General features: G+C 53.0%; 2 protein-coding genes and 1 long non-coding RNA gene across 3 annotated transcripts in view; 1 reads left to right on the forward strand and 2 right to left on the reverse strand.

Annotated features, from left to right (window-relative positions):
* The first annotated feature begins 29,937 nt into the window (after positions 1 to 29,937).
* Positions 29,938 to 50,794, forward strand: LOC116954475 (uncharacterized). Its single transcript, XM_032975021.2, has 6 exons — positions 29,938 to 30,271; positions 41,774 to 42,524; positions 44,351 to 44,440; positions 45,165 to 45,236; positions 45,428 to 46,442; positions 49,140 to 50,794. The coding sequence occupies exons 2-5, from the start codon at positions 41,780 to 41,782 to the stop codon at positions 46,396 to 46,398; spliced, it is 1,878 nt and encodes a 625-aa protein (XP_032830912.1). The 5' UTR covers positions 29,938 to 30,271; positions 41,774 to 41,779; the 3' UTR covers positions 46,399 to 46,442; positions 49,140 to 50,794.
* LOC142905628 (uncharacterized) lies at positions 40,684 to 44,355 on the reverse strand. The gene is made up of 2 exons (XR_012929655.1): positions 44,196 to 44,355; positions 40,684 to 42,481 (listed from the first exon to the last, which is right to left on the reverse strand). It is a non-coding gene; the product is annotated as an uncharacterized LOC142905628 (long non-coding RNA).
* A 10,268-nt stretch (positions 50,795 to 61,062) lies between the features above and the next one.
* The window catches only part of RARRES1 (retinoic acid receptor responder 1), a 12,682-nt gene continuing 2,404 nt past the window's right edge, over positions 61,063 to 71,340 (reverse strand). Inside the window, exons 3-7 of the mRNA XM_032975023.2 lie at positions 69,337 to 69,399; positions 68,019 to 68,232; positions 66,129 to 66,265; positions 62,809 to 62,934; positions 61,063 to 61,329 (exon numbers count right to left, since the gene is read on the reverse strand). Coding sequence (XP_032830914.2) covers positions 61,201 to 61,329; positions 62,809 to 62,934; positions 66,129 to 66,265; positions 68,019 to 68,232; positions 69,337 to 69,399 — 669 coding nt within the window. The 3' untranslated portion in view covers positions 61,063 to 61,200. The remainder of the gene's footprint in view (positions 61,330 to 62,808; positions 62,935 to 66,128; positions 66,266 to 68,018; positions 68,233 to 69,336; positions 69,400 to 71,340) is intronic.

Below are 71,340 nucleotides of genomic sequence, written 5' to 3' on the forward strand. Positions count from 1 at the left end.
AATTAGGCCACGTGTCGGGCAATGGATCTTCCCAGTAACAAAACCAGACAGGTCAGAGATATATTAAGAGCTGGAGACTGCAATTTACAACAACAATGACATTTTATTCAATGTTTCCTTTATCAACCGGTTATTAAATTGCTCAATTGGCATACCTAACATTGAGCAGTAGACCAAAAAAAAACCCCATCAATAATCAACAAGTACTTCATGCAAAATAAACGAATTTGTGTTGAAAGTCATGTTGTAATAGTTGCTGCGCACACTACATTGTGGGAAGATTGTTCTTTTGAGGAGCAGGCATGAACCTTACGCACTCCTGGGCAGTGCCAGATTATCCCAGTAGCGCAAGTAGCTACACATTCCTACGGGCCCCGCACTTTCAAGGGCCCAGCGCTAAAGGCTTTCAAGCGATAAATTCCGGTTCAGTGATCCTGCACTTGCTCTATTACTATAGTACTATACCGCCTTCAACTTTTATGAACGACTGGGTGTTTAAGGTTAGCGATTTGTCGTATTATTTGGCTGTATAGCAAATGAAAAAATACGATTAATTTACCATGCAAGTTCACAAAAATTATTTATACGTGCCTTTATCGAAAGAGCCAAATAATTTATTTTTAAAAAATATGTTTATATTTATGTGTTTTGTTTTCTTAGGGCCCCTTTATAACATATGCCCTGCACTAGCTTCATCCGGCACTGCTCCTGGGCCCAGCCACCGTTTTAAGAAAATTAATTAACTGCCCTACATTCCTTAGGTGGAGAAACACACACTAATAATAACAATGACAATCTGTTACAATAATATTATTCTTTTAATCTTTGGTTTTTTCGGTAAAGTCATGTAGAAATAAGAAAAAATAAAATTACATAATATACGACGTTTCGATTGCAACACAAGAAATCATCATCAGGTAGAGGAAACACATAACCGTAGATATATATACAGACCTTAAGTAGAGTGAATTAACACAGCTATACCAGGGGATACAGAATACACTATTTCAAAGATTGTTAAATTGTAAGTTGAGTGTGAATTTAACAATCTTTGAAATAGTATATTCAACAAGACCATGCGTTAATTGTGTTTTAACCGACCGTCTGTGTTGCTTTATACAGTTTCCAAATTTTGCTAAACCCTGTTTGATTTAGTGTGATTCTCCGTCTCTCTCTATCCCCTGCTATATCTGTGTTAATTCCCTCTACTTAAGGTCTGTATATATATTTACGGTTATGTGTTTCCTCTACCTGATGATGATTGCTTGTGTTGCAATCGAAACGTGGTATATTATGTAATTTAAATTTTTCTTATTTCTACGTGACTTTATCGAAAAAAACAAAGATTAATTCCTGCAGTCACGAAAGCACCAAATCGAATAATATTATTAATAATTATTATTCACTTACCCAGGAAAGTCACACTAGGCTTGCTACTACATCACGATGTTTGGCCAACGCCAGTTCCACTGTGGGTGTGGGTTTAGCTGTGTGGAGGATACCCGCAGAGCCGTGAGGAAAGCCACGCAGAACAATGGGGGAGAGACAACAAAGAAACTCCGCACAGAGAGGCGCCCGATTCAGGAATCGAATTCGGGGCCCTACTTTCTGTGAGAGGCACGGGTTGCTAACACTGTGCCACCCTGCCACCAGAATCGAATTCCGTGTACATCGACTCCTCTACTTGCGAACGAGTTAGGTTCCAGAGGTCTGTTCGTAAGTCGATTTGTTCGTAACTCCCAACTTTACTCCCGTCGATTCCAAACACGTTGTACGGCGTGTACACTAAACACGGGGAATGGCTTCAAAAGTTGTATAATCCCCGGTAGATGCCACTGGTTGATCATGTTCTGGAGATGTAGATGACACTGGTTCTTCACGTTCTGCAGATGTAGATGCCACTGGTTCTTCACGTTCTGGAGATGTAGATGCCACTGGTTCTTCACGTTCTGGAGATGTAGATGCCACTGGTTCTTCACGTTCTGGAGATGTAGATGCCACTGGTTCATCATGTTCTGGAGATGTAGATGCCACTGGTTCTTCACGTTCTTGAGATGTAGATGCCACTGGTTCTTCACGTTCTGCAGATGTAGATGCCACTGGTTCTTCACGTTCTGGAGATGTAGATGCCACTGGTTCTTCACGTTCTGCAGATGTAGATGCCACTGGTTCTTCACGTTCTGCAGATATAGATGCCACAACCGTGATCATTGCGCGGCGTTTGAACTTACGACTCTCGGTCCGAACAGCAATTGGACATACGGACATGTTTGTTCGTGTCTCTTGAAAGTTCGTAAGTCCAATGTTCGTAAGTACAATAGAGGAGTCCCTGTAATTTATTCTCACATGCAGGGTTGAATGGATGCTGTACCGCTAATGACTATTCCACTGCTATGCTACTGATAACAACACCCCTTACAAGGCTCTCCCCACGTGGTTTCCGCGTATACCGCTGTGCTACTGTTCGGCGCGATGTCCGACGTTTCGCTCCACTTGCTGACAGCGTCTTCTTCAGGAACTGAACATTCAACTGCAAAAAACCCACACACAGTGGCCTTAAAAGGTTCTCACTCGCAGCACTTTATTTTATAGCATGCAAGCCTTAAAAGGCACACTGTTGCCAACAGCCCTTGTACCAACCCTGTGTACGGTTTTGGTGTCGGCTCTTTGTTTTTTCTGTGTGTTTGTTGGGTGGCCTCCAGTTCCGAATTGAAGTAAACGTCAGGGATCAGGAACCTACGGCTCGAGGCTGGATACATTCCACACGGCCTGTGACGTCATTCCACACGGCCCGTGACGTCATTCCACACGGCCCGTGACTTCATTCCACACGGCCCGTGACTTCATTCCACACAACCCGTGACGTCATTCCACACGGCCCGTGACTTCATTCCACACGGCCCGTGACGTCATTCCACACGGCTCGTGACTTCATTCCACACGGCCCGTGACTTCATTCCACACGGCCCGTGACTTCATTCCACACGGCCCGTGACGTCATTCTACACAACCCGTGACGTCATTCCACACGGCCCGTGACTTCATTCCACAGGCCCGTGACGTCATTCCACACAGCCCGTGACGTCATTCCACACGGCCCGTGACTTCATTCCACACGGCCCGTGACGTCATTCCACACAACTCGTGACGTCATTCCACACGGCCCGTGACTTCATTCCACACGGCCCGTGACTTCATTCCACACGGCCCGTGACGTCATTCCACATGGCCTGTGACGTCATTCAACACGGCCCGTGACTTCATTCCACAGGCCCGTGACGTCATTCCACACAGCCCGTGACGTCATTCCACACAGCCCGTGACTTCATTCCACACGGCCCGTGACGTCATTCCACACAACTCGTGACGTCATTCCACACGGCCCGTGACTTCATTCCACACGGCCCGTGACTTCATTCCACACGGCCCGTGACGTCATTCCACATGGCCTGTGACGTCATTCAACACGGCCCGCGACTTTATTCCACACGGCCCACGACTTCATTCCACACGGCCCGTGACGTCTTTCCACACAACCCGCGACTTCATTCCACACGGCCCGTGACGTCATTCCCACACGGCCCGTGACGTCATTCCACACAACTCGTGACGTCATTCCACACGGCCCGCGACTTCATTCCACACGGCCCGCGACGTCATTCCACACAGACCGTGACGTCATTCCACACGGCCCGTTACTTCATTCCACACGGCCGTGACTTCATTCCACACGGCCCGTGATGTCATTCCACACGGCCCGTGACGTCATTCCACACAGCCCGTGACGTCATTCCACACGGCCCGTGACGTCATTCCACACAACCCGTGACGTCATTCCACACGGCCCGTGACTTCATTCCACACGGCCCGTGACGTCATTCCACACGCCCCGCGACGTCGTTCCACACAGCCCGTGACGTCACCGCCTACAGGCCGCAGCCACATGAGTCCTACCCTTGTAAAACAGCCCACAGATGAGAGTCTACCACTCATCGGGTGCTCGAGCGGACTGGTGGTGGTGGTGGAGGCGAAGGCTGTGACAGGCGACGGATAACGAGAACGGACGGACGGACGACGATGCCGTCAGCGACGTAAGCGCAGGGGTTGAGGTGACGGAAAAATCACGTGGTGGTATTAATAGAGTGGCGACGTAGTTGCGAAACGACTTGCAAATCCAGAGAGAGGTTCCTCCGGTTTCGGCTCCAACTCCCGGCGATGCAGCCGCCTCTGTGCACCCAGAGGTTCTAGGCAAGTCGGGTAAATTGTGGTTGTTCACACCTCTGCCAAGGGGCCGTTCATAAGTGACGTCACGCACCTAGGGGGGAGGGGGGGTCAGACATTTGTGACGATTGGGACGAGGGGCAGGGGGGTTGAGAAATAGAAATGTGACGTCACATCAAAATGCGCAACTTTAAATCAATATAGAATTGTTATAGCAACACTCCTACAACATTAAATGCGCACTACAATGACAATAGATTTTCAAAATGGAAATATGGTTTTGGGGGGGGGGCAGAGCTTTGTGACGTCATATTTGAGGGGGGCCTGAATTTTTCGTGGCGCCGTGTGACGAGGGGGGGAGGGGTCAAAAAATCGTCAAAAATCGCGTGACGTCATTTATGGACGGCCCCCAAGACGTCCGGCGTGGAAGAGTAGGCCAAAGCATCATCGACAGAGGGCTTGTCTAGAGCCCCCTCTGAAGGTGGAGGCCTTTCCCGGGATTTTAGACAATTTTTGACCCCCCCCCCCTCGTCACACGGCGTCACAAAAAGTCAGACCCCCCCCTCAAACATGACGTCACAAAGCTCTGCCCCCCTCCCCCCAAAACCACATTTCCATTTTGAAAATAAAACATGCTTCAAATCGCTTTAAACTATCGTCATTGTAGTGCGTATTTAACGTGGCGCTGCACTCTGGTGTTGTTGGAGTGTTGTTGTAACAATTAGTGTTATAACAATTCTATATTTATTTTGATATGACGTCACATCTCTCACCACCACCCGCCCCCTCGTCACACTTCGTCACAAATGTCTGACCCCGCCCCCCCCCAGGTGCGTGACGTCATTCATGGACAGCCCCTTTGCTATTTTTCGACGAGGGTAGAGAAGTCACTTGTCCACGATTATCGCCCCCCTCCCCCGCCTCATTATGTGCGCTCATCCCGTTAATTGAATTGCGTAACGGAGAGTCTGCGATTTAAAAACTCGCGCGGTCGCCATGGAGACAAACTCGCGCACTCACTCTGCGGGCCGAGTCCTTAGTTGCGATTTATTTTTTCCCTCCCACCCTCTCTCGCTCTCACGTCTCCTTATGATGAAAGTGATTGGCCCGTTATTTTAAACGCAATCGGCGATTCCTGGCACAGCATTCCCCCGTTGATGGGGGGGGGGGGACTTCTCATTTGCGTCACGGACATTCCATGAAACTCGAGTCGGGAATTGTGTTCGCCGGTGGCAGTAATTGATTTGTTCCCGAGGTCTGGTAACGGTTGTTGTGGGTAAACCGCGGCACAATGATTGGCAACACGCTCGGGCTGAATGACGAGCATCACCTGGGTCTGCTCCACGGGCGAAAAGGTGGCAATCCTTCCGCCCACTCACTCACCCACTCACTCAATCACTCACCCCCTCAATAACCCACTCACTCAATCACTCACCCCCTCGATCATCCACTCACTCAATCACTCAACCACTCACTGAATCACTCACCCCTTCAATCATCCACTCACTCAACCACTCACTCATCCACTCACTCACTAATCAACTCACCGAATCACTCACCCCCTCAATAACCCACTCACTCAATCACTCACCCCCTCAATAACCCACTCACTCAATCACTCACCCCCTCAATAACCCACTCACTCAATCACTCACCCCCTCAATAACTCACTCACTCAATCACTCACCCCCTCGATCATCCACTCACTCAATCACTCAACCACTCACTCATACACTCACTCATTAATCCACTCACCGAATCACTCACCCCCTCAATAACCCACTCACTCAATCACTCACTCCCTCAATCATCCACTCAATCACTCAACCACTCACTCATTCACTCATCCACTCACACAATCACCCTCTCACTCACTACCCCACTCTCTCATCCACCCACTCACCCATTCACTCACCCACTCACTCAATCACCCACTCGTTCACTCATTCACTCATCAAATTACCAAGCCACTCACGAACTCATCCACCCATCCACTCACACAATCACCCACTCACTCCTTTACTCACCCACTCTCATCCACCCACTCACCCACTCGTCCATTTATTCACTCATTCAATTGCCAAGCCACTCAGTAACTCATCCACCCATTAACACACTGACTTACTCACCCATTGACCCACTCCTTAATTCAGCCACTCACCCACTGACCAGGGTTGCCACCTGTACGGCAATTGAACCTTATGACGGGACCGCGGGGTCCCATAAGCCCCCCTGGCTCTCGCATAAACTGCGTTGCGACATCATTGCATGTCTGTTGAAGGCGAACGAAACGCCAATCTGTTCCTCTCGACGAGCTCTACACGACGCGCTTATCAAAGTTTAAAAGTTTTGTTTCTTCTGCGTATTCGTCCTCGCTGTGCTTGGACGACACGACAACAGAACGATCCGCATATTCTTGGTTCTTTCGGTGAAGTCACGTAGAAGGGAAACAATAAAATAATAAAAAAATATAAAACAATAAAAACGATCCGCGCCAGGTGGGTCACGGCGTTTGCGTGCACGGTGGGACGGAGTTGCCAAAAATAAAATGTATTAATTACGATTTTGACTTATTCAGAACCCCGGGGTCCCGCCATAAGGTTCAATTGGCGTCTGTGTTCGAGCCGTTGCAGATTTGTACCGAGATAGGCTACCGGGGGGCGTTGCGTTGAACTTCATCACAGGAGACCCAATGCTGACTGAGCAATAATATGTCTTGGTTTGGTCTACAGCGGAAAGATATCGACCCGATCCCAGCTGATAATTCTCGACACCGCTCTCAATTACAGGGCATCGAGGGTGGCCTTCAAATGCGTTGCGCGGAGCTCACACCTCGGCTGCAAGATAGCTACGCTTCAGAAGTAGGCTCCGAGCAAATGCGGTGCTGGGTGCACTGCTGCCTGGCAGGCTCGTGAGAGGCGACGACAGCTTGGGGACGGGCTTCGTCCAGCAGCGGATTGAGCATGGCTGATGATGAATCAACATGAGGGCCGTTCACCACACGCGTGAGAGAGAGATGAGCCACACGCGTGAGAGGGTAGAGAGAGAAGTCACGTGAGAGAGAGAGATGAGTCACGTGAGAGAGAGAGGAGCCACGTGAGAGAGAGGAGCCACGTGAGAGAGATAGAGGAGCCACGTGAGAGAGAGGAGCCACGTGAGAGAGATGAGCCACGTGAGAGAGAGAGGAGTCACGTGAGAGATAGAGATGAGTCACGTGAGAGAGAGAGGAGCCACGTGAGAGAGAGAGAGGAGCCACGTGACAGAGAGAGTAGTCACGTGAGAGAGAGGAATCACGTGAGAGAGAGGAGCCACGTGAGAGAGAGAGGAGCCACGTGAGAGAGAGGAGCCACGTGAGAGAGAGAGAGAAGTCACGTGAGAGAGAGGAATCACGTGAGAGAGAGGAGCCACGTGAGAGAGAGAGGAGCCACGTGAGAGAGGAGCCACGTGAGAGAGAGAGAAGTCACGTGAGAGAGAGGAGCCACGTGAGAGAGAGAGGAGTCACGTGAGAGAGAGAGGAGTCACGTGAGAGAGAGAGAAGTCACGTGAGAGAGAGGAGTCACGTGAGAGAGAAGAGCCACGTGAGAGAGAGGAGTCACGTGAGAGAGAGAAGTCACGTGAGAGAGAGGAGTCACGTGAGAGAGAGAGGAGTCACGTGAGAGAGAGAGAGGAGTCACGTGAGAGAGAGGAGTCACGTGAGAGAGAGTGTGCTCGGTGGCAGAAGACGGAGGAATCTGCACGCAGCTATGAGCTACCCGTCGGAGGCCGTAGGACTGCGAGAAGGGCTGGGTGCATATACAGCACTTGTAAAAATATACAGTGAGGGAAAAAAAGTATTTGATCCCCTGCTGATTTTGTACGTTTGCCCACTGACAAATAAATTTTCAGTCTATAATTTTAATGGTAGGTTTATTTGAACAGTGAGAGACAATAACAATAAAAAATCCAGAAAAACGCATGTCAAAAATGTTTTTAAATCGATTTGCATTTTAATGAGGGAAATAAGTATTTGACCCCCTCTCAATCAGAAAGATTTCTGGCTCCCAGGTGTCTTTTATACAGGTAACGAGCTAAGATTAGGAGCGCACTCTTAAAGGGAGTGCTCCTAATCTCAGCTTGTTACCTATATAAAAGACACCTGTCCACAGAAGCAATCAATGAATCAGATTCCAAACTCTCCACCATGGCCAAGACCAAAGAGCTCTCGAAGGATGTCAGGGACAAGATTGTAGACCTACACAAGGCTGGAATGGGCTACAAGACCATTACCAGGCAGCTTGGTGAGAAGGTGACAACAGTTGGTGCGATTATTCGCAAATGGAAGAAACACGAAAGAACTGTCAATCTCCCTCGGCCTGGGGCTCCATGCAAGATCTCACCTCGTGGAGTTGCAATGATCATGAGAACGGTGAGGAAACAGCCCAGAACTACACGGGAGGATCTTGTCAATGATCTCAAGGCAGCTGGGACCATAGTCACCAAGAAAACAATTGGTAACCCACTACGCCATGAAGGACTGAAATCCTGCAGCGCCCGCAAGGTCCCCCTGCTCAAGAAAGTACATATACATGCCCGTCTGAAGTTTGCCAATGAACATCTGAATGATTCAGAGGACAACTGGGTGAAAGTGTTGTGGTCAGATGAGACCAAAATGGAGCTCTTTGGCGTCAACTCAACTCGCCGTGTTTGGAGGAGGAGGAATGCTGCCTATGACCCCAAGAACACCATCCCCACCGTCAAACATGGAGGTGGAAACATTATGCTTTGGGGGTGTTTTTCTGCTAAGGGGACAAGACAACTTCACCTCATCAAAGGGACGATGGACGGGGCCATGTACCGTCAAATCTTGGGTGAGAACCTCCTTCCCTCAGCCATGACATTGAAAATGGGTCGTTGATGGGTATTCCAGCATGACAATGACCCAAAACACACGGCCAAGGCAACAAAGAAGTGGCTCAAGAAGAAGCACATTCAGGTCCTGGAGTGGCCTAGCCAGTCTCCAGACCTTAATCCATAGAAAATCTGTGGAGGGAGCTGAAGGTTCGAGTTGCTAAACATCAGCCTCGAAACCTTAATGACTTGGAGAAGATCTGCAAAGAGGAGTGGGACAAAATCCCTCCTGAGATGTGTGCAAACCTGGTGGGCAACTATAAGAAACGTCTGACCTCTGTGATTGCCAACAAGGGTTTTGCCACCAAGTACTAAGTCATGTTTTGCAGAGGGGTCAAATACTTATTTCCCTCATTAAAATGCAAATCAATTTATAACATTTTCGACGTGCGTTTTTCTGGATTTTTTTGTTGTTATTCTCTCCCACTGTTCAAATAAACCTACCATTAAAATTATAGACTGATCATTTTTTTTGTCAGTGGGCAAAAGGAACAAAATCAGCAGGGGATCAAATACTTTTTCTCCCTCACTGTATATAGAAAGAGAGCGAGAGGAGCCACGTGAGAGAGAGGGAGAAGCCACGCGCGCGCGTTAATGGCAATTAAGCGACAAAAGGAAATTAGGATCACGTTCGCCGGCCTTCTGCTGGGTGGAGACCGCGAGGGGTCTGGGGAGCTGAAGACGCAAGGGGCGACGTTGACGAGCGGGGAGCGCTTGGCGCCGGTCGTGGATGGCGTTAAACTAAAACTAGTTGTTTTTTTCGATTTAAAGCTTTCGTGACTGCAAGGATTCATCTTCTTTGGTTCTTTCGGTAAAGTCACGTAGAATGAGAATAAAATGATAAATTAATAAAATAAAATAACACAATAATATTCTCACGACGTTTCGGCCACAAGAAGAAGGCCACTTGTGTTGTGGCCGAAACGTCGTGAGAATTGTATCGTGTTATTTTATTAATTTATTATTTTATTCTCATTCTACGTGACATTACCGAAAGAACCAATGAAGACGTTTATTTTTGTTGAGCAGGAGCGAAGTCACGCGAGGAGGAGGGGGCTGGGGAATAACCCGATCGCGAATAATGTCGCGATGGACGTTTCCTGCTGATGCTGTTGTGCTTGTTGTTGTTGTTGTCGTTGTCGTTGTTCGAAGAGAAAAAACGGAAGTAACCGGAAAGAGAGGAAGAGCTCACGGAGAGAATGGCTTGACGACGGTAATGATGACGACATCGTGAGCGATTGGTGCCATAGAGAAGTGGCCCGCTGCTTGAGCGTATTGGCACTGCAAGACGCAGGGTAAAGCGGAAACAAATGACGACGACGTGCAGTGGACACATTGCTACGGGGATACCCTGCCCATGGATCGTGTCGATGATGATAAACTACACTATACACTACACTACTATACACTACACTATACACTCATTACTATACAATCCACTGCTGTGATGTGCCACTGCTCGAGCGTATTGGCACGACGAGACGCAGAGGAAAGCGGAAACAAATTTAAATGCCCAGTGGACACATTACTACGGGGGATATCTGCCCATGGATCGTGATGCTGATGATAAGCTACACTATACACCACGCTATAGACTAAATTACTATACAATACACTACTGTGATGTGCCACTACTTGAGCGTATTGGCATTGCAAGACACAGAGGAAAGCGTAAACAAAAACAACGAAACGTCCAGTGGACATCTTGATACGGGGGCTATCCGCATATGGATCGTGATGATGATGATGACGTGAACCGGTCCCCCCAGTGTCAATGTGCATGGGGGAGCGAGTCGCGAACCCGGCCTTGTGCCCGTGAATTGACGCGATCGAGAGCCCCCGCGTGCGCGTGGCGGCGTCTCGTGAGTGGGCAGGGGGCTCGTGTGGTACACGCGGGTGTGTTGTTGTTGTTGTCTTTATACAAAAACAAAGACCCCCCCCCGTGTGGGGAGGGGTGGTTGTAGCGGTCAGCGCGCTGCGCTACGATACCTTGCGACACGAGTTCGATTCCCGCTCACGGCCACCAACAGCGACGATTGTATTGAACCGGTCCTGGGCCTCCCCTAGTTCGACTCGGCCTCAAATGAGTACCTGGTGCGGTGTGTAAAAGAATCGCTACTGGGGAGACAAAGGCGGCCGGGAGTGGTGTTCGCCACCCACCCCCATCGTGTGCCGTTCTGGCCTTCATTAGTTGCTCGCTAGCAGCACTTGCCCCAACAGTCTGTTAAGGCTGTACGGGGGCTTATTTGTTGTTGTATTCTTTGATGACTGTTGTTGTGTCCCGTTAATGTATTTGTTAAATACTTAGTTGCTTATTTTCGCCAAGTTCTTCGGGTCGTAACAATCCACGGCAGGTTTCCGTGCTGATGGTCGTCATCATCATCATTATCAGCTGCTTCGATTGCTCTTCATTATTTTTGTTGGTGGATGTTGGGGGGGGGGGGGGAGTTATTTATTGTTGGTCTTGATGACAAAATACAAAACAAATATGTGAATGTTGTTGTTGTTTGTTCGCTGGGAGAAATATATATATACAGCAAGCTGGTCAGCCAAGTCCATGAAGAGTGTTCGGTTGGCATTCAGATTTAAAAGTCAAATTCGCCCCGTCTGTTGACACAGATGAAGAAGGCGCACTCTCAATGAGGACGCTCGCAGCTGGTGGGAAAAAAAAATCCCATCGCTGGCGCCGTCTGAACATCTCTCGGCTCAACGAAATGCGGCGATTTGCATGGAGACTCATTTCATGCTTCCGTGACTCCGCGTGCTAGCTTCTGGGGCACGACCAGACCCGGTCCTCTTGGGGGGATACAAAAAAAAACCTCAGCCTGGGATTTTTTGTGGGGGGGGGGGGGGGGGTGGGGTGAATCCGTGGGCTTTCAGGAGGAGGGAAAAGAATTGAACTTGGCTCACTGTGCGTGAAGAGGGCTTGCTGAAGGCGGCTCTTAAATTGAAGGATATCTGGGAGAAAATGCCAAGAGGTTGATCAATCACAAACTAAACAATTTTTTTTTATTTGACCAGCTAATGCCCACTGAGGTATGTAACTCTTTTTTCAGAAGCGACCTGGCAAATCACAAATGATAGCTCAATGAAGCGGCTTATCGTGTGGACATTTATCGCAACAGCAACATACTCTGAACACGTGTCTCTAAGTGTGTAGGCGAAAACCGCCGGAGGACACGGAGAAAAATCCAGTAGGGCGCTACTTGCTGACTTAAATACAGGCGAGGAGCCGTGTGACAACGGATTAAAGATCAAAGCGCGCAAGTTTGGACCGGAGTCGAGGGGAACTTGAAACGTGGACCTGGCCTCGGGCAGAGAACTCACGAGCGAGAGAGGGGGGCCTTCTTGCCAGCGATGACCTCCACGCCGCTAGGAGCGCGGTTCCTTCACATTGACTCGAGATGAGAGTGCGCGTGGCGCACTTTGAACATTGTCCGGCTCGCTGCGAGGTTGGAGTAGGCCGGCACGTGACCAGTAGCAGCCACGGGCCATAGCGATGAGAGGTGCACGGTGGATGCGGTGTGTCGGGTGCGGAAATATGTCCGTCTTGTCTGCGTGTCGAGGCCTGCATCTCCGTTCTCTCACCTCTCTACGTCGCCGTTGTTACCCGCATCTCTAATCTCACGACACGGCACGGTTGGGTAAGTACGGTGCGAAAGAAGTTCAACATAGAGTACATACGATCATAATGGTGGTTTGTCTTGGGTTAGCGTAAATATAAATGTGTCGTTAAACCCGCCACCACCCGACACAGCCATTTCGTAAGGGGTTGTCACGTAAACAGAACGTGCCAAATCCGTTACGAGTCCAGCACGCCGGTTGTGTGTTGGAGAGTAAACCCACAACATTCGCTTCTATTATGGACAACCTCGATTATGGATAATATTCGTCGCGAAAGCCTTCTTCGTGTGAAACGATACGGTACATGCACACACACACACACACGCGCGCGTCGTTCGTCCACGTTTCCTCGCCTCATCTCCGCCGCGTCTACCTCCGCTGTCATCTCTCTCTCTCGCAGTTTGACAAATTGAAGGGGACGCGAGAGGTGGTGGAGGAGGTGGAGGAGGAGGAGGAGGTGGAGGTTGACCCACAAAAAATATAAGTGTATTCTCGCACAACGCCCCACCGCTAGTGGGGCCTTGCAGACCAGCCCTCCCCCCCCCTCCCACGGCCCCCACGCCCCACTCACTCCCTGCCTCCTCCCCACCACAGAGAGGTTGAGGCCGCCAGGGATGGCAGCCACGTACCGCGATCACTCGGGCAGGAGCGCAGTGCTCCTCGCTCCTTGCTGATGCCCGCGAATAATTTTCGAGCCTAGCACGCGGTCACGTAACCCACCCCCCCCCCCCCCCCCCCGTCGCACTGGCTGAGAGGGTCACCGCACATTCTGAATATTATTACTGGTATTGCTATTATTATTACGACTGCTGGTACAATAGCCGCACAATTCCATCTTTTATTTTTTTCTTGCTCCGTTGAACAGCGCTCGTTTTTCGTGCGCGGGGATTATATTGCTTTCGTGATTGTCCGCGCGCTCTCTCTCTCTCCCTCTCACTGAATGGAATGGCCTTTTTTCGGAGAATGGAATCCTGAATGTTTGCCTTTCATTTCGAAAAATGTGTCGGTAATTTGCGGCAACTTAATCGATCTACTGCTGGATTAAACCCATCCCTCCTCCCCCGCCCCAACCCCCACAAAGCTGTGTTGGTCGCGAGGGGCTTGTTTGACCTCTTTAGAATAATACTTCGCTAAGCTTCGATATGAGCCATAGTTCATGATGTATGCCTCATATCGAATCGTGAAAATGTTATGCTCTGCTGTATATTCTCGTCTGTTAATCATATCTTTAGAAACCATAGTGCCAGAATAATAAATAACGGCTCGTTATAGTCAACGCTGGTCGTCTTTACGGAGAGACTTGCCCCGGTATTGGAATGTGGAATTTCCACGACTGACCCAAGGACACCAATGGTGATGGACACCACACTAATGCTTGTGCGAGTGACGCAAAAGCGTTTGTCATCCTTCCCCCGCACCTCCGATGAGCACGGTTGGCTACGTGCGGTGCGAAAGAAGTTCAGCGTGCATGCATGCATGCATACATACACACATACATGCAAACCTACTTTGCGATCGTAACTGAGTACATTCGGCTGTGGCGCTCTCTCGTACTGATAGCGCGAAGTCGCCACTGCGTGTTTCACAGACGCAGCGTGCGGTGGGGTCACATCAAGGAGGGGGGAGGGGGCTATGCTGCTCTGTGGTCCGCGAGAAAATGTGTTTTGTTTATTAGGCAACAAAAAAATGTTGGTAAATTTGCCCAAAAATTTGGCTAAATGAGGGTCCTGACGCAGGCGCACAGCGGTCCGGGCTCGTTACGAGCCGTTGGGTCGGTCACGTGAGCTCGCGCCTGACGATGCTTGGTTGTCGTAATTACTGGCGAAACGTCGGGCTCCAATTGTGAACGTCGTGGGTTTACTCTGCAGCACACCGCCGGTGCGCTGAGCTCGTAACGGGCTGGCGCGTTCCGTTCACGTGACAACGCTAACTGGCTGCGTCGGCTCGTGGCTCGTTCAACGACGCATTCACACCTATTGTGGATTCAATTGGTCGTGGAAGCCTCCAACGTGTTAAAGCAACGGTGCGTTAAGGCTATAGGTGGGAGCGGGGATCTTTGTCTTTGTAAGGTTTCGCACACTGCGCCACTAACCCGCCAACCCCGAGATCGATTCCCCCCCTCCCCCCACGTCCCCCTGCCCCCCCCCCGCCCCCTAGACACGAATTCCCGAAACCGGTGCGTGGTGCGATTCGCGCCATCGGCGGCGCGCACTCGGAGAAGAATCGCCTCTTGATTTCAGAGCGCCTCTCGCCGAGCTCACGCGGGTTGCTCGTTGATTGTCCATTGTGGCGGTGTCTCCCCTGCGGAGTTGCAGGCCACGGGGCTGAACCCGGCCGCGACAATCAGCGCCACCACGGCGACACTGCGCTGCGGGTCCGTGGGGTGGCGGCGTTGTGGGGGGGGGATGGTTAGTTTGTGGTGGGAACGTTGCTCAGGTGCATCATCGTTGCAGCTCGATCCGATGTTTTAGTTCTGTGGTGGTGGTTGTGGTGGTGGCGGTAGTGGTAGTGGTGAGTGGTGGTGGTTGAGGTGGTGGTGGTGGTTGTGGCGGTGGTGGTGGTGGTTGTGGCGGTGGTGGTGGTGGTGGTGGCGATGGTGGTGGTGGTGGCGATGGTGGCGGTGGTGGCAGTGGTGGCAGTGGTGGTGGTGGCGGTGGTGAAGAGACCGAGGACAGAATGTAATCCAAACGACGCACCGAGAGGCGGACCCTCCGCGGGGAGATGGAGTGATGAGATCGGCTCGTGCGCAGGATCGAGACGAATCGTTCCATGTCGAGTCCGTGAAGGATGGCGAACATATCTCAATGCTTGCGTCATCACCACGATCTATCCACTGCTGGATGCAGGTCAACGTGACGATGTCTGCAACCTGCGTATTCTCTCTAATCCACGTGTTAACCCAACCGGCCAGTGTCGTCGTCTTCAAGGTCTATCCACTGATGGATGCATATCAATATGACAATATCTCTAACATGCGAATATTCTCTAATCCACGTGGTCATCTCTCTGTATCTCAGTGCAATTCATCGTTAAGATCTATCCACCGTTGGATGCAGACGAACGCGACAATCCCGGTAAACAAAAATGTTTAAATATAACACGGCGCTGACGACGTTCGCGTGGAGTTTCCAGCTGCTGCCCTTGTGGACTCGCGGTGTTCGCAGAGGAGGCTTGGAGTTCGCTCTGGATCAGCCGCTGTGAAGAAGGGCAGCGCATGCCCCATCCCTCGCTGCCCCCCCCCCCACCCCCGCATCACCCCCCCCCCCCCCCCAGCAGCGCCGTCGTAATGCGAAACGCCTCCTTCATTACGCCGCAACGGAAATAAGACGTCGCTATTTTGACAGATTTCATTACCCCCACTGGTTTTGATGGCTTTAATTTTCCGCGGCGTTCCGGTGGCCACGCAAGGGCAAAACAAAACCTCTCCTTTTTTTATTTGATTCACCACGAGCCCAATATATTTATCTTTTGCAGTTCGACGTTTGGTATAAATTTGATATTGGTGCGTATATTAAAACGGACACCTGTCCTGCGTGAATTTCCTCCCGGCTTCTACCATGGCTCATATAATAATTATAGTAATTCACTCAAAGTAACAGGTATCGGCCAAAACATCACAATGGTACAAAATATATATATAAATATTTCTGCAACATTATTCTACCTCGCAATTTTTTTTTTGCTATTTTTTATTTGACCAGGCAAGGCCCACTGAGCTGTATAGCTCCCTCTTTCAGAAGCGACCTGGCACATCACAAATGGTAGCTCAAGGAAGTGGCTTATCATGTATGTACATTTTATAGCAGGAGCCAAATAATCTAAAGGCGCGTTTCTAATGTGGAGGGGAAAACCGGAGGACCCGGAGAAAAATCCACGCGACCACGGGGAGAGAGAGAGAGGCGTCAGGGTCGGGATAAAACTCACGACCTCCTGTATACCAAGCGAGGTAGTTGACATCTCGCCACCGTGGCGACCATGTATGTACGTTGAACTTCTTTCGCACCGTACGTGGCCATTGCCACCACTCCAGGGGCAAAGAGGCTCGGCAAACGGAAACAACTAGAAGAGCCATTCTAGTTGTCGAATTCGGTAAAACAACAACAACATTTAAAGAGCCGCATTGCTGGTGGTGAAATACGAGACGGTCGGTGGGGGGGGGGTCCTGAATCAATAACTGGCACGAAACAGCAGTCACTTAAAAAGAGTCACACCACCAACATGCGGCTCGGCCCCCACCCCCCGAACCATCCCCCCGACCCCCCTCCAACCCCCCCCCCCCACCCCCGTAGCCTTGGCACCAGATCGGCTCACACGTGACGGTATCACATTGATCCCCCCCCGTCTATTTAAGACCCACACGAGATGAGGATTTCTCCAAGACTCAGTGCCTGTCCGCCTGATGATGCGGGTTGTTGTTGTTGTGTTTACCGGCTGGAACGTCAGGTTACTCGAAGTGTAAAATGTTGTAGAGTGTTTACTCTGCAACACACCACCGGTATGCTCTGCTGGGTAACGAATTGTCACGTTCTCTTTACGTGACAAGCCCTTACTCATTGGCTGTGTCGGGTGGTGGCGGGCTTGACGATACATATATGGTTCACGCGATCTAATCCAAAAATATAATTAAAATTATATATACATAATTATATATACATAATTATATATACATAATTATATATACACATATAATTATATATACATACCTTATATGTATATATACGTATTACTAACATAATGAGCCAAGAATGTCTGTGTGTAACGCGCGTGACGTCACTCCACGTCGATCAGCCCCCCTCATTAATAATCATGAACAGGTGAGGTCCTCCACGTCGACCAGCCCCCCTCATTAATAATCATGAACAGGTGACGTCACTCCAAGTCGACCAGCCCCCCTCATTAATAATCATGAACAGGTGAGGTCCTCCACGTCGACCAGCCCCCCTAATTAATAATCATGAACAGGTGAGGTCCTCCAAGTCGACCAGCCCCCCTCATTAATAATCATGAACAGGTGAGGTCCTCCACATCGACCAGCCCCCCTCATTAATAATCATGAACAGGTGAGGTCCTCCACGTCGACCAGCCCCCCTAATTAATAATCATGAACAGGTGAGGTCCTCCACATCGACCAGCCCCCCTAATGAATAATCATGAACAGGTGAGGTCCTCCACATCGATCAGCCCCCCTAATTAATAATCATGAACAGGTGAGGTCCTCCACGTCGACCAGCCCCCTCATTAATAATCATGAACAGGTGAGGTCCTCCACGTCGACCAGCCCCCCTCATTAATAATCATGAACAGGTGAGGTCCTCCAAGTCGACCAGCCCCCCTCATTAATAATCATGAACAGGTGAGGTCCTCCACATCGACCAGCCCCCCTCATTAATAATCATGAACAGGTGAGGTCCTCCACGTCGACCAGCCCCCCTCATTAATAATCATGAACAGGTGAGGTCCTCCACATCGACCAGCCCCCCTCATTAATAATCATGAACAGGTGAGGTCCTCCACATCGACCAGCCCCCCTCATTAATAATCATGAACAGGTGAGGTCATCCAAGTCGACCAGCCCCCCTCATTAATAATCATGAACAGGTGAGGTCCTCCACATCGATCAGCCCCCCTCATTAATAATCATGAACAGGTGAGGTCCTCCAAGTCGACCAGCCCCCCTCATTAATAATCATGAACAGGTGAGGTCCTCCACAGTGAACCCCCCTCCCCCCCCGTCATTAATAATCATGACCGGGTGACGTCACTCCGCATGATGTAGGTGGAGCGGAAACGAAAATTTGTTTACGCAAATTAGCTTTCATTTTGATATTTCTCCATGGCAAGTAAGCTCGTGAAGAAATCAACGCAGCAACTAATAAGACGAGCCAGAAAAAGGCCGTTTTGTCCCGCTTGTGACGTCACTCCACATACGCCCCTCCCCCCTATATTATTATTATTCACGTGTGCCTGGATTTTTTTAGTCGTACGCGGAGAGAAAGTCGAGCGGCGATGACATTCTTTTAACGCAAATTCCGCTCTCGATTTTACGTATCTTTATAGAGAGTGAAAGGCAATAAATAATCACTGCGTTTGGCGCCTTTATTGATTTCTTCGGTGCGTCAAACAAAAGCTACTTGACGCTTCCAAATAATGCCACAATAAACATTTCTCTGCCTGCTTTGCAGACATTGTCGCGAATTCCAATCGTTGTCAACCCCAGCGAGCGAAAAAAGTGGAAGGCAATATAAGTATCGGAGCAGTGAATTGCAAGTAATTGAGGGTCCGTGAAAAAAACAGTGCTACTGTGACATTACGTCAGGTGTTTTTTAAATTTACAATCACACAATAAGGGAGCCGTTCATAAATGACGTCACGCGATTTTTGACGCCCCCCCCCCTCCTTCGTCACACGGCGTCACAAGTAAGACCCCCCTCAAATATGACGTCACAAAGCTCTGCCCCCCCCCCCCAAAAAAAATCCATGCTCTCAAATCGCTTTAAACTATTGTCATTGTAGCGCGTATTTAATGTGGCGCTGCACTCTGATGTTGTAGGAGACAACGTGTATTAAAAAGTCTATTTAATTAAGTAGAACGTGTTGTCTATATTTAAAGTTGCGCATTTAGATGTGACGTCACATTTCTCACCCCCCCCCCTCGTCAGAAATGTCTGACCCCTCCCCCCCAGGTGCGTGACGTCATTTATGGACGGCCCCTAAAACGTTAATTTACATCTTTAATATTACAGCTTCCGTCCTGGGACGGACTAACAAGCTTGAAAATTCTCGATTTGAAGCTTTCGTGACTGCAGGAATCCATACTCGTTGGTTCTTTCGGTAAAGTCACGTGGGTTAGAAATAAAATAAAAACAAAAAAAACGACGATATATCACGACGTTGCGATCGCAACACAAGCTCGTATAATTATATACATACACACACGTATATATAATTATATATACACACGTATATATACACACACACACGTATATATAATTATATATACGTGTGTGTATGTATATATAATTATATAAACACATATATATGTACGCCGCGATGCTTAAATGCAATTATGATTGATGTTTAAGTAACGTAATCGCGGGATGGATGGAGTCACAGTCGTATCGGCCTCAAACTTGATTAGGGATTCTCAGAACGTCCTCCCGCAGGCTTTCGTGCGAACCTGACACCTGGCCGAGGGGTCCCTGACGCAATTTGAAATCCCCGGCCCACGTCTTGAAGCGTCTCCACGCTCCACACAACTCAATGTTGCACGCGGGGCCTTCGTCGGTTAACGGTGGCACCACTGAAGCGTTCCAACCCTTACTAGTTGGCTGTGTCGGGTGGTGGCGGGTTTAACGACACATTTATATATTCAGGCGATCTAACACCCCCCCAAAAAACCTCTATTATGGATGATATTGGTCGCGAAAGCCTATTACGTGTTAAACTAAAACAATAAAATAGTGAGATGCGCTCCGACAACTCGTCAAACAAACAAAAAAACCCGAGTTCGATTCTTGGACACGGCTGGGCATCGTGATCCGAGGCTTCTCTCGCTGCACGCGGGTTCCTGGGCATTGTGTCGATTTCTCGCTATACACACGGCTCACTTCTACGCAAAGTTCGCCCTCCGAGCGCGGTGTGAATTCGCTCAGCTGTGGCTGTGCGGTCGCACGCGGGGTCAACATCTCCTCGCCACCGCGGCGAGGAGATGTTGACTAAGAGAGATGAGAGACGAAGGGAGGTGGGAGTAGAGGCGGCATGAGAGTGGAGGGAGACACGTGGTTGGGGCCAAGGATCCTACGGGGGGCAGGTTTGAGCACAGAGGCGCGAGGGGGCATCTGACGAGATGGGGGTGGTGGGGGGGTGCATGGGATGGGGGGCAGTGGACAGCAATGTCCGCGCTTGTGAGAGACGGAGCAGGTTTTTCGCCCCCCGTTTAAATGAAATATTTCACGAAAGATTTCACGCTCTGCTCTCCTCCTTCTTACCCCTTCCCCCTCTCTCTCTACCCCCTCCCTCTCTATTTTTTACTTATGTGCACATTTATTAATTATAAACAATTTTACTTACAGCTGGCACAAACCCAACAGTGGAAGGAGCACGAACACTAAGATATGTTCTCAAATGGAGACAAGTAAATATGCCGAGAGACACAGCACTAATTTACAACGGAGAAGCGTAATCTGGATCAATTACAATACACTTCCTCGTCACGAGTGGTGCCAAAGGTGATTGTGTTAAACACATTTCTCTTTGACTCAAGGCAGAAATGTGGAGGGAAAGTTACGGCGAGTGAGCACAGGGAGGTGGCAAGGGGCAGATTAGGGCAACCCAATGTCACACAGGAGGGCAGCTTCCCTCCAGCGCGGGACACGCGAGATAACGAGCGACATGAACAGCTCAACGACAAACAGGCGTGAACGACGACACGCACGGGACACAAAGCAGTGAGGAAGGGGAGGTGGGAACAACGCTTTCGGACGTTCAAGTAACAGCGACGTGTGTGAGGCCACCCGAGCTGAAGAATACAACAAATTATCAATGGGGAACAGCACCGCCACCACTACCCCAATGAGGGGGCTGTGGGGTCACAGCGGCAGGTTGGGGGGGGGGGGTGGTGGCAGATTCCCGTCCGGCGCGACGGCTACACGTTCGTTCATCATGAGTGGCGGGTGACAGAGGGGACGGGAGAGACTCGGGGTCGCCCAGATTCCGTGCTTGTTCGGTTCGTGCGGGCCTCCGACACTTCCTCCGAGTTGCGGTGGCCCGGCACCAGCAGCGAGTCACACAGTAGAGGCTGTAAACAGAGGAGGGGGGGGGGCGCACGGGCGGGTGGCGATGGCGGCAGCAGGAGACACTGCAGGAGCAGTTGTTAGTTCTTTGGAAGGGGGCCGCCTGAACAACAGAATGTGTGGCTCTGGCTCGTGGGTCATGTAGTGCATCCAGCCGTGGCTCTGTTGAGCCCCCAGGCTGCGCCACTCCGCCTCGGACATGAGGTGCGTCTTGGGAAGCATTCTCGCGATCTCCTTGGGCAGCATCACGTGCCGGTACTGGAAATGCTCGTCCGTGTACTTGTCTTGTTTTACGATCAGAGGAAACAAGAAGATGCTCGGTGTAGTCGGCACTTTGCTTCGTTCATCATTTCGGGTTTTTTTTAATGCTTTGCTTTATGTAAACCCCCCCCCCTCCCTTTTTAAATGATAGATTTATCACTATGCTCTCCTTACCCCTTCCCTTTCTCTCTACCCCCCTCTCTGCCCCCCCCCCCCTCTTTCTCTACCCTCTCTCTTCCTACTCCATGTCGCTCTCGCTCTCACTCTCGCTCGCTCTCTCGCTCTCTCTCGCTCTTCTTTTTTTAACTACGACAAGTGCTGCATCTGCACGCAGCCCTTCTCGCAGTCCAACGGCCTCCGACGGGTAGCTCAGATCTGCATGCAGAGCTCTCCGTCATCTGCCACCGAGCACACGGCCTCCTCCAGCGCCCACTGCTCCTTGAAGGCCGGCACGGCGTGGGTCAGCCGCGCATGGCGGAACTCCGGCCCACACACCCTGGCTCCGACCAGAGCGCGGAAGATGCCCAGGCTGCTGGCCGGACGTTTCCCCTCCAGGGCCACCTTCCTCGCCCTGTATATGGCGAGCTTGGCGTGGCCGAAGAGCACGTTGACCAGCCCCTGAAGATGTTGGGGTCCGTCGCTCTTCGGGTGTCCAAAGATGAGAACCGTCGGGGAGAAGTGGAGGCTGAACCTTAGGAGGATGTTTCTCAGGACCTTGAACAGCGAGTCTGGCTCTTACACTCCACGTATTGGTGCACCACCATCTCCACGTTACCGCAGAACCGTCACTCCGGGGACGTGTCGGTGAAGTGCGCCAGGGAGGCGTTGATGATGACGGTGGCGTGGGCGATGCTCCAGCTGAGGTCGCCGATACGGTTGTACGTCGGGCTGGAGTAGGGTTGCCTCCAGCGAGGCCTCTCCGGAGAGACGCAGGACAGGGCTTTCCTCCAGGCATGGTCCTTGTGGCTCCTCAGGGTGTCCTGTTGTTGAAACCGGACCATGTAGGAGTAGAGCACCTTCCTCTTTACATTTGCGAAGGCCACCTCCGGAATGTCTTCCAGTCGGCACAGGTTGTGATCCGCCTTCGTTTGCCGGCATTGGCGATGCAGTGGCACGACTGAGATCTCCGGTGGAGGGGGACCGAGAGGGGCCTCGTCATCCCCAACGCTGATGGGGAGCGTTCTCCCCGTTGCCGCTGAGAAGGCCCCCTTGGCTTCGGCCAGGATCCGGGCAGCCACCCGGAGCGACTGCAGCCCTGAATTTGCGGCCATGTCTGCTGGTCCGAGCCACCGGCCCCATGTTTCAGGCTCCACCAGATCTCCCATCCTGGTGAGCCGCGCGTTGGCGAGGCGCCTCTTCATGCCTGGGGTGGTGGTGGTGGATGGCAGCTTTGTCTGTGGGTTCCTGAGGATCGGTTCGAAGACCAGATCCTCGGCCGATCACGGCTGGTTCAGCCTCCTGACGGCGAGGGAGCTCCATGTCTGCAGGGCGCTCCTGTAGAAAGGTGGCAGCTATCCCAGTGAGAGGCCCTGTAGGTCCATGTAGAATAGTTGTTTGGAGCACTGCAGACCCCCCAGCTGTTTCAGGAGGAAGGAGGCCGTGACGCTCCAGGCCGGTGCAGGGACGGCGTGCATGAATTTTGCGCGGCCTGCAGTCGGAAGGTGGCCAGCTGACTCCGCACACACACCAGCCCGTGACAGCCCTCGTCCAGTGGCAGGGCCAGGACCCCCAGCCGCGACCCGGTGTCCTCCGCCCGACGAGAAGCAGTCGAGGACTCGTTTCTGAAGTGCGTTGACGAGGCTCATGGGGGGTGCAGGGAGAAGAGTCGGTGCCACAGCATGGACGTCACCAGCTGGTTCACCACCAACGTCTTTGTCCTGAAGGTGAGGAACTTGCACAGGCGACTCCAGATGCCCAGCAGCTCCTTCACCTTCTCCTCCAGCTCCACCCAGTTCCTCTGCGGTGGTTCCTTTCCCCTCCCTCCCTCTATTTTTACGATCCCTCTTTCACTCCCTCCCTATCTCCCTCTTTCACTCCCTCTATCACTCCCTCTCTCTCCCTCTTTCACTCCCTCTTTCACCCCCTCTCTCACGCTCTTTCACCCCCTCTCTCTCGCTCTTTCACTCCCTCTTTCGCTCCCTCTTTCACTCCCTCTTTCACCCTCTCTCTCTCCCTCTTTCACCCCCTCTTTCACTCCCTCTCTCTCCCTCTTTCCCTCCCTCTTTAGCTCCCTCTCTCTCCCTCCCTCTTTCATGAGAGGAGGGCGAGGGTGGGGAGGGTGGCGCGTAGAGAGGAGCGCTGGTGGGAACGGGCTGGCCGCTATCAGTCGGCCCCATCTCCCAAGTTATCCTCACAAAGGCCCCCGTGTCGGGGAATACGGGAGGGGGGAGTGGCGAGGGAGGAGGTCTTCACGGTGTTGTGAAGCCGTGAAGACCCCCTGTCACAAACGGGTCTGTCCGATCGGATGACTCCGTCGACTCTTCTCAGGCCGGCCTGACACATATCCCTCTCGTTGAGATCGCGATTGTGATATTGATGCTCATCAGAGGCGCACCCCGAGGATCAGCTGAGCCCCCCCCCCCGCCCCTTCCCTCCCCCAACATCCACCACCTGCATTTCCCGCCAGCCTCGGCTAACATCAGTGGCCGGCAAGATCTGACACGATGTTGGGTCTCCCCCCTGGGGTTGTAGGGTTACCACCTGCCCTGGATTGACCCGGACAGTCCGGGAACTGGCAGGGAGTTGTTTTGCACCGAGAGTCTAGTGGTGGTTTTGTGTTGAATCATCTGAACGGGACGATGTAGCCAGGGTTTGATGATAAACTAAAGTATTTATTTTATTTTACCATCTAAGGCCCACTGAGCTATGTGGCTTTTTTGCAGAAGCGACCTGGCCACAAATGATAGCTCAACGAAGTGTGGTAAATTATAGCAACAGCTCAATACCTTAATCGCGTGATGTTGATTCTAAATGTGGAGAGAAAAACCGGAGGACCCTAAGAAAAATCCACGCGAACACGGGGGGAGAGAGAGAGACACGCAAACTCCAAATATACAGAAGCAGGTGTTAGGCTCGGGATCGAACCTACGACCACCTGCCCACCAGGCGAGGTAGTTAACATCTCCTAGCCACCGTAATGATGATTAGAGAGAGACACGCAAACTCCAAATATACAGCAGCAGGCGTTAGGGTCGGGATCGAACCTACGACCACCTGCACACCAGGCGAGGTAGTTAACATCTCCTAGCCACCGTGATGATGATAAGAGAGACGCAACTCCAAATATACAGCAGCAGGCGTTAGGGTCGGGATCGAACCCATGACCACCTGCACACCAGGCGAGGTTGTTAACATCTCATAGCCACCGTGGCACCCCTAGACTGATAAATGTCCGCGTTTTGTGATGTGGAAAATGTGCCAACTCTAGAGTCCCCTCCCCCCCCAGTTCATGCACCAACCCACACCACACTAACCACCGTGGTGAAGTATGGTCAAATAGGCATGCGTAGGGGTGGGGCCTTATTCCAACAATGTATTGACAAAGAGGCTGAGGATCATTATTATTATTTTAATGCATTTACTGTTCCAATAATATCGTTACCTTCCAGTTCGAGGCCACGTGAATGTCATCCTCTCTCCCTCTCTGTCATGAGAATGTTTCTTTTATTTAAAAACTTTCGATCGCTCGCTCATTCGTAGCGCTCGTCTCGCGATGTTCCGTGGACATCCTCGCAGATATTCCGCCGCTGCCTCTTCACCGCAACGGACGGAAATGTCTCGCGTTCGATGCAGGCGACGGGGAACGGTAGTGGAGCGACGCTCACAACGACGAGCGGAGCTCCGGGCGTCTATAACGCGCAGGGAGCTTGGCACAGTGGCGAGCACGGGCGGGTGGCGGTGCAGTCGCCAGCGTAGCTCAGTCAGTCGACTCGTGACACCTGCAGGGTCTGCCCCGTGACCTCCTGCCGGCGAGCCTTTTGGCACTTCACGTGACCTCGAAGTGCACCTGGCCTGGCACAAGCACCGTGGTGACGTCGCCGCCACTTAGTAGTGAAGGGCGGTGGTTGTTGTTGATGATTTTGGTGGTGGTGGTGGTTGTGGCGCAGTAGTGACACTAGCGCCTCAAAGCAAGAAGCGCCTGAGTTCGATTTTCAACTCTGGCGTCTGTCTGTGTAGAATCTGAATGTTCTCCCTGTTCTGTAGAGAGTGAGGGCGTGAGTGTAGGGGGAGCCGTGGCGCAGCGGTTAGGGGGCTGCGCTTTGTACCTTGCGACCCGGGTTCGATTCCAGCTCACGGTTACTAACGACGGTGACAATGTTCTGAACCAGCCCTGTACCTCCCCTAGGTCGACTCAGCCTGAAATGTTTTACCTGGTGCGATGTGTAAACTCGAGAGATAAATGCGGCCGGGCGAGGTGCTGGCCAACCCACCCCCTCGTGTGCCGTGCCAGACTTCATAGATGCTGCTCGCGTAACAGCCCATGCCCCAGAAGTCCGCTGAGGCTTTACGGGAGATCTTTGCCTTTGTTCGTGAGTGCAGTTCGTATGATCTCGCCTTGTTCTGCGTGGCCTTCCTCGGGGCTCCATCGTTAAGAAAACTCACGGTGTTGATAACAACAACAACGACAACACCAAACAAACTAACATCCCATGACTCGGTTGGGATTACTGGCGGAGACAGCAGCAGCAGCAACATCGCCCTCCTACCGCCAACAACCAGGGCAGGACCCTCCTCAAATAGCTAGGATTGTCCTGGAGTAGGCAAAATATTTTGTTTATTAATCATCGTCGTCGTCGTCGTCATCATCGCACCGATCATCGATCCGTTCCGCATCCGCGTGAAAATGGCTCCCTCTCCTCCTGCTCCTCCTGCTCCTCCTGCTCCTACTGCTGCTCCCTCTCCTCCTGCTCCTCCTGCTCCTCCTGCTCCTACTGCTGCTCCCTCTCCTCCTCCTCCTCCTACTGCTGCTCCCTCTCCTCCTCCTCCTCCTGCTCCTACTGCTGCTGATCCTCCTGCTGCTCCCTCTCCTCCTGCTCCTCCTGCTCCTACTGCTGCTCATTCTCCTGCTGCTCCCTCTCCTGCTGCTCCTGCTGCTGCTGATCCTCCTGCTGCTCCTCCTCCTCCTGCTCCTCCTCCTGCTCCTACTGCTGCTCATTCTCCTGCTGCTCCTGCTGCTGCTGATCCTCCTGCTGCTCCTCCTCTTGCTGCTCCTTCTCCTGCTCCTCCTCCTGCTCCTACTGCTGCTCATTCTCCTGCTCCTCCTGCTCCTCCTCCTGCTCCTACTGCTGCTGCTCCTGCTCGCAGAAACGGCGTCGCTACCCCCCCCCCCCGCTACCCCCCACTCGGGGTGCCCCACTCGGCGCTCCCAAGCGCCTTGGATTCCAGCAGAGTAAGCGAAGCCCTCAACGGCGCCTTTCTTCCCCTCAACCCTCTCGCCGTCTTAATTAATGCAAAGCTCTTCTCGCTGTCTGGGGGTCTCCGCTCCGAGCGGCCCTGCCCCTTAACAAAGAGCCTCTCTTTGTCGGTGAACCCCCACCCCTCCTACTTCCCACCCCCTCTACCCCCCCCCCATCGTCCGCGTACGAGTCACGTGCTGCTCATGTGACTCGCAAAAGGCTGTCTCCTCCTCCACCTCCTCCAACTCCTCCTCGTGTCCCTTGTCGGTGAGGTCATCCACTCGGCATCATCTCAGTCCCCGGGGTGGTGGCGCAAAACCCCGCAGTGGGTGCGATTATTCGCCGCCCCCCCCCGCGCCGCCCCCCCCCTCCCCCCGACTTTGAGGCCCCCGGAAATTGTGGTTTTGTTGATATTCAGTGGAGAAAATAACTTTGAAATGTTGTTTTTATTGTTTATAAATGTAGGGCCCTGTTTTGAAAGATTTATATTTCGGACCCCCCCCCCATCCATTCATCCAGCCCCCGTTCTACCCCCTGCCCCCCCCTCACCCAACCCCTCACCCTACCCCTTGCCCCCTTGGGAAGTTTCTGTTTCCGCCTTTGACACTGCTTAGTCACCTTGATGAGGGGGGGGGGGGGAATTTCCGAAACATCAATCTCTAGCGTTTGAGGTCAGCCATGGTCAATCCACTGCTGGATGATGAATGATGAAGGCCTCCCCGAAAGCGGCCACCGCCGCTGCCACCAATCATAGACCTTGCGATGCAACCATCTGCCCCAGCAACCTGAAGATGATCTCATCACTCCGTCTCCTCGCTGTGACCGTCCCACGTCTTCTCGTGGGTTTTCGTGGGTGGGTTTATATGGGGGGGGGGGGGGCGGGGTTATACGGGTGGTTTTATATGGCTGGGTTTATACGGCTGGGTTTATATGAGTGGGTTTATACAGGTGGGTTTATACAGCTGGGTTTATACAGCTGGGTTTATACGGCTGGGTTTATACGGGTGGGTTTATACGGGTGGTTTATACGGGTGGGTTGATACGGGTGGGTTTATATGGGTGGGTTTATACGCGTGGGTTTATACGGGTGGGTTCATACGGGTGGGTTCATACGGGTGGGTTTATACGGGTGGGATTATACGGGTGGGTTTATACGGGTGGGTTTATACGGGTGGGTTTATACGGGTGGGTTCATACGGGCGGGTTTATACGTCTGGGTTTATACGGGTGGGTTCACGTGGATGGGTTTATACAGGTGGGTTTATACGGCTGGGTTTATACGGGTGGGTTTATGCGGGTGGGTTTATATGGGTGGGTTGAAACGGCTGGGTTTATACGGGTGGGTTCATACGGGTGGGTTCATATGGTTGCGATACTCATGTGTGCGTGCCTGCCGTTGCTGTGATTTGCTTAACCGCGGTGTTTAACCACGCAGCAAGCACATCATCACGAGCAGCAGTCGTCATCACGCGCCGTGAGCGACGGTGCTCTATAGATATAAAGATGCAATTTAGATGTCGGTGAGATGGTTTAAGTTGGGCCGTGACGCCGGCACGGCCCAGCCTACCGCTCGTTTCCCACGCAATCACGGGACCTTAATGGCCCACTGTGAAGTCGACGGTACGGATCTTTTCTAATGTCTGGGTTTGGCACGCACCATCTCAGTGATGACCAGCCCATGGTTGTGGTTTGGCACGCACCATCTCAGTGATGACCAGGGTGGTCGCTAAGCGCCAAGCGACGTGCGCGCTACCTTTGGGTGCCGCGTCACCGCCGCGTGCACAGCTTGCACACGTGTGTCCAACGTGTGTGTCCAACATGTGTCTAACATGTGTGTCCAAAGTGTGTATCCAATGTGTTTCTAACATGTGTGTCCAACGTGTGTCCAACGTGTGTCCAATGTGTGTGTCCAATGTGTTTCTAACATGTGTGTCCAACGTGTGTCCAACATGTGTCCAAAGTGTGTGTCCAACATGTGTCTAACATGTGTGTCCAAAGTGTGTGTCCAATGTGTTTCTAACATGTGTGCCCAACGTGTGTCCAACGTGTGTCCAATGTGTGTGTCCAATGTGTTTCTAACATGTGTGTCCAACGTGTGTCCAACATGTGTCCAACGTGTGTGTCCAACGTGTGTCTAACGTGTCCAATATATATGTGTGTCCAACTGTGATACGTGTATTAGTATGGTATCGTGTTACTTTATATATGATGTTTCTTATTTTACCAGGTAAGGCCAACTGAGCCACGTAGCTTTTTTTTTCAGAAGCGACCTGGCCATCACAAATTGATGGCTCAACGAAGTGCCTCTTCACGTGGAAATACTTCGCATCCAAATACTCTAAACGCGTGATGTTGACTGTGAATGTGGAGGGGAAAAACCGGAGGACCCGGAGAAGAATCGACACGTGTCTCTGCGGATAACGGGGCTCACTGCTGTCACTTACCGTCACGGTGACGCGCGTCATTGCGATGTATTTCGAAATCGAATCCATCCCAAATGCTCTCTCTCTCTGTCTCTCTTTCTGGACATCTTCTTTCTCCACTGTCTTAGGAACGATGTAAGAAAGAAAGAAAGAAGGAAAAATATCACCTAGGGAGTTCGCCGTTGTGGAGAAACAACAAAAGGTCCACCGCGTGACCGCAGTTCGCAGGAACGTGCCTCGGAGAGATGAATGGGAGCAGTGAGATGGCTCGCCGTGGAGCTCCCGAGAGGGCCCTCTCCACGTCTCCCCCCTTGCCTATACCCCCCCCCCCCCCCCCCACCGTGTGCCACGCTCTCGCCGTTGCGCGTGGCCGAGACGTCCGCGGTTACAAGAGGGGGGGGGCGGGGGGGTCGAGAGGGCGCCACGCCCAGGTGCTACGACCTCGTTCCCCGAGCCGAGGGCGGGCAGTGGGGGAGCTTCTCGCACCGAGGGGATACCGAGAAGGGGTCGCAAACCGCGGCAGCCAAAACCTCCGACACCACCGCTCGCTTCGACCGCTGCTGCTGCTGCTGCCACCACCGCCACCGCCACCAACCACCACCACTGTGATCGTGACCTCCCAACAGCCGCCAGCACCAGCCAGACGTGGAAGAGGCTTCGGAGATAGGTGAGAACCGGAACGCCCTTCACCCGTCCCCCCCTGGCCCTGACTTAGGAACCTCCGCCTCCCTTGGCATCTTACCGGCCTCTGCGCATGTACAGCCCTCTTTGTAAATCCACGGCTGTGTGAGGGCCTCGTTCCTTCGCTCACTCATTCAATTGCCAAGCCACCCAGTAACTTATCCATCCGTCAAACCCACTCGCTCACGCTCACCCATCGACCCACTCAATCATTCAGCCACTGGTCCACCGACCAGCATTGGCACTTGTCCCGGTTGCAGGAATTGATCGTGGACCGAGATCTGCCGCCGGTGGTGTTGCGTTCAACTTCATTGCAGGAGGCTGCAGCGCGGTTCTGAGGACAGACTAGGTGCTGGCTGAGAACGATGTTCGGTTTTGGGTGTGCAGTAGAACGGGTGGCGTGCCCGAAATGAGCCCCGAGGAGCTCCACCACACGGACCATCGTGGGAGTTGCGTGACGAAACATTTCACTTCGCTTGCCAGCGGTGCTGTTAGACGAAGGCGAGGGGGGGGGGGTCGTATACGTGAGAGAGCAGTACAGTGCAACAATGAATCTCGGATGCATGGGCCTTCTGCCGACCGCCACGCGGTACGCCCTCCTCCCCCGGTCTTGCCCCAGTCCGTTAGAGACGCTCCGTCAGTCGAGGTTTTGAGGGCTCGTCTGAAAATCACAAGTATCTTCTCTTGCGAATTTGCCCATGTAAGGTGGTGGTGTTTTTTCCTCTCCGTTTCAATGTTAAGGGCCTATCCTGGGATCGTGTTGTAAAGCCCTGTGAGTCCTGGTGTGAATGTCGCCATATATTCAACTTTTTATCTTTTTATTCGGTGCAATTGTGAACAACAGCCGTACCAGACATGAGTACATCTAATCGGCGTAATCATTGAGTTCACTGCGACTCAAAGACTCAGTCCCTACGAAACGTGCGGTGACGTTAGGAGACGCCCCCACGTGCTGCTCGGCATTTGAAGGCCTGCAGACCAGAATCGGTGATCTCGCGAACAATGTGTTCAGTGGCGGCAGTTCCATGCTTGCTTGCTGACCTGTGACAGCCCGGCATGCGGTGTGGTCACTCGTTCAAGCACTGCGAAAGGCTCGAGGCTGCTTGCCTCTCTGACAGGGTCCAATGCGTTCCAGGTCACGCGGTGGTTTAGTGGCGTTTCAATTGCATGCGCCATTGATGTGACCAGCGCCACACCCCTAAGCCGCCTTTGTCTCCCCCGTGCCAACGTTTACGCACCACCGCACCAGCTGCCCGTTTAAGGCTAAGTTTACCTCCGGGCGGCCCAGCACCGGCTCAGATATTTGAGACCGATATTTAGCCGCGGCTAGGAAGTAAAACTCAGGTGACCAGGTTCAGAGCGCAATGCGCTAACGGTCGAACCGGTAACACTGCCACACACAGACGACAACAACAACACCCCCTGTTCGCCACGACGTGGCGGTGACTTCATCACGGCGCTTGTGCCAGGCTAGGTGCACCTTGAGGCCACGTGATGTGTCGAAGGCTCTTGTTGGTGCTACGACTGAGATGACCGGAAAATGCGCCACCTGTGCACAATAGATGTATATATACATACATATCTTGAATAGTTGACGTTTCGGGCAATGGTCCTTCCTCGTGGCAGCCATATGAATGATGATAGCAAAGACAAAGATCCCCCCGTGTAGCCTGAACAGACTGTTAGCGAGGACCTACGAAGGCCGGCACGGCACACGAGGTGGTGGGTGATTTTTGTCTCCCGAGTGGCGATACTTACACGTCGCACCAGGTACTCATTCGGGAGGCCCTGGGACCGGTTCAGATACTCACCGCTGGTCTTTAGCGGGAATCGTTCCCCGGTTGCCGAGTTTGTAGCACGCCAGCTACATTGTGTGGGTTTTTTGTTTGTTTTAGCTATGGGATTTAACCAGAGAACCCGGGAGGAAACCCATGCGGAACGGGCTGGGGCAGTGTGGAGAACAAAACCAATCCAGGGAGAAATTCCGCCGAGTCGGGATTGGAATCCGCGTGGTGTATGGCTGTGTCTATGTGCGGTGTGTTGAGCATCTGTTGAGTTCAATCACAGTTCCTATGATCACTGTTAAATTGTTTTTATCGCTTTATTTTGGTGATTTCGGAAACGTTTTGGTTTAGCCATGTTTGTTTGTTGTAGTTACAGAGTTAGACTGACAACTTTAATCTAAATTGTCTTATGGGTGTTATTGTTTGACTTGCATCCCACTGGGATTTTTGCACACAGCGTTGATATGCGGTGCTTTTTCTGGAAGACTTTGCTGGTTTTTCATGGATTTTTCTGCTGCCCGTAGTCTTAAGATGTTCCTTGTTCATGTTTTTGTTTGTTGCGGTTGCACCCGATTCAAGAGCCGCATGGCTCACAGGGCTTTACCTAATAAATTAAACTGAAACTGAAATGTGCGTGCCAAGTGTTACTACTGGGCGCGACCATTAACAAACCTCGCAAAGAGAGTCGCCCGAGTCGGGAATCGAACCCAGGTCCCTTCTTTGCCGTGTGTATGTCAAGGCCGGAGCCATGGAGTCATCATTGGGGGGGACCAAATCTTCCGGGGTGTTTGGTGGTCCCAACCCAGAAAAATATCTACATTTTAAAACTCACTTTCTGCCTAAAATATTTTAAAAAATTCACTAACACATGGGATGGTCTTTTATTTATTTTTTACAATAATATCTAATAGTGTATTGCTCTGTTTTTACTTTTTTACCATTTCTTGTTTCGTTGTATGTAATGGCAGAGATTAGGGTTTATAAAGTACAACCATAACCACAATCATATGAACAGAAATCTATGCATTGCTTTATATGAAGACAAGTTCAGATATTGTGGCCAATGTTTAGCAAATTGTTGTTTTTATTTGCATAGCATAGCAATTATTATTTTATAGCAATATATTGCAGGGGACATTTTGAGCATATTTGAATATTGATGGGGGGATGTGTCCCCCCCCCCAATATATATTATAATTACGGCCTTGGTGTATGTTGAGTAGCGAGTGCTCATGACCACTGCGGCCTCGTCTTCTGCCCTGAATCATTCCCCCGTTTGTCCCCCAACCGACCCCGCCCCGCCCCTCCGCTCACCCCCCCCCCACTCCCCCTCCAGTAAATTCTGGCGCTGATTAAGAAAACTGTTGGAATCCAATCGAGTCGGATGGTGGATGTCACCCTGCGGTAATGGAAATGTAAAGTCAGCATGATCGCTCTCAAAAGATAAAAAAAAAACTGAGCAACGCAAGAAATCGATAGCCCCGTGTGTCTCAGAGGAACGCGCGCGCCTCGCTCAGTGCGCCGCGGTGGCTACGAGATGTTAACTCCCTCGCCTGGTATACAGGAGGTCGTGAGTTCGATCCCGACCCTGACCCCTGCTGCTGTATATTTGGAGTTTGTATTTCTCTCTCTCTCTCATCATCATCACGGTGGCTAGGAGATGTTAACTACCTCGCCTGGTATACAGGAGATCGTGAGTTCGATCCCGACCCTGACCCCTGCTGCTGTATATTTGGAGTTTGTATTTCTCCCTCTCATCATCATCACGGTGGCTAGGAGATGTTAACTACCTCGCCTGGTATACAGGAGATCGTGAGTTCGATCCCGACCCTGACGCCTGCTGTATATTTGGAGTTTGTATTTCTCCCTCTCATCATCATCACGGTGGCTCAGAGATGTTAACTACCTCGCCTAGTATGCAGGAGGTCGTGAGTTCGATCCCGACCCTGACGCCTGCTGTGTATTTGGAGTTTACATGTTTTCCCCGTGGTCGCGTGGATTTTTCTCCCCCGGTTTTTCCCTCCACGTTTTAGAATCACCGTGTGTTTTAGAGTATTGGCCGCTATACGTTTACACGTCATGATAAGCCACTTATTTGAGCTTTCATTTCTTAGCAAGGTCGCTTCTGAAAAATATCTACATGGCTCAGTGGGGCCTTGCCAGGTAAAATAAAAATCGTTAAAATATTTCGTTTTAGTGTCCAGCTACGGCCATCAACGCGACGCACGGCATTCTGGGAGCGCGACATTTAAACAGCATCGATTTCAAATCAAGCGAACTCTGAACCGGTTTCGACCTCCCGTTGTCTCATCAGCAGAGAGTCAGGCTGGCTTGAATCAACGCCTGTGAGCTGCGGATCTTACGGGCGACGGACAGGCAAGGCGTAGTTCGACTCACCCGCAGATCACTAGGGGCTCGGAGTTTAGTGCGCTAACCGCTGCACCACCGTTCCAACCCCAGGCAGTCCCCTCTCCGCTCGATTGCGTCCGAGTGAGAGAGACTCGCAGCCAATCACAGCACTGGAGGAGGGGGGGGGTGGCAGCCGTCAAGCACAACGCAATCTCTGTCGTGCGCGTCTCTTTCATCGGTTCAGTTTATTTTGAAGTAGCCTGTGAGCTAAGAAGCCATGGCATCGGGTTTCATCAACAACCGCGTGGTCGGTTCCCTGGCAAACACAACGTGTCGTGAACCTCGCCAGCCACTCCCATTCCCTATCATCGCCCTTCCTTGCCCTCCCCAACACTGAAAATCCATCATCCCCTTTGCACATCAGCCAATTAGTAATGTACCATTTGTAATTGCTCGTGAAGCGCTTTGACAAAAGCGCCGTGGAAGATCATAGGCAAGATACGGTGTCGGCGGAAAAATTAAAATTTTAAATAAATAGGTCATTGAGACAAAACATGGCTACAAAGCACATAATGTGGAGTATATTACAAAGTTATATTTTAAATATTAAAAAAGTGAGGATGTTGGTGAAAGAATGTATTGCAAATAAGGCATACAAACTCAAATGGTACAACAGTTTCCCTGAGTAACAATAATAATTACAGCAATTGCGATATTGCACCGAGTAAAATAATGCAGCATCTTTATAAAACAACAACAATCATGGTGATGATGCTGATGATGCTGATAATCGTGATGATGATGCTGATGATGGTGATGATGCTAATGATGGTGATGATGGTGATGATGCTGATGATGGTGATGATGGTGATGATGCTGATGATGATGGTGATGATGCTGATGATGGTGATGATGCTGATGATGGTGATGATGCTGATGATGCTGATGATGGTAATGATGCTGATGATGCTGATGATGGTGATGATGGTGATGATGCTGCTGATGGTGATGATGCTGATGATGGTGATGATGGTGATGATGCAGATAATGCTGATGATGCTGATGATGGTGATGATGCTGATGATACTGCTGATGGTGATGATGCTGATGATGGTGATGATGCTGATGATGCTGATGATGCAGATGATGCAGATGATGGTGATGATGCTGATGATGGTGATGATGGTGATGATGATGCCCCGAGTCTCCAGGGGGGCGGCGGGGGAGGGGCCTGCGATCAATGGCCAGAGCGCTTCTCTGTTTAAACTACCCCATTGGCAGCCAAGAGCGCATCGTCACAACAACAACAACAGCAGGATGAAGTGGATGCGGCTGGCGCTCGGCTGAAGAGGGAGCCGCCCTCACTGAGCATTCGGTGGTCACGAGTGTCAAAAATGCAGCCAATCGGAAGAGGAGGTGGAAGAGGAGGTGTAGGAGGAGGTGTAGGAGGTGGTGGAAGAGGAGATGTAGGAGAAGTAGCAGGAGGAGGTGCAGGAAGAGGAGGTGTATGAGGTGTAGGAGGAGGTGGAAGAGGAGGTGTAGGAGGAGGTGGAAGAGGAAGTGTAGGAGGAGGTGTAGGAGGAGGTGCAGGAGGAGGTGTAGGAGGAGGTGTAGGAGGAGGTGGAGGAGGTGTAGGAGGAAGTGGAGGAGGAGGTGTAGGAGGAGGTGCATGAGGTGTATGAGGAGGTGGAAGAGGAGGTGTAGGAGGAGGTGTAGGAGGAGGTGCAGGAGGAGGTGTAGGAGGAGGTGTAGGAGGAGGTGGAGGAGGAGGTGTATGAGGAGGTGGAAGAGGACGTGTAGGAGGAGGTGTAGGAGGAGGTGCAGGAGGAGGTGTAGGAGGAGGTGTAGGAGGAGGTGGAGGAGGAGGTGTAGGAGGAGGTGGAGGAGGAGGTGTAGGAGGAGGTGCATGAGGTGTAGGAGGAGGTGTAGGAGGAGGTGTAGGAGGAGGTGCAGGAGGAGTTGCAGGAGGAGGTGTAGGAGGAGGTGCAGGAGGAGGTGTAGGAGGAGGTGCAGGAGGAGGTGTAGGAGGAGGTGTAGGAGGAGGTGGAAGAGGAGGTGGAAGAGGAGGTGTAGGAGGAGGTGGAGGAGGTTGTGGAGGAGGAGGTGTAGGAGGAGGTGGAAGAGGAGGTGGAAGAGGAGGTGTAGGAGGAGGTGTAGGAGGAGGTGGAAGAGGAGATGTAGGACGAGGTGGAGGAGGTGGAGGAGGAGGTGTAGGAGGAGGTGCATGAGGTGTATGAGGAGGTGTAGGAGGAGGACGAACCACGCATGCTCATTGGCTGAGCCCGGGTGCGTGACGTCACACAGCCCTAACGCGCCGTTAAGTAAGCAGGTGGTAAGTATGACAAATAAGAATTCTGTTTCATACCCTTTGTGGCAATCAAACAGGAGGTGTTAAGATGTTCAAACACCAAACTGAAACGTTTGCGCGGAATCGCGTCTGCATTAACCACACATACTTGCGGTGAACGTTCAAACAAAATATGCTCCGGTAACAACCCATACTCTAATCAAATACGCATTGTCTTTAATCAAAGTGATTGGTCTACTACACCAGAGACGGCAGCCTTCTTTAGAGCCTCGTCTCGCCACCAGTGCCAGACCAGAGAACGCCAAAAGGCGAACACCACAAAGGCAATGCACTATCACAGCATCCAAAGCACGGGTGAGCAGCTATTTCATTCACAGCTCAACCCGAGCGATACATGCTCTGGTAATATACTGTACATACAGGGGCGGAGCCAGGGGGGGTGACAGGGTAGACAATTGTCACCCCCGAAAAAAATATAAAAAATCGAAAATCTGAAACATTCTGCGTATAAGTGTACGACACTCGGTCTGGTGGACTCCGTGAAACTGCATTGTCAGAGTGTGTCGCCAACCGATGGCGTCTGGTTCAACAGCCTGACTCTCTAATCATTCTTGAAATTAAAATTTGTTGAATGTCACCCCGGGCTGAAAATCCTGTCTCCGCCCCTGTGTACATATATTATATAATAGATGCATATATTATTTAATATATGCATCTATCATCAGAGCATGTTTGCATCGTTAATGCAGACTTGATTCGCTGCAAAATGGATCTTATTTGATGTGTGAACATCGTTAACACCTCCTGTTTTATAGCCACAAAGGAGGCCGAGCGTAATTCGTATTTTTCATACTGTGATACTTCCAGAGAGAAAGGTGTCCCCACCACGAGGAGGCTACGGCGGGTCCCGCGTGCCTCGCAGGAGAATCACGACAGAGGGCTCTGCCCATTGAACGCGTTGCGTCCTCGGTGTGCACCTGGGGGGGGCTGGGAGGCTGGGGGGTGGGGGGCGCTCACTGCAACAGTCTCCACCAATTCCCCGACCGGTCACCGTAGAGCCGTGTGTTCCTTAACGGGCGCCTTTATTTGCTTTGATTGATTATTTTATTTTTCTTCTCCCAGTGGGAAATCTCAAGAAGGCTGCGTCATCCCTGGCTGAAGACTTGCCAAAAGTTGGCAGGAGGGTGGAGGGAGGCGGGGGGGGGGCTAGAACGCTGGTCGTGTGTGCCACCCAGCACGGCTTCTGTGTCCTGGGCCTCTGTGGCATATACAACACCTCCCCCAGGTCGACTCAGCCTCAAATGAGGAGCTGGTGCGGTGCGCGAATATCGCCGCTAGGCGGCCGGGCGTGGTGCTGGCCACCCACCCCCTCGTGTGCCGTGCCGGCCTTTATAGGTGCTCGCTAACAGCACTTGCCACAAATCGTATGTTAAGGCTATACGGGGCATCTTTGTCTCTGTCTCGTGGCACGGACCCTGCCGTTCAGATGTCATATCGCTTATAAAATAGCGTACTCGAATTGCCATTCGCAATCATACGTAATAATGGATCATACAAATCATGAGTTGTGCCGGAGTCTCTCCGAGATGTTGTTGGTCAATGTTGAAAGAAAAACAAAAACCACGTGCATCTCATCTCCATCGATATTTGAAAGGAGACACCCCCGGTGACAGCTGTCCCTCTGCATTGCACAACGTGACCTCGAGCAGAGCATACGTCTGCCAGCATGATTTCGTACGGTTGCCATTCACGACTTTATTGTAGCGCAAGGCAAGCAGGAAGGGAGCAGGCGCTGCTCTGTGGCACGCGGTCTGTAGCAGCCTCGCAGTAGGGGGAGAGGATCGCTGCTCCGCGTGTGATCCCAAATGCGTAACTTGCGGTGTGGTCTTGATTTGAAGCTTTCGTGACTGCAGGAATCCATACTCTTTGGTTCTTTCGGTAAAGTCACGTAGGTTAGAAATAAATCAAACAAATCACGACGTTTCGATCGCAACACACATGACGAGGATCGCTTGTGTTGCCATAGAAACGTCGTGATTTGTTTTATTTTATTTCTAGCTACGTGACTTTACCGAAAGAACCAAATAGTCGTGGTGTGATGTTTCACATTTTCCAAAACGTGGCCCGTTTTGAATGACTTCACGGGATCTTTGGGCATCCACTACAAAACAGACGGCGCATGGCAGTATTGTAGTCGCTACCAGCAGGACTAGTCGTATTTTTTCAAGGTTGATGCAACGCACACCGAAGTGTTAACCAGGCCGACCTGCCGGATTCGAACCGCGAACCTCTGCAACAATACACCGCCTCACCTCCCCCCCCCCCCAAAACATCGCTTTTTAATCACGGAACGACGTGATTCTCCTCGGTGACTTCCACACCCGGTGTGAAGGTTTTCTGTTCGTTTTTTTTTCTCGCCAAGGGCAACCACTCGCCTCCCACTAGCGGCCTTTAATCAATTATTTCGGAACTTAATTTGGAAGGCCAGTGTATTCACGACAGCATCCATTACGAGCAGAAGCCGTAATTAAGTTCGTGCCATTATTATGTTTTGCGCAGGGACTCGCGTCAAATTGCAATCGGCGTTGGCGCGTCATTGCACCGCATGGAGGTTAAGACTCGTTAGTGGGAGCAGCGAGGTATCGGGTGAATCCTAATCGCGTTCACCGTTATCCTCGCACCGACGCCAGTTCACCCGCACCATTACAACTGCAAGCATGGTCATCATCATCATCGTCATCATCGTCGTCGTCGTCGCAGTGGTTGACGCTCGTGTCTCGAAGCAAGAAGGGCCTGAGTTCGATTCCGGACTCGGGCGTTCGAGCGCTCGCTCTATCCCTGCTCCACGTGACTTTCCTCCTGGTTCTCCGCTTTCATCCCAAGGCTAAAATAAGAACAACAAACGATACAATGTAACCGATGCTGGCAAATACATCTCAACGCTGTCACAAAAAAAAAAACGTATCCCTGAAAATTACTCAGTTGGGATCACACACCACACTGCAACGGCGACGTGGCATCACCCTCCTGAAACCTTTGAGGCTCGGTGAGGCCTTTCTGGGTAAACGTAGTCAATTATAATAATAATAATAATAATAGTAAAATAATTCCTTAGACATTCAACGATCCATCGATTCACGCATTAAAATCGATCGCTATTCACACGCTCGGTGCATCCAAATGTCCACGTAAGAATGTTCAACGAACCATCGACGTGACTTTACCGAGAGACCCAAGAATATGAATTCCTGCAGTCACGAAAGCTTTAAGTCAAGATTTAGTTTTAGTTGGCTGTGTTTAAGGAGCGTGAGAACTCAAGCGATAAGGGTAGATGCATCGCATGTGCCAGAGCGACTTGGGCCACCACAAACGATTGTAACAATGAAGCAAATAGCGATCAGCTCACAAAACACAACCGATTAGAGATCAGATGAATATTGATATTGTACAGCTCCACTGGGGATTCTAACCCAGGATCTCCTGTTTAATGTCATTTTTGAAACTCATAGTTTTCCGGTCTGCACTACTGAATTGTTATTCTGTTATGATGAGTTTTCCTCATCATTAATTTACAGATTTGATAACCAAAAAAACAAAGATAAAGATCCCCGTATAGCCTTAACATAATATTTGGGGCCAGTGCTGTTGGCGAACACCTCTGAAGGCTGGCATGCCACACGAGGGGGTGGGTGGCCAGCACCACGCTCGGCCGTCTTTGTCTCCCGAGTGGCGATGCCTACTACACACCGCACCAGGTTCTCATTTGAAGCTTAACCGACTAAGGGGAGGAGCAGGAACGGTTCAGATATTCGTCACTTGTGCTGGTGGCAGTGAGCGGGAATGGAACTGTGGTCGTAGCCGGGTTCGTAGTGGAGCGCGCTAACCACTGCACCACCGCTCCCCATTTGATAAACAGACAAGCCCACACACACACAGCAGAACCGCCTATACAATTGGTCAATAATAATAATCATAATCTTTATTTATAGAGTGCCTTTCATTCTAAAAGGCTCAAGGCACTTCACACAACGTTACGGAAAAACAAACATTTACGAAGACAAATGTTGTGCAAACGTCTCATGAAGTATATTTAAAATACAAAATACATGAAAGAGGAGAGAAAGCAAACAGAATAGTAAGGCAATCTTGAGACGCTGGAATAAAAGTCGCAAGGGTAAACTTATGAACATAGCCAGAGCGGGGATTACAAAACTACATTTTCTACGTTTTCTGAATTAAACAAATGATATATCTGGCGATGCTGCTGCTGAATTGGCAGTTGTGCATAAGCATAGCCAACAATAACACTGTGACCTTAACAAATAAAACAATGATATAATAGGGGACGTTTCAGGCAACGACCGCCCCTTCACTGCACGTACATCATGCTAGTGTCGTATGCAGCATGACGCTATGAAGGGCCTTTGCCCGAAACGTCGCCAATTATATATGTTGTTCATATCAAGGCCACACACGCACGCGCGCGCACAGGCAGACAAACGGTGTCCTCGACTGTAACACTGAGTTCGCTTTCTTCGCTAGGATGGTCGAGGGGGCCGCTTTTAATGACCATAGCTAAAATACGGAAAATAAAAATAACACAAATTCAACTCAATGAACGCATTTGCGGGAGCAATCAAAAACTCATCGACTTTGAAATCCAATCAAATGCCCTTGCAACGCAGGTTGGATTGGGTCAATTTACTTTTATTGGTGCCAAGCACGGCAAGCCCTCGCTTAACACGGTTTCTCTCAGGAGCGCACCCACTGCTCCCGCGTTAAACGAGGACTTTACTCTCCACAATGTCGTCCGTACCCGCGTGCCCCTTCAATGCCGCTGAAGTCCTGTGGACACAGATCCTCTTGGCGTTCCCAGGTCACAGGGAGGACTTGGCACGAGATGTTTCACGCGTGACCCACAGACTCTGGACCTCTGTCCGGCGGGATCTCAGCATCTCCGAGTCTGTGGGCATTTTTCATAGATCGTCTCTAATCTTATCCACACGCTTTTCTCTCCAAAAATCTCTCCCCGCTCTTCGCCCAACAGGTTCCCATGGCGTCCCGCGACGGGCTCATCGTCCTCATCCTGCTGCACGGCATTCTGGGGAAGCACTGCACCGTGGGTAAATCCTCGCTGCCGCCATCCTCCCCGGGCGTGCCGCGGCTGCTCCACGGCAACGGCGACCTCGGTAACCAAGGCAACGGCGGCGACCACGGTGACCGCGGCAACGGCGACCTCGGTAAGCAAGGCAACGGCGGCGACCACGGTGACCGCGGCAACGGCGACCAAGGTAACCACGGCAACGGGGACCAAGGCGACCACGGTGGCCACGGCAACGGCGACCACGGTGGCCACGGCAACGGCGACCAAGGTGGCCACGGCAACGGCGACCACGGTGACCACGGCAACGGCGACCACGGTGACCACGGCAACGGCGACCGCGGTAACGGCGACCACGGTGACCACGGCAACGGCGACCAAGGTGGCCACGGCAACGGCGACCAAGGTGGCCACGGCAACGTCAACCGAGATGGACCGCCGGCTCGGCACGATTCTTCTTCTGCCGGCACTGGTGCCCGAGCCAAACGGCACGAAGCGTCCGAGTCCACGGGATCACCCCGTGACGGAGCCGGCGGCGGTGCCAATAGAGGAGGGGGAGGAGGAGGTTCGACGCCCGGTTCGTTCAAGGAGGTGATCGACGTGGATGACAGCTTCGAGCAGCTCGGAGGGAACTGCTGCGACTGCTTCACCCTGCTGGAAGGGGCGCAGGGCAGGAAGGGAGAGAGGGGCGACAGAGGTACGGTGGTGGTTGATGGTGGTGGTGGTGGTAGTGTCGGGAGCGGTGGTGCAGCGGTTAGCGCGCTGCACTACGAACCTGGCGTACCGAGTTCGATTCCCGCTCACGGCCAACACCAGTGACGATTATCTGAGCCGGTCCTGGGCCTCCCCTAGGTCGACTCAGCCTCAAATGAGTACCTAGTACGATGTGTAAACACTGCCACTAGGGAGACAAAGGCGGCCGTGTGTGATACTGGTCACCCACCCTTTCGTGTGCCGTTCTGGCCTTCATAGGTGCTCGCTAACAGCACGTGCCCCAACCGTCTGGTATAGGCTTTGGTGGCGGTGGTGGTGATGAGTGGTGGTGATGAGTGGTGGTGATCAGCGGTGGTGATCAGTGGTGGTGATCAAGTGGTGGTGATCAGTGGTGGTGATCAGTTGGGCGCTGTAGACGGAACCAGTTGGTACCTCGAACTAGTTCAGGTATCGCTCGCCATTGATGTTAGCAGTGAGTGGGAATCAAAGTCATCGGGCACTGCACCACTCCTGTACTGTTTATTGTCGCAGTAAGTTTGGCGAATATAAATTTCAAACGTAATTTTATATATATACACAAGAAAGAAAAGCTCTAACACTGTGTGATGGAGCGACTACTTTGTCAAAAATAAAAAAGCTAAATTGCCATTCATACATTATTTATTCTTACAGGAACTTTCGCTGCGTGAAGGCTCCTGTGGAATCCTAAATGTACTGCGCGCATGCTACATGGGAGCTGGGGGGGGGGGGGTTCTTCCCCTTTCTCCTGCAGCCTGAATTTAAATGCCACTTCTTTAGTGCTTCACAACACCGCTCTCCCTCCTGAGCCATCACAGACTCGCCACTGGCATATCGCGCGGCGAAATGAAAGCGGGCGAGTTCCATGAGTGGCATTTTATACAAATACGAGGGGGTCGGTGACAGCAGCACGCCCGGCCGCCTTTGTCTCCCCAGTGGCGATGTTCACACACCACAGCGGTTACTCGTTTGAGGCTGAGTCGACCTAGGGGAGGCCCGGTGGTGGCCGTGAGCGGGAATCGAACTCGGGTCGCCGGGTTCGGAGCGAGGCGCGCTAACCACTACACTACAATGCGTTACGCTTCCACATGCACGGGTCACGTGACAGATTTGACGTCACAGCTCACTTGCCGTGCTAAAAATAAATGCATTATTGAGCCCCCCCCCCCACCCAAAAAAAAGTGTATTTTTATAATTTTTGCATAGTGTACAGTCTGGAAAGTACCCACATGGCAAATTTCAAGTTATTTGCTTGTTGGGAAGTACACTAAACATTTTGAACAGACACACATTCACAACTTTGCCTTTTATATATATGGAGATTAGGGGTAGCGAGTTTTGCTGGCTGGATTCACGGCTGCCTGGCTGGCACCTGGAGGGTAGGGCAGGGTGGAGGGAGGGGGGTTGTGTGTTCCCAGCAGGTTTGGGGGTACGCTGGAGGGGTGCACAAGGGAGGTGGAGTCCCAGTCGGGGGTCGGAGAGGGGTACCCCTCGTCGCACCGTCGCTTGAAGAGGGGTGCTTCCACAAGGCACGGTCACAATGACAATGCAGGCCTTTGTCAATCCACTGCTGGATGAGAGCCTTCCTGGGCAGCACGGGTTCTTGGGGATTTGTTCGACCGAGACCATTTCTCACCACACTGGTCAGCGTAGATTGGTGGTGGAGTGGAGGTGTTCTGGAGGGGGAATCCGGGTCCCGGTGAGGATATCACTCGCCACTGATGCTGGCCGTCGCCAGGTGGCTGTGATGTGACGCGTGCACTCGCGCGTTCCCCTGCTCCGTGCCGTCAGGGTTGCCCGGCGAGAAGGGCGAAGTTGGACACCAGGGGGAGCCCGGATTGGCCGCCCCCCCTGGAGCAGCTGGGCCCAAGGGTGAGACAGGTAATGCACAGACGGGTGGCTCACACTCGACAAGGAAGAACAACCAGGCAGACGCCTCACTCGCGCACAAACTCACTCACCCACCCACCCACAGACAACAACAACAACAACGGCATTCGCCACTAAGCGGCGGTGACGTCGCCACGGCGCTCGTGCCAGGCTACGTGCACGTTGAAGCCACGTGTAAGCGTCGAACGCCCGCCGGCAGGAGGTCACGGGGCAGACCCAGCAGGTGCCACGGGTCGACTGACTGCGATGAGCACCCACGGCCGGTGAGCGAGTGACCACAGTAACCACAGTAACCACAGTGAGCACAGTGAGCGCGAGTGCTGCGTGGACACAGCTTGCCTGCGAATCACCCCTCGCTGCCTTACCAACCTGGGGCAGATCGCAGGGCTCCCTCGGCAGCACGCGCAGCGGTGTCGGGGCCAAGCGCTGCCGTCCGATCGCGACGCTGATGCCGGTTTACTCAGAGCTCCGGCTATCAGAGAAGTACGGGCGAATCGGGGCAATCGCCCCGGGCCCCCCGCAGTTTGGGGGGGGGGGCGTCTCCGCGCTGTCTCAGATGTCATACTCTCGGTTTGGTTTGAAGGCCTCCGGGGGGCAGGGGGGGTGCACAAGGTGGGTGAGTTGCCCCCCCCCCCTCTCTCTGGACAATAGCCCTAGCCTCTGTGTTCCAATTCCCTCCCTCCCTTCCTCCTTCGCGGGACGGTCACCCACGCAGGGAACCCAGGAGAGCGAGGCGAGGATGGAGACCGTGGCCCCAGAGGAGCCCCCGGGGACAGGGCAATCAAAGGTACCGCACGGGGTCCCGCACTCCACCGCCTGTCGTTGCAGAGGTTCGCGGTTCGAATCGGGCGGGCCTCCCTGGTTAATACGGCGGGTGTATTAACCATCATGTATGCACTACGTATACGCGCACTGTCGGCTTTCTTGGTGAACGTTGCGCGATCGCTCAGCCGGAGCTGCTCGTGTGTCGATTAAAAGGTGACAAGGGCGACAGGGGGTCGTTGGGCCCGCCGGGCGACAGAGGGCAGAAGGGAGAGACGGGCGACAAGGGCAGCAGCGGCCCCAAGGGCGACCAGGGTCAGCGCGGGGTCGCGGGCCCTCCGGGCGAGCGGGCCAAACCGGCCGATAAGGGAGACAAGGGCGACCGCGGCGCGCAAGGAGAGCGCGGCCCCAAGGCCGAAGCGGGCCCCGAGGGCCGACCTGGCAGCGCGGGCCTCAAGGGGGACAAGGGGGACGCGGGCACGAGCGGCACGAAGGGTTCCAAGGGCGATCGAGGAGACGCGGGGCCGGCGGGGCCGACGGGACCCGCGGGGTCTCAGGGAGCCCCGAGCCCGCCGGGGTCGCGGGGCCCGGCGGGTCCCCAGGGCCTCCCGGGGCCCGCTGGTCCCCCGGGCTACGCGGGGGCCCCCGGGCAGCCCGGCCCGCCGGGCCCGCCGTCGCCGCCGCCGCCGCACAAGACGAAGCCGTCGCTGGAGAGCAACGAGGAGACGGAGGCGTGCGCCAAGGGGCTGTGCGGCGTGGGGCCCTGCGGCGGAGGTCCCTCGGGACCTCGCTCGGCCTTCAGCGCGAGCCTCTCCAAGGCGAACGCGTTCCCGGCGCGCGGCGCGCCCGTCCGGTTCACGCGCGTCCTCTACAACGGCCAGGGCCACTACAGCCCCGAGACGGGCAAGTTCACGTGCGTCGTGCCGGGCGTCTACTCCGTGTCGTACCACTTGACGGTGTGGAAGCGCTCCGTGAAGGTGGCGCTGTGTAAGAACGAGCGGCGCCTCGTGTCGTCGGGCGACGGCTTCGAGGACGGCGACCTCGACCAGGCGTCGCTCTCCACCGTGCTCGAGCTCGAGCGGGGCGACCAGGTGTGGCTCGAGGTGGTCGGCGGCTACAACGGCATCTACGCCGACGACGACGACGACTCCGTCTTCACGGGGCACCTGCTCTTCTCCGACTGCTGAGCGCCGTGCCGTGCGTACCCCCAACCCATCGTGCGCGTCCGACGGTGAGTTTGTTCGTTTTTGTTTTTCCTTCCCTCCTCCTTGCCACGCGGTCGACGATGATGACGGGTGATGATTTGTTTATTTCGTTTGCACCGAATCGGTGCGTTTTGGTGCTCGCGCCGATCTTGGAACGCGCGCACGGCTGTCGCGAAGGGAGGCGAGATGACCGGGGCAGTTTCACAGTTTGGGGGAGGGGAGCAGGAGTGGAGGAGGTGGGGGTGTGTGGTGATGATTGTTGCTATGTGCAATCACACGTGAATAATTGTTAGGGAAGTTGGACAAGCGATGCTGGCTTGCGGTGGCCTAAAAAAAAACACATGTAAACCATTTGTGCAGGAATTGGTGACCGGGCCGATACCATCAACTCACTGCACCCGAGAAGCAGTTCCTTAAATCACAGCAGCTCAGTCTACGTGAGTCCGCACGGGTCTATGTGTGAGTCACCGATGATGGGGCCGGGGTCATCAACTCACTGCACCTGAGAACGCACGCTTTAATCACACTCGGCTGAAAGATTAAACGTTGAACCCGGTGACTCGCTCATCTTCGCAGCAGCAGTAAGCAGCGACTTTCGGCTCAGCCATCGAACAAAGGAGGCGGCCATCGCATCGCGCCCTTTCAGATGCGCTTCTGCGGCCGTCTGGAACGCTCTTCCCTTCCGATACTAGAAAGCCACTGGAGCAACGCACTTTTCAATCACCAAGTTGGAAAACGAATTTCTTTAGGACTGCATGTTTGTTGCGTTCAGTTTGTTGTCCTTCCCCCGCATCTCCGATTAGTACGTTTGGCTACGTACGACGCGCAAGAAGTTCAACGTACATACTTCTCGGAGGCTACTGCCTCCGTATCCCTGACTCGGGACTCGCCGGGTCTCCTCTGCACTATGCAGCTGTAACTTTGGGGTGACGCGCCCTGGCCACGACCGAAAACGCGGCCGTCGCAATCAGCTCCGGCCGGTTTCGGTGAAAAAAGAGGCTCGCACGTGCACGCGCGCACTAAAATATTCCGCTCCGCGGTCAGACGATGATGTTGATGGTTATGATGATGATGACTCCACTCTTGCCATTTCAATATCGTATCGATTTGCGCAAACATCATTTCCCTCGTGCTAATTTCACCCGGGCCTTCCGTGACCCCTCTTTGAAACCTAATCAGTGGGTCGGGGCACTCATATTTTGCATGACTGATGCAATAGAAAATGAGGCGCACGCTAAATCTCGCAAGACGTTTATAGAAAACAATAATTCAATTATGGCCGTCGCGGCTCCCGGCGCGGTGGTCACGCCCGTGCATCGCAGCAACAAATGCCCTGAGTTCGATTCCCAAATGCGGCGACACCTTTTTGTGTAGAGTTTATACGTTCTCCCCGTGTTCTGCGGAGTGTGAGCGAGAGTGGGGAGCGGTGGCTTAGCGGTTAACGCACTGCGCTACGAACCCGGTGGGCCGAGTTCGAGTCCCTCTCACGGCCAACACCAGCGACAATGATCTGAACCGGCCCTCGGCTTCGCCTAGGTCGACTCAGCCTCCAATTAGTATCTGGTGTGGTGTAAACATCGGCAAGAGGGAGACAAAGGCGGCCGAGCGCGGTGTTGGCCATCCACCCCTTTGTGTGCCGTACCGGCCTTCATAGGTGCTACTCGCTAACAGCACTTGCCCAAAAAGTATGTTAAGGCTATACGGGGGATCTTTGTCTTGACTGTGTGAGTGTGTGGGTGAAATTGTTCTCCAGGTTCTCCGGTTTACTCCCATGGCTAAAATATTTTTAAAAAACTCTCAATCAATGTAACAGGAATTGGCCAAAACACCACGTTACTGAAAAATAACTCTGTTGGGATCACACATCAGCAGTAGCTGCAGTGGCTGCAGCAACATTGCTCGCCTACTGCGGAAAACTTGGCAGGACCCTCCTGAATACGAGTCTTGAGACTCGGTGAAACCCTCCTGGGCGAACTAGCTTAGCGATAATTATGATTTACATATTTTGGAAGCGCTTGCATTTTATTTAATTACCCATGTACTCGCTTTCCCCGGCATCTGTTAGTCAATCGCGCCGTCTTCTTCCTCTGAGGAGCAGATTGATGTGGTTTTAGAGCCATGGTTTCAATTGTTGTCTGGCGCAACGGGTAACAATAACGGTCGCTGCGTCGTGCGCTGCGCGGCGATGCCATGTGTCTGGCTGCGTCGGGTGGCGGAGGGGATTTACGACACAAAAATGTGGTCGGATCGTTACGTCGCGGCCGAACACGAAAAAGAGAATGCGTCACGAATCTTAATATTGGCCGCGGATTTTAATGGATTTGGGCCAGACATCCAAATGTAGGATCATGGAGCTTGGGCAATGGTTGTCTCTGGGTCTGGCTGCCTTCCCTCGTGTGTGTTATGAAACGTGTGAATCGCCGTTCTCCCTCTCTCTGAGAGTGAACAAAAAACAAACTGTGGGGCCATAATACAGGGGGTTTTTTTGGGTTAAATCGCGTAAATATTATAAATCGCGTAAATATTATAAATCGCGTAAATATTATAAATCGCGTAAATATTATATTTATGCGATCTAACCCAACAAAAAACCTGTATTATGAATTATATTAGTCACGAAAGCCTCCTACGTGTTAAACAAACTGTTGGGCATTAAACATTCTAAGTTATGAACGTGACCACGTGCTCAGCGTTCTAATTTGAGCGTGTGTTTCTCTTTGCAGGAGACTGTAAGTTCTTGGAGCTGAGTGATTCAAGAGCCGGGCGGGAGCTTCTCCACACGCACGCACGCACACACCCACCCGAGCGGACGCTCCCGACGGTGGTGGGATGTTCACTACCTCGCCCGGTATACAGAGGATCGTGGGTTCGATCGCGATCCTGACTCCTGTAAATTTGGAGTGTGTTTTTGTGCGTGTCTCTCTCGCTCCCCGTGGTCGCGTGGATTTTTTTTTCCGGGTGCTCCGGTTTGTCCCCTTCACATTGAAAATCAACGGCACGCGATTCGAGTATATTGGCTGCGAGAAAATGCCCACGTGATGATAAGCGGCCGTTCATAAGTGACTTTGGACGATTTTTGACCCCCCCCCTCCCCCTCGTCACACGGCGTCACAAAAAGTCAGACCCCCTCAAATATGACGTCACAAAGCTCTGCCCCCCCCGACCATATTTCCATTTTGAAAATAAATCATGCTTCAAATCGCTTTAAACTATTGCCTTTGTAGTGCGTATTTAATGTGGAGCTGCACTCTGATGTTGTAGGAGTGTTGGTATAACAATTCGTGTTGGTATAACAATTGTATATTTATTTAAAGTTGCGCATTTTGATGTGATGTCACATTTTTCAAACCCGCCCCTCGTCACACATCGTCACAAATGTCTGACCCCCCCCCCCCCCAGGTGCGTGACGTCATTTATGGACGGCCCCGAAGCCACTTCGGCGAGTTGTCATTTGTGATAGCCAGGTCGCGTCTGAAAAAGTTACATAGCTCAGTGGGCCTTCTCACCTGGTAACATCACAAATAAAGTTTAGTTTAGACATCGACAGCTGTGCTGTGCACGTGGGCACCCGAAGGGCTCAGGGCCTCACGGGTGACAGGTCGGTCACGTGACGTGACATTAGGCTCAGTGACGACAGGACCAGTCGGTCACGAGACGTTGAGCTCAGCGACGACGGGACCAGTCGGTCACGTGACGACGGGACCGATCGGTCACGTGACGTTAAGCTCAGTGACGACGAGACGGATCGGTCACGCGACGTCGTTCCAACCGCACGGTTTCCTTGCAACGCGATTGCGCCAATTACACACACACACAGTGTACATTCAACTCGCAGCGCTTGGTCTATGCTCAACCAGTGGATGAAGGAAGGCCTCGCTCATAGCGCTGTGTTACCCGGGGGGCCGCTTGTATGGCTGTAACCTCGGCACGTGGGTCACCGTGGGGGCCGGTAATAGTTTTGTTTTTTTTCTAAATCGGTAATGCTCCACACACACACACAACAAAAAAGGACGAAATCAACAACCCGGGTGGCGAGCCGGCTCCTTCCCCGCCCCCCCCCCACCGTGATCCCCTCTCTCCAAAGAGTCCGGCGTTGGTTGATCCCAGTCCAAGGGAGCAGATTCTCTCCCCACCACGCACCTCCGATTGATACGGTTGGCTACGTACGGTGCGAAAGAAGTTTAGCATACATACCTACGCACATTTCACAGTAGCAAGGGCCACAACTCTGCGGCTACTTTCACGGCGAGTAGCCGCTTCCGCGATGTCTCCTTCTCGGGCAGCCTCAGCGAGCATCGTGTGTCACTTGCGACGACGTCCGTCCAACGTTTGGCTTACGGAGGAAAGCTGCCGGCGCGCGGGGCGACCGGAGAACGCGTCGGGGGAAATGCCGAGGGGCAGCAGCAGCAGCGGCCGCAGCGGCCGCAGCGGCAATGGCTGCGGCGGTGGTAGCAGCAGCTTGTCGGGGCGGAAAACGCGTTCGGCAAAAAGACGAATTGCCCATGGATAGAATTTGGCGAGATACGATGTCCCACCCTACCATCACGACTACCGCGCACACCACGCGGTGAGACGACGGGACGAATACAAGCGAGGGTACGCCGACACCGCGTTACTGTTTCACCGTTCCGCGTACCGCGTCACCGTGCCGCCGGGGATGGGCAGCTCAAGAAAGTAGTTCGTCGTCGACCGCTCAGAGACCACGTCATAACGGGGCGTTTTCCACGTAACAACGGCACGTGTTATAACGGCGCGCATTATAAAAGACGCGCATTATTAAAGGCGCGTGCATTATAATGGGGGATGCGTTCTGCGCTATAACGGCATCCGTGTTATAACGAGGGGGGAGGGGGGCGCGTTCCGCGTTGTGTGAAAAGTGTTCCCGAAATGGAAGAACGGCGTTGTAACGAAAACGCGACTGCAGCGTGAACACCGCTGCATATTAAGCGAGGGCTCGTGGTGCGATGGTCTTAACAAGCGCTCTGCGCAAAGATTCGAAACGTTTTCTAAGCTCGTACGACCGCTGACAAACTCTATTAATTCTAATCGTTGTGCTTTAATAAAATCGATAAAAACCCTCAGGAGGAAATCTCGCGATGATTATTGTTGTTTTTGTTGTAATCAACGCAACCCCCCATAAATTATTCATATTTATACGATAGATCCCCCCACCCACCCAGCCCCCGCAAAGTGAAATAACTGGGAGCTGTTAATATCAAGCAGAGGTCATTGTTGTGTTGTCCAAGGGCGATTTGCGTCTTGCGAATGATCAAGCGGGACGATGAATCAAGCCGGAGTGGCGCAGGGACCCTGATCGCGCGTCATCGAGGGGGAGGAGGAGGGGGGAGGGAGGAGAGGGTGTAGGAGGAAGAGGGGAGGTGGGAGGACGACGAGGAGGGGGAGGAGAAGGGAAGGAGAGGAGGAGGAGGAAGACGAGAGAGGGAGGATGAAGAGGAGGGGGAGGGAGGATGAAGAGGAGGGGGAGGGAGGATGGTGAGGAGGGGGTGGAGGAGGGGGTGGAGGAGAGAAGGATGAAGAGGAGGGGGAGGGAGGATGAAGAGGAGGGGGAGGGAGGATGGTGAGGAGGGGGTGGAGGAGGGGGTGGAGGAGGGGGTGGAGGAGGGGAGGAGAGAAGGAGGAAGACGAGAGAGGGAGGATGAAGAGGAGGAGATGGGAGGGGGCTGCTGGGTGACCTCCCCCTGCCACCCACGGCTCGTGCCGTGTTCCTGGGGGACGAGTCGCTCGTGCGCACCACAAACGACAATAACAAACGACGACGACGATGAGGCAAATGAATCCCAACCGCGAGCGCGGGCGGGCGGCGGTGCTCGTTTCACTTCGTCCGTGGAGCGCGGCGCACCCGCGACACTCCTCCCGCGTCACTCCTCCCGCGTCACCCCTCCCGCGTCACTCCTCCCGCGTCACTCCTCCCGCGTCATCCCTCCCACGGCACTCCTCCCGCATCACTCCTCCCGCGTCACTCCTCCCGCGTCACTCCTCCCGCGTCACTCCTCCCGCGTCACTCCTCCCGCGTCACTCCTCCCGCGTCACCCCTCCCGCGTCACTCCTCCCGCGTCACTCCTCCCGCGTCACCCCTCCCATGGCACTCCTCCCGCATCACTCCACTCCTCCCGCGTCACTCCTCCCGCGTCATTCCTCCCGCGTCACCCCTCCCGCGTCACTCCTCCCTCGGCACTCCTCCCACGTCACTCCTCCCGCGTCACTCCTCCCGCGTCACTCTTCACGCGTCACCCTTCCCGCGTCACTCCTCCCGCGTCACCCCTCTCGCGTCACCCCTCCCGCGTCACTCCTCCCGCGTCACTCCTCCCGCGTCACTCCTCCCGCGTCACTCCTCCGCGTCACTCCCACCTCCCGCGGCACTCCTCCCGCGTCACTCCTCCTGCGTCACTCCTCCCGCGTCACTCCTCCCACGGCACTCCACTCCTCCCGCGTCACCCCTCCCGCGTCACTCCTCCCGCGTCACTCCTCCCACGGCACTCCACTCCTCCCGCGTCACTCCTCCCGCGTCACTCCTCCCACGGCACTCCACTCCTCCCGCGTCACTCCTCCCGCGTCACTCCTCCCGCGTCACTCCTCCCGCGTCACCCCTCCCGCGTCACTCCTCCCGCGTCACTCCTCCCACGGCACTCCACTCCTCCCGCGTCACTCCTCCCGCGTCACTCCTCCCGCGTCACTCCTCCCACGGCACTCCACTCCTCCCGCGTCACTCCTCCCGCGTCACTCCTCCCACGGCACTCCACTCCTCCCGCGTCACTCCTCCCGCGTCACTCCTCCCGCGTCACTCCTCCCGCGTCACTCCTCCCACGGCTTTCCCTCGGCGCTCCTCACGCGACGCCGCCGCCGCGGCCCCTCGCGCTCCCACCAGCAGCGAGCCCCTGCGGGCTGCGGTCACGTGGGGAGAGCCGATGTCGCACCTCGCAGTCGCTTTGCCATCCAAACTATAAAACTATCTCTAAACTTTGCCCACTGAGCTGCTACGTTACTCTTTTTTTTTTGTCAGAAGCGACCTGGCCACATGTGATGGCTCAGCGAAGTGGCTTATCATCATCGTGTGGAAGTTTATAGCAGCCAAATTACTCTAAACGCGTGACGTTGATTCCAAATGTGGAGGGGGAACCGGAGGACCCTGAGAAAAATCCACGCGACCACGGGGTGAGAAACATTCAAACTCCAAATATATAGCAGCAGGCGTCAGGGTCGGGATCGAACCCACGACCTCCTGCATACCAGGCGAGGTAGTTAACATCTCCTAACCACCGTGATAATGATGCTGATGAGGGAGAGAGAGAGAGACACGCAAACTGCAAATATACAGCAGCAGGCGTCAGGGTCGGGATCGAACCCACGACCTCCTGTATACCAGGCGAGGTAGTTAACATCTCCTAGCCACCGTGATGATGATGCTGATGAGGGAGAGAGAGAGCGACACGCAAACTCCAAATATACAGCAGCAGGCATCAGGGTCGGGATTGAACCCATGACCTCCTGCCTACCAGGCGAGGTAGTTAACATCTCGTAGCTACCGTGCGTAGTGCAGTGGAGTCACCTCGTTTAACACCACCACCCGATTTGACCCTGAAATAATTTAACTGCCGTGTGAAACATTAATCATCATCATCACCACCACGAGCAGCAGCATTATCACCATCTGCCGTGGGCGAACCACGACCGGATGAAGGCCGCCTCCTCCTCCTCCTCCTCATCCCCAAGGCCCTCGCCACCTCTCATCACGATCCCGCGATGGGACAATCCACCGAGCGTCGCATTCTGTCATCGCTCCGTCTCCCTGCTGAACGCCCTCGGGGGCGCGTTGCGTTCCTCGGCAGCCGCTTTGCGCTACGGCAACCTCTGAATGGACTCTGCGTGGCATTTCGTCTTTAATGTGGCCCATTTAATATGAAATCTTTCAACTTTTAATGCTCCCAGAAATAAAGGAGAGAAGGGGGAAAAACCCCCCTCGGGGGTTTAGAGGGACAGGTACCGTCATGAAACAACGAGCGGCCTGGCATTGCACCCCGACCACTCGTTGACCACCACGTACTCGCGTGGGTGAGTGGGGTGGGTGGCTGAGTCTGTGGGTGGGTGGGTGAGTGGGTGGGTGGGCGGCTGAGTCTGTGGGTGGGTGAGTGGGTGGGTGAGTGAGTGGGTGGCTGAGTCTGTGGGTGGGTGGGTGAGTGGGTGGGTGGCTGAGTCTGTGGGTGGGTGAGTGGGTGGGTGAGTGGCTGAGTCTGTGGGTGGGTGGGTGAGTGGGTGGGTGGCTGAGTCTGTGGGTGGGTGGGTGAGTGGGTAGGTGGGTGGGTGGGTGAATGGGTGGGTGGCTGAGTCTGTGGGTGGGTGAGTGGGTGGGTGAGTGGGTGGGTGGTTGAGTCCGTGGGTGGGTGAGTGGGTGGGTGAGTGAGTGGGTGGGTGAGTGGGTGGCTAAGTGAGTGAGTCGGTGGGTGGTTGGGTGAGTGGGTGGGTGAGCGTGAGGGTGAGTGGGTGAGTGAGTCGGTGGATGAGTGTGTGGGTGGTTGAGTCGGTGAGTGAGTGGGTGAGTGGGTGAGTGGGTGGTTGAACGGATTGGTGAGCAGATGAGGGGGTGGGTGGGTGGGTCAGCGCTTGAGTGGGTGAATGGTTGCGTGAGTGGGTGAGTGGGTGGGTCGGTGAACGGATGGGTGAGTGAGTTCATGGTTCCAGCAGTGTCTTCGAGGAGGAGGAGGAGGAAGATGAATGTCAACGCCAGCAGGTGCAATGTTTGCGTCTTGAACGAGGAGTTTATTGTGGACGTCCGTGCTGTTCTACGAACAACCTTGTTTGTTAACATTCCCTACCAACATACAAGACTAAAGACAATGCCACCCGCGCTTGCCAACCTCGTGAGCAGGACGCTCACCTTAACACGTAGCAGGCTTTCGCGACCAATGTCATCCATAATAGAGGTTTTTTGGGGTTAGATCGCGTAAATATATAAATGTGTGGTTACTCACTGCCTGCAAGCAAAGCCATGAACAAAAATCAAATAAGCTTTTCTCCTTTCTGGCAATAAAATAATTGTTAAATGCTCAAGCATCAAATAGATAGCTATCGACAGGCATCAAATCTTCATTAGTCACGCGTACCTGTGGTTAAACGTGCTCTAATAATATATGCATTGCCTTTTACACTGCTTGGCCTCCACCAGAGACACCCTTCTTTGATGGCCTGGTCTCACCAGTGTTAGACCACAGAACGCCAAAAGGCGAACAGTTTAATGACGATGCAAGCATCACAGTATTAATGACTCGGGTTCTGCAGCTATAGATGCACATTCATAAATGTTGTTGTTATAATTAAGAGCCCCTTTGTCAATACACTGCTGGATGAATGCTTCCCGAAGTCGTGTTTGACCATATTTCACCACCCTGGTCAGGAAGGGGGGGGAGGGGGGGCGTCAAGGTGGGACGAGCCCAATCCAGCCCGGGTCACGTATCGCTCGTCACCGATGTTGGCCGTGGTCGGGAATCGAACTCAGGTCGCCGGTCACCGCCAGCGTAAGCGAGCGAATACCGCTGCGCCACCGCTCCAACCGCCTTCCGCATTTGCATTCATCGTCGTGGTCATCGGCCATGGTCAATCCACTGCTGGATGAAGGCCTCCCTACCCCGAGGTGACGCCGACCTCTAGCGCGCCGAGCATTGGGAACGATCCTCGCCCTCCGAGCAACCCGCGTGTGCTCAACGAACTCACCTCCGAGGAGGTAAGTCACGATGGATCACGATCGTTATCGATCGATAACGATCGATGGCGATTGATAGCGATCGATAATTATTGATAACGATCGATGGCTATCGATGGCACGACAAAATCTCTGATCGCGGCAGAGGCGCGCATCGGACGAATGCGGGGATCTGATGAAGAACGCTGGAGTCACGGCGAGGCTGCATGAACTCGATGCACGCCATATTGGTTATGCACTTATAACAAAAATAAGCGTTGACAGAATTGGGTATACGAGATGCAATTGGAAAAAAAATGTGATCCTTAATTATTGTTTTCGGTGTTGTTGCTGTAACGTTCTGACCCCGTGCTCCGTGCTGGACAACTGCGACGAAAAGAGCTTTATAGCTCATAGGATTCCTCCTGTAGCACAAATAAAGGTTCCGACTCTGATGGTCGACCGGCAGGTTCGCGCGTGGTGGGTTAAACTGTGGGTATCCCGACATCTGCCAGGACGCGTGGCCAGTGTGGACAGGGACGTGTCGACCGGGAAGCCGGTCAGGTTGTAGTCTTTCTGCCCTCTCCTCATTACAACGCCCTGGTAGACGTCTCTCTCCCTCTCTCTCACCCTCCTCATAATCCTCCTCTCCCTCCCTCACCTCGTCTTCCTCTTCCTCCAATCTCATCCCCCCACCCCCTCCTCCCTCCTCCTCCTCTATTTGTCTCGCCCTTCCCGCACGCCGCCGACTCTTTAATCGATGAGCGAGGGGCTCCTGCGAGAGCCGCATTTTGTTCACGAGCGAGACGCGCCGAAATGAAACGGAGCTGCGAAAAGAGAAAGATAGAGAGGAGGATTTGCGCAGCCATCCACCCTCCCCACCACGATGTTAAAGCAAAGGACAAGGTGAGAGTGTGTGTGTTTTGTGTAGCGGGACACGGCGACATCCTGAAGCGGATACTTTGAAAGTTGGGAAGTCCCCCACTCCTGTGCGGCCGAATTTGTAACCGATTTTTTGGTTTGTCTGTTATTGAACAGAGTTCTTTGAATGACGGAGGGTGACTTTGTTGTGTTTTGGGTTAGATCACGTAAATATAAATGCGTCGATAAAACCCGCCGCCACCACCCAACACAGCCAATCAGTAAGGTTTGTCACGCAATCAAAACGTTGCCAATTCGTTACTAGGTCAGCACTAACCGGTTGTGTGTTGGAGAGTAAAGCCACAACATTTACGATCCAAGTACGACGTTTCGCCGGTAATTACATCAACCACCATCATCAGGCGACGGCCAGAGTTGCCTCTGAATTGTAAATGTTGTAGCGGAAATTAGTCTCCAACACACCGGTGTGACACGTTTTTTCACGTGACAAACCTTACTAATTGGCTGTGTTGGGTGGTGGCGGGTTGAACGAGACATGTACATTCACGTGACCTCAACCAACCAACCCCCCCCCCCCCCCCTCTATTATAGATAATATTGGTCGCGACAGCCCACTACGTGTTACACAAAGTTGGTTGAAGAAGAAGCCTTGCCCGAAACGTCGAGTGTGTTTGATTGGGCATGCGTTCCGCGTTGTTTTGTATTCGGGAGACGCATTCGAAGGCAGAGCTCGGATAAAGCAGAAGAACTGAGCTCAAATCTTCGGACAATCTAATCCTGTGGACGCATTTAAATATGCCACGCGTCAGGCAAACAACCCGAGACGAAATCACAAGGCCTAACGCAGACTTGTGCGTGTGTGACGGCACTAAATAGATTCTGAAACTCTTTTAAATTCGTGTTGAGCCACGCCGGAGTTTCTAAGCCGTCGCACGTGGCCTGTATCGTCACGTGATGATGTCCCCCATGCCGTCCACCCCCCCACACCGGTCAGAAAATAGCAAAATTATTTAAATTTTAAGCGCTGGGTTTTTATTCAGGCAAGTTCTGGGCGACCCTTCGATGCATTTGGCCGGACATCTCACGGGTGAGCCCTCAACAGCCAAGCGGCCACGTGGTAAATGTTTCGTTCGTATTCAATCAGCGTTACGAGAGTTATCGTGACCCCCCCTGTTACAGGAAGACCCACGTGGACGGAGCCAAGGCATGAACGCGCCTCCGATTGACACGGTTGGCTACGTACGGTGCGAAAGAAATTCGGCATACGTACGCACAAAGTGTTCAATGTTAAATGGAAAGCGCTCATACAAAAAAATCAGGCGAATATATGACGGCGCAGAATGTATGCAACAATGGCAAGGCTCCGCTTGTAATTCTGTGTAAGTGAGCAAGCGCGTGAGCAAGTGAGCGAGCGATCGAGTAAGAGAGAGAGAGCGAGCGAGTGAGCGAGGGGGTGAGGGAGCGAGCAAGTGGTGAGGGGGTGAGCGAGCGAGTGAGCGAGGGGTGAGCGAGCAAGCGAGTGAGCGAGGGGTGAGCGAACGAGTGAGTGGTGAGGGGGTGAGTGACCGAGTGAGTGGTGAGGGGGTGAGTGAGCGAGTGAGTGGTGAGGGGGTGAGTGAGCGAGCGAGCGAGGGGGCGAGCGAGCGAGCGAGTGAGGGGTGAGTGAGCGAGTGAGTGGTGAGGGGGTGAGTGAGCGAGTGAGTGGTGAGGGGGTGAGCGAGGGAGTGAGTGGTGAGGGGATGAGTGAGCGAACGAGTGGTGAGGGGGTGAGTGAGCGAGTGAGTGGTGAGGGGGTGAGTGAGCGAGTGAGTGGTGAGGGGGTGAGCGAGCGAGTGAGTGGTGAGGAGATGAGTGAGCGAGTGAGTGGTGAGGGGGTGAGTGAGCGAGTGAGTGGTGAGGGGATGAGTGAGCGAGTGAGTGGTGAGGGGGTGAGCGAGCGAGTGAGCGGTGAGGGGGTGAGCGAGCGAGTGAGTGGTGAGGGGGTGAGCGAGCGAGTGAGTGGTGAGGGGATGAGCGAGCGAGTGAGTGGTGAGGGGGTGAGTGAGCGAGTGAGTGGTGAGGGGGTGAGTGAGCGAGTGAGTGGTGAGGGGGTGAGTGAGCGAGTGAGTGGTGAGGGGGTGAGCGAGCGAGTGACTGGTGAGGGGGTGAGTGAGCGAGTGAGTGGTGAGGGGGTGAGCGAGCGAGTGAGTGGTGAGGGGCTGAGTGAGCGAGTGAGTGGTGAGGGGGTGAGCGAGCGAGTGAGTGGTGAGGGGATGAGTGAGCGAGTGAGTGGTGAGGGGGTGAGTGAGCGAGTGAGTGGTGAGGGGGTGAGTGAGCGAGTGAGTGGTGAGGGGGTGAGTGAGCGAGTGAGTGGTGAGGGGGTGAGTGAGCGAGTGAGTGGTGAGGGGGTGAGTGAGCGAGTGAGTGGTGAGGGGGTGAGCGAGCGAGTGAGTGGTGAGGGGCTGAGTGAGCGAGTGAGTGGTGAGGGGCTGAGCGAGCGAGTGAGTGGTGAGGGGTGAGTGAGCGAGTGAGTAGTGAGGGGATGAGCGAGCGAGTGAGTGGTGAGGGGGTGAGTGAGCGAGTGAGTGGTGAGGGGGTGAGTGAGCGAGTGAGTGGTGAGGGGGTGAGTGAGCGAGTGATTGGTGAGGGGGTGAGTGAGCGAGTGAGTGGTGAGGGGGTGAGTGAGCGAGGGGGTGAGTGAGCGAGGGGGTGAGCGAGGGGGTGAGCGAGGGGGTGAATGAGCGATTGAGTGGTGAGGGGGTGAGCGAGCGAGTGAGTGGTGAGGGGGTGAGTGAGCGAGTGAGTGGTGAGGGGGTGAGTGAGCGAGTGAGTGGTGAGGGGGTGAGTGAGCGAGTGAGTGGTGAGGGGTGTGAGTGAGCGAGTGAGTAGTCAGGGGGTGAGTGAGCGAGTGAGTGGTGAGGGGGCGAGCGAGCGAGTGAGTGGTGAGGGGATGAGTGAGCGAGTGAGTGGTGAGAGGGTGAGTGAGCGAGTGAGTGGTGAAGGGGTGAGTGAGCGAGTGAGTGGTGAGGGGGTGAGTGAGCGAGTGAGTGGTGAGGGGGTGAGTGAGCGAGTGAGTGTTGAGGGGATGAGTGAGCGAGTGAGTGGTGAGGGGGTGAGCGAGTGAGTGGTGAGGGGATGAGTGAGCGAGTGAGTGGTGAAGGGGTGAGTGAGCAAATGAGTGGTGAGGGGGTGAGTGAGCGAGTGAGTGGTGAGGGGGTGAGCGAGCGAGTGAGTGGTGAGGGGATGAGTGAGCGAGTGAGTGGTGAGGGGGTGAGCGAGCGAGTGAGTGGTGAGGGGGTGATCGAGCGAGTGGTGAGGGGATGAGTGAGCGAGTGAGTGGTGAGAGGGTGAGTGAGCGAGTGAGTAGTCAGGGGGTGAGTGAGCGAGTGAGTGGTGAGGGGGCGAGCGAGCGAGTGAGTGGTGAGGGGGTGAGCGAGTGAGTGGTGAGGGGATGAGTGAGCGAGTGAGTGGTGAGGGGGTGAGTGAGCAAATGAGTGGTGAGGGGGTGAATGAGCGAGTGAGTGGTGAGGGGGTGAGTGAGCGAGTGAGTGGTGAGGGGGTGAGCGAGCGAGTGAGTGGTGAGGGGGTGAGCGAGCGAGTGAGTTATGAGGGGGTGAGTGAGCGAGTGAGCGAGGGGGTGAGTGAGCGAGGGGGTGAGCGAGGGGGTGAGCGAGGGGGTGAATGAGCGAGTGAGTGGTGAGGGGGTGAGCGAGCGAGTGAGTGGTGAGGGGGTGATCGAGCGAGTGGTGAGGGGATGAGTGAGCGAGTGAGTGGTGAGGGGGTGAGTGAGCGAGTGAGTGGTGAGGGGTGAGTGAGCGAGTGAATGGTGAAGGGGGTGAGTGAGCGAGTGAGTAGTGAGGGGGTGAGTGAGCGAGTGAGTGGTGAGGGGGTGAGCGAGCGAGTGAGTGGTGAGGGGGTGAGTGAGCGAGTGAGTGGTGAGGGGTGAGTGAGCGAGTGAGTGGTGAGGGGGTGAGTGAGCGAGTGAGTGGTGAGGGGATGAGTGAGCGAACGAGTGGTGAGGGGGTGAGGGAGCGAGTGAGTGGTGAGGGGGTGAGTGAGCGAGTGAGTGGTGAGGGGGTGAGTGAGCGAGTGAGTGGTGAGGGGGTGAGTGAGCGAGTGAGTGGTGAGGGGGTGAGTGAGCGAGTGAGTGGTGAGGGGGTGAGTGAGCGAGTGAGTGGTGAGGGGGTGAGTGAGCGAGCTCCTTCGCAGTTGTCGCGATGGCCCAGCCGCTAGCCCTGCCCGGATCCGGAGCCGTCCTCCGGGGCCGGAGCGAGGCACGCCGGCTCGGAGCAGTTGAACCGCACGGCGACCTTCTGCCCTTCGCGCCAGCCAATCAGCATTGAGCACGTGATGATTTCCTGCAACATCACCATCGTCAAAAAGTGTGGTCGCTTTGAATTCATCTCCAATTAGTTTTTTTTTGCTGATTATTGTTCATCTTTTTTGAAGAGGGATTTTTTTTTTAATCTAAAACATCTAAAAGCATCGCCAATTGCTCTCCTCTTCATCCGAGGACAAAACGGTGGAAAGCGATAAAACGTTTCGCGATTAAAAAAAAGCCCCCATCTTCATTGTTTAATTCTTTAATTACGCCACGTAATGAGCGCCCATACTCGGCTGGACGGCTTCCAGTCCACCCCTTTGCTCGATCTGAGAGCGTCGCTCATGTCGTCAGCAGAGGGATGACGACAAAGATGATGATGAAGACGAAGATGATGATGAAGACGAAGGTGACGATGAAGACGAAGATGATGATGATGAAGACGAAGATAATGATGAAGATGAAGACGAAGATGAAGACGAAGATGAAGACGATGATGATGAAGACGAAGATGATGATGAAGATGAAGACGATGATGAAGACGAAGACGAAGTTAATGATGAAGACGCATTCGTGACGTAAAAGAGACAGAGCGGCCCTTCCGCCCTAGACGCCGTCGATAGCGGCGACGCACTATCTCAACTATTTGTCATATTTTCTTTTATTCAACATTTTTCTTCATTTTAACTTGTATCATTTTACCAGCAAAGGCCCCGCTGAGCAGTCTACAGTAGCTCTTGTTCAGAAGCGACCTGGACCATCACGAATGTGATTCACACGCGGATCGTTCCGTCGGCTGCACGTCGACAGCGACGTGGCGACGGCTCCGTCCTGAAAGTCCGTACCCCGTTACAGGCGCATCCCTGCAATAGCTCGGGTACAGCAACTGCTGGCGGGGATATAATACCTCCCCTTGTGGGAGGGTAATTTTGGCCTACTCTTCCACGTTGGACGGACGCCCTGGAAGAGATGCGAGTTGTTGACTACCTCGCCTGGTCTACAGGAGGTCGTGGGATCGATCCCGACCCTGACGCCTGCTGCTGTATATTTTTGGAGTTGTGTGTGTGTGCCTCTCTCTCTCTTATCATCATCACGGTGGCTATGAGATGTTAACTACCTCGCCTGGTATACAGGAGGTCGTGGGTTCGATTCCAACCGTGACGCCTGCTGCTGTATATTTGGAGTTTGCGTGTTTTTCTCCCCGTGGTCGCGTGGATTTTTCCTCGGGGTCCTCCGGTTTTTCTCTCCAAGTTGAGAATCAACATCACGCGATTAGATGATTTGCCTGCTACTGTAAATTCCCACACGTGATAAGCCACTCTGTTGAGCTATCATTTTGCGATAGCCAGGTCGATTTTGAAAAAGAGCTATACAGTAGCTTAGTGGGCCTTACCTGATAAATATAAATAAATACAAAGTAAAATGAATAATAGGTGCTCCGTGAACAGCACTTGCCCCAACAGTCTGGTGAGGCTATACGGGGATCTTTGTCTGCAGCCGTGGCTGGGGTCCTCACCTGCGATGGGAGCTCGTGCATCAGGGCAATGAATTGGAACTGCAGCCCCTTGGGGTCACCCTTGGGGTCACCCTTGGGGTCACCCTGGGGGTCACTCTCGGGGTCACTCTCGGGGTCACTCTCGGGCTGCGGAGAAACGGAGCGAGCGGAATGGCATCAACACAATAGCTCCGCTACACCACACAGTGGGTAGCACGGTAGGTGGCACGGCGAGTGGCATGGTAGGTGGCACGGTGGGTGGCATGGCTGGGACCACGGTGGGTAGCACGGTGGGTGGCACGGTGGGTGGCACAGTGGGGAGCACGGTGGGTGGCATAGGGACCACGGTGGGTGACACGGTGGGTGGCACGGTGGGTGGCATGGTGGGTGGCATGGTGGGTGGCACGGTGAGGATTATGTTGGGTGGCACGGTGGGTGGCACGGTGGGGAGCACGGTGGAGAGCACGGGTGGTGCATCTGCCGGTAATCTTAAGTCAGTCTAACCATGGCAGCTGAGTCTGTTTCGTGACTTGTCAGCGTGACCTCAAGGTGCACCAAGCTTGGCACCAGCGCCGTGATGACGTCACCGCAACTGAGTGGTGGAAGGCTATTGTTGTGTTTGGGTGTGTCGTGTCCGATTCGTGTCTTTGTCTCTTCATGGTGGGCGGGGTCGGCAGAGTAGGCAAGGCCTATGAACAGTAGGCGGAGCCAATATCTGAAGACCGACGATGAAGCCGCTCCCTGTGTGGGCGGTGTTAGTGGTGGAGTGGGCAGGGTTAGTGGTGGAATGGGCGGGGCTAGCTGTGGAGTGGGCGGGGCTGTGGGTGAAGTGAACGGGGCTAGTTATTGAGCGGGCGGGGCTGTTGGTGGGGTGGGCGTGGCTAGTGGTAGGTGGGCGGGGCTAATGGTGGAGTGGACGAGGCTCATATTCTTAGTTTTTTCGGTAAAGTCACGTTGAAGAGAAACAACAAAATAATAATATATATAAAACAATAAAAATTCTCACGACGTTTCGACCATAACTCAAACGGTCATCTTCAGGTGTGTTGGTTTGCATAAATTTATTTTTTAAACGGCGCATTTATTTAATTATAAAAAACGTTGGCGTCACGCGCAGCGATTTGGCAGTTTGCCCAGGACTAGTCCATCTATTTTTTTTTTTAAAAGAGGAGGGGGGAGACGAATTTTTTTATAATGTATGCTGTCTGAAAGCCACTGTAAGCGTGAACAATCAATTAAGAACTGAAATGGTTTATCAAATCTTTCCAATGATTGCTAAGATAGAATCCATCTTCTCGGTTGAAATTGTCTCTGTGCTTGTATATGTGGATAGCCTCATGAACGAATCTCTCATGGAAGCCAGATGGCTTACAAAGAACCTCCGTCTTGGAAAAGTCAATGGCATGTGAGCCTACTGAATTAGAACAATGATCTGCTACGGCCGAGGTGTTGGTCCTACCGTGTTTAAGGTCTGCTTTATGTTCACGAATGCGGTCCGAGACATGGCGTTTGGTTTCTCCAATGTAACTACTACCACAGAGGCAACTTAGTTTGTAGACACCAGGGTATTGTATGTCCGGAATCACATCTTTTACAGACAGAACCAGATCACGGATTTTATGTAATGTGTTGAAACGGACCTGGATCTTGTGTTTATTCAAGATTTTGGAGATCTTTTTTGTGATCCCAGCAATGTAGGGTAAAGTGATGGTTTTGAAAGGCTCCTCAAGAGGGTTCTTCTTCATGGTTTGAGTGATAGCTTTGCGGATTGTATAGTCGGGGCTATGGTTACTCCGACTATACAATCCGCAAAGCTATCACTCAAACCATGAAGAAGAACCCTCTTGAGGAGCCTTTCAAAACCATCACTTTACCCTACATTGCTGGGATCACAAAAAAGATCTCCAAAATCTTGAATAAACACAAGATCCAGGTCCGTTTCAACACATTACATAAAATCCGTGATCTGGTTCCGTCTGTAAAAGATGTGATTCCGGACATACAATACCCTGGTGTCTACAAACTAAGTTGCCTCTGTGGTAGTAGTTACATTGGAGAAACCAAACGCCATGTCTCGGACCGCATTCGTGAACATAAAGCAGACCTTAAACACGGTAGGACCAACACCTCGGCCGTAGCAGATCATTGTTCTAATTCAGTAGGCTCACATGCCATTGACTTTTCCAAGACGGAGGTTCTTTGTAAGCCATCTGGCTTCCATGAGAGATTCGTTCATGAGGCTATCCACATATACAAGCACAGAGACAATTTCAACCGAGAAGATGGATTCTATCTTAGCAATCATTGGAAAGATTTGATAAACCATTTCAGTTCTTAATTGATTGTTCACGCTTACAGTGGCTTTCAGACAGCATACATTATAAAAAAATTCGTCTCCCCCCTCCTCTTTTCAAAAAAAAATAGATGGACTAGTCCTGGGCAAACTGCCAAATCGCTGCGCGTGACGCCAACGTTTTTTATAATTAAATAAATGCGCCGTTTAAAAATAAATTTATGCAAACCAACACACCTGAAGATGACCGTTTGAGTTATGGTCGAAACGTCGTGAGAATTTTTATTGTTTTATATATATTTTATTATTTTGTTGTTTCTCTTCAACGTGACTTCACCGAAAAAACTAAGAATATGAATTACTGCAGTCACGAAAGCTTTAAATCAAAATTTGAGGCTCATATTCTTAGCTCTTTCGGTAAAGTCATGTTGAAGGGAAACAATAAAATAATAAAATATATATAAAACAATAAAAATTCTCGTTGCGGAGTGGGCAGGGCTAGTTGTGGAGTGGGCAGTGCTGGTAGTGGAGTGGGGCGGGGCTAGTGGTGGAATGGGCGGGGCTGGTGGTGGAGTGGGCGGGGCTGGTGGTGGAGTGGGCGGGGCTAGTGGTTGAGTGGGCAGAGCTGGTGGTGGAGTGGGCGGGGCTAGTGGGGGAGTGGGCGGGGCTCGTGGTGGAAGTGGGCGAATCTAATGGGGAGGGAGGGAGCAGTCAGTCACCTTGTGTCCCCGTTGAACCTCCCAGATCTGTGGCAGCTTTAGCATGTCTGTGTGTGTGTGCAAGTAATCTCAAATGAGCGCCTGGTGCGGTGTGGAGCGTGGTGCTGGCCACCCACCCCCTCGTGTGCCGTGCCGGCCTTCACCGATGCTACTTGGTAACAGCACTGTTAAGGCTATATGGGCGATATCCGTCGTTGTCTTGTAGGTACCTCGCTAACAGCACTTGCCCCAAACGTCTGTTGAGGCTACACGGGAGGAATGTTCAACTTCACAGTGTTTACACACGTGTGTGTGTGTGTGTGGGCGAGTGTTGGATGCGGTGAGCTCACCACTTGCCGGACGCTGCGCACTTGGGCCAGCGTTACTTTGCTGCTTACGTCCCCCCTCTCCAGGTTCACGAAGCTTCCTCCGATCTTCGCCAGCCTCCAGAACGGTTTCAGCACGCTCAGGACATTCCCAAAGCTGTCTTTGGGGCACGCGAGGCGGACACAGAGAGTTTATTAACCAGAGTTCCAGACGGGGCGGGTGGTGGTGGCGGGACGGGGGGGGGCGGTGGGCGTGGGTGGCTTCTGACAGCAGTGGCACGGGCTGCGCAATTGCAGGACTGCACCTCTACTATGGACATCTGTGACCACTGGACGTCTGTGGAAAAAGAGCTTCATAGCTCATCGGATTCTTCCAGTATAAATAAATATTCTGATTACCCTTCATGGCTAACACAACACTGTGCGGTAATAACCAGAGGCTTTGGCCGCAAAAGCCTCTGAACTAAAACTATTTTTATTTGACCAGGTTAGGACCCACTGAGCTATGTGCTTCTTTGTCAGAAGCGATCTGGCCACAAACGATAGCTCAACGAAGTGACTCATCACTTGAGAATTCATAGCAGCCAAATACTCTAAACGCGTGACGTCGATGCTAAATGTGGAGGGGACAAACCGGAGGACTCGGAGAAAAAATCCACGCGGCCACGTTGAGAGAGACACCGCAGACTCCCAAATATACAACAGGCGTCAGGATCGGGATCGAACCCACAACCTCCTGTATACCAGGCGAGGTAGTCAACATCTCCTAGCCACCGTGATGATGATGAGAGAGAGAAAGAGAAATACAAACTTCAAATATACAACAGGCATCAGGGTCGGGATCGAACCCACAACCTCCTGTATACCAGGCGAGGTAGTCAACATCTCCTAGCCACCGTGATGATGATGAGAGAGAGAAAGAGAAATACAAACTTCAAATATACAACAGGCATCAGGGTCGGGATCGAACCCACAACCTCCTGTATACCAGGCGAGGTAGTCAACATCTCCTAGCCACCGTGATGATGATGAGAGAGAGAAAGAGAAATACAAACTTCAAATATACAACAGGCATTAGGGTCGGGATCGAACCCACAACCTCCTGTATACCAGGCGAGGTAGTCAACATCTCCTAGCCACAACGGCAAGCGTCGGACGCGCCACCACGGAGTCTCGTCGTCACCGCCGTGGAGCGGTGCGCGCGTGAGCGGCTTGTAAATCATCTCTCCTGGGCGAGGAGCCGCTGGCGCTGATGTCGGAGAGCGGTGGATGGGGGGGGGGGGCAGCAGTGATGTTCAAACTGGTGACCTGAAAACGGGGGTGTGGGGGTGGTGGCTGGGTGGGGGAATTGGCAGTGGGGGGGGGGGGGGGCATGGGCACCCCATGGTGCCGATGGCCGAGCCCGTGTGGGAAATTAACCGCTCCCCTTCCCATCTATGTTTTGGGACCGCGGGGGGGCTTTCGTGAAAATAAAAAATCAATTTGCGAGCCGGCAGTGTCATATATTGGCGTGTTGTGTTATAGGATGTTTTATTGTTGTCGTTGTGAGTGTGTGTGTGTACGTGTGGATGCGTGTGTGTGTGTAGTGTAGCGGGTTAGCGTGCTTTTTCCACGAAGCCGGCGACGCGAGTTCGATTCCCACTCCCGACCAACACCAGTGGCGACTATCTGAACCGATCCTGGGCCTCCCCTAGGTCGACTCATCCTAAGACGAGTAGCTATTGCGGCGCGTAAAACATCAGCACGAGGGGGAGACAAAGGCAGCCGGGCGCGGTGCTGCCCCACCACGCTCTACCCCCTTCGTGTGCCAGTGTGCCGGCCTCCTCGCTAAAGCACTCGCCCCAACTAGCCTAGCCTGTCCCACGGGGGGGTGGTGACCATTGACCTCTGCGTTCATTTCCTCCCTCTCCTTACCAGGGAACACCGAGCCGATGACTGCCGGCGGTTTAGTCCCCAGCTTCTCCAGGGCGTCTCTCAGCGAGATGCCGCCGCCGGCGGCGTCGTCGTCTTTGACGGGGATTGGCCCCGCGTCGCCGCCCCGCGGGAAGTCACAGGCCAGGAGGTCGGCCCGCATGGCCTTGTCGGGCAGCCTCGGGAAGCTGATGTGCGCCTTGCACTTGCCCACGAGCTGCCAAGAGAGGAAGAAGTGGTTGGGGCGGGGGGGGGGTGAGTGCCTCACGGGTCTCGAGAGTTGGTCGAGACCCGAGTTGGGTGTCGGGGCGCGTCTTCCACGTTTTTACGTTGTCATGTTCGCCTGACGTTCGCCTGACGTTCGCCTGACGTTCGCAACGTGGGAGCTCGGCAACGCCTGCCGCGGCGGCGGTGGGACGGACAGCACCGCCGATTAGCACGGTTGGCCACGTAGGTACAGCGCGAAGGAAGTTCCTCGCGCGTGCACGCACAAAGCCGTCGTGAAAATAACGTTTTGCTTCGGTCAGCCACGAGTGATTTATTCCCCCCCCCTGCTCCGATGAGTCACGTACACACATTGGTGCCCATTTATCATCTGCAGCCAAGAGCCAGCGGTGGAAATAGCCTATGGGACGGTGGGGCAGGAGGTGACTTGAGTCCGTTCTATAGGACAACAGCGCTTGTCCTATGGATAAGACCGCATTTCCGATTATCACGGTTGGCTATGCACGCGGTGCGAAATAAGTTCAAGATGCATACAACACATGTTAACTTCCACACAGAGTGGTAGTCGTTTTATCCAGCCCGTAGGAAGGGATGATGAGCTGAGTCAACCTCGCAAACCGGAATTTTGACCCGCGACATTTCGACTGCGATCCACTTTGCTCTAACCCCTGGCGTGGCGTGGTTGGCATGGGCCCTGTTCAAGGGATTAAATGGCACCACCGCCCACCTAATTCGTTGGCGACGTTATAGTGAAACGACGTTATAGTGAAACGACGTAATAGTGAAATAACGTTATAGTGAAACGACGTTAAAGTGAAACGACGTTATCGTGAAACGACGTTAGAGTTAAGCGACGTTATTGTCAAATGACATTATAGTGAAACGAAGTTTGAGTGAAACAACGTTATAGTGAAATGACTGTATGGTGAAACGACGTTAGAGTTAAACAACGTTATAGTGAAATGACGTTATGGTTAAACAATATTGTAGTGAAATTACGTTTCAGGGACACAACGTTATAGGGAAGCAACGTAAATAGGAGCATCGTAAATAGGGGACTTCCCGTATACGTTTAAACCATCTGAATGCAGCTTACCTTGCTCGGATATTCTGTTAATTCAAAGGCGAAGTGATAATTGGAAGGCGCATTTGTGTCCATCTGAAATGATAATAAGATGACATCAATAAAGCTCACACAATACATGTTGTTATTGTTATTATTACGACTACGAAAGAAGCCTCACTGATGTTGATGGCGAGCGGCGTGTTGGTGGTCCGCACAGCTGAGCGAATTCACACCGCGCTAGGAGGGCGAACTTTGCGTAGAAGTAGGTGAGCCGTGTGTATAGCGAGAAATCCGCACAATGCCCAGGAACCCGCGTGCAGCGAGAGAAGCCTCGAATCACGATGCCCAGCCGTGTCCAGGAATCGAACTCGGGTGTTTGTTTTGTTTGCCGAGTTGTCGGAGCGCAAGTGCGAGAGCCACTGGTCCCACCTCGGTGCTTAACGTCTCAAGAATTGTTGTTCTTTTTATTGCTTCAAATCTACAACTGGAACGCTTCACTGGTGCCGCGGTCACCAATCACGGCCGAGTTACATGTTCTGCTCCGTCTGCGGCTGAACACGAGGCGCGGATTGCGTGACATCGCTGAGGCTCAATGGGTTCCACGCGCCCGTGGGTTCCAGCGCCTGTCCAGTTCGTCGTTACTGGTGTTGACCGTGAGCAGCACTGCTAAGACAAAGATCCCCCGTGTAGCTTTAACAGACTGTTGGGACAAGTGCTGTTAGCGAGCACCTGTGAAGGCCGAGGGGGGTGGGTGGCCAGCACCACGCCCGGCCGCCTTTGTCTCCCGAGTGGCGATGTTTACACACTGCACCGGGTACTCATTTGAGGCTGAGTCGACCTATGCGAGGGCCAGGACCGGTTCAGATAATCGTCAGCGGTGTTGGCCACGAGCGGGAATCGAACTCGGCTCGCCGGCTTCGCAGCGCAGCGCGCTTACCCGTTGCTCCACCCCGTCCCGCACGCGCACACACACACACGCGCGCGGTCTTACAGGCTCGCTTCACTCAGGCACGCACCCCTGCGCGCACTCTATCGCTCGCTCACCCATGCAAGTCACGCACACACACACACGCACTCACCTAAAGGTCACTGGGGGGAAAGGTCAGCGAGAGGTTGCCAGGCAACGGACAGGAGTTCAACATCAAAGGCCCTCGATTAGAGCGACCGCTGCCTTTCCCTTCGTAAGGTTTCGAGTTAAAATCGCGGCCCCGGGGGTGTGGGGATGGTGGGGGGTGGGGGGGGGGGGAATTTCACTCAGCCCATCATCTTTCAAAAGTCGACAAAATAGGTACTACATTGTGGAACGTCCAACGAATTCCGATCCGTGAACCCACCTCTGCCACGGGAATGTGGAATTCCAACCGTTTACTTTTTTTGTTTTGAGTTTTTTGTTTTGTTTCAAACAGACGAGCGCCACGTCGCGCTCACTCGGCGCGGCGACCGCTCTAGATTTGAGGACAATGACTTCCACATTTTAAAACGACTCGAACCGCGTGGACCCGTCGCTAAGTCGGGCACGCCGCTCCGACCCGCGTCGAGCGTCGGCCCCACCAGACTCACGCTGTACCTGTAGCAGTGACATTGACCAGGCGCGTTCCTCGGCTGACTTTGATTTAATCTCTTTTTTTTTTGTGGGGGACGCAACATTGGGAATGGGTGGCTCAGACATTAGCCACGAAATGACGTCGCCACGGCAACTCCGTCCAGCGTTCATTGGGAGGAAACCGTTTTACAACGGGAAAAAAAAACACCGAACAATCTATATTTATAGCACGTAATGTACATCACAATATCACGTAATCTTTCTCACGTAATCGATATCTATAACGCGTAATCTATATCCATAACACGTAATCTATATCTAAATCACGTAATCTATATCTATAGCACGTGATATATATATAGATATCACGTAATCTATAACACCTAATAAATAACATAAAGCTTAACATAGCTCCGCGTTATGTTTCGGTGTTTAGGGCTCTGGTAGAATTGTAATCCCCTTTTTCCGTTACCCCTTCTCTAGTAGAATTG

The sequence above is a fragment of the Petromyzon marinus genome, chromosome 55 (assembly GCF_048934315.1).
Source record: "Petromyzon marinus isolate PM22_M1 ecotype Great Lakes invasive population chromosome 55, UKy_Petmar_22M1.pri1.0, whole genome shotgun sequence".
Lineage (NCBI taxonomy): Eukaryota > Metazoa > Chordata > Hyperoartia > Petromyzontiformes > Petromyzontidae > Petromyzon > Petromyzon marinus.

Coding starts and splice junctions, on each gene's coding strand:
- LOC116954475 (XM_032975021.2), top strand. CDS start 41,780: ATGGCGTCCCGCGACGGGCTCATCGTCCTCATCCTGCTGCACGGCATT. Junction 42,525..44,350: donor GGGAGAGAGGGGCGACAGAG/GTACGGTGGTGG, acceptor CCGTGCCGTCAG/GGTTGCCCGGCGAGAAGGGC. Junction 44,441..45,164: donor TGGGCCCAAGGGTGAGACAG/GTAATGCACAGA, acceptor TCACCCACGCAG/GGAACCCAGGAGAGCGAGGC.